We start from the raw sequence: 55,743 nt of genomic DNA, 5'->3' as shown, positions 1-55,743 counted from the left end.
GAGATAATAAAGGGTTACCTAGGAAAAAAGCTTTTGCAAACCCTTAGAGGCACATGAGGAAATAGTTCTCCATGGAGAAGCACATTCCAGGGGGTTAGCCTGAGGTAAAAAGTTACAAAATATCTCTCATGTGGTCTTTGTATAGAAAGTGAAGTCATGCTCCCTAGGCAAAGATTTCTCAGTGTGTAATGAGAGCCGCATTTGATAAAGGCACCTGACACTATCAATGGAGTATTCCTGATTCATTCATGCAATAGAAATTATTCTAAATATGAATATTTTTTTTCCATGGGGCCTCTTCTTATTCAGCACTCATCATCCACTGGACACTTATCTACTGTCTGGAAGCAAGCTTACATTTTCCTGGTTAATCTGGTTTTTGTTTGTGTTTTGTCTGTGGGGGGCTTTTGTTTGTAAAATGGTACTCCTGTGAACAGGTATTTTTGGAGAAGAAACGGGTAATAGTTTCAGGCATGTTACTGTATATAAACAGGACTGATTAAATGTACAAATCATACACTAGGGAGGCAATTTCTCCATAGACAGACATCTATATGCCTTTCTACCACAATTCTCCCCAGAGTTCTCTAAGGTCTTCAGCAGAGATTTATAAGGAGTCCTCTGATGACACCTGTGATTTCCTTCTCTTTCTGTGGTTTTCTTTGGTGTTTCTGCTCTTCCACATACCCCAGCTGCAATCAGACAAGTCCCTCGTGTCTGCACTGGCATTCAGATGGCAGTGGAACTAATTGCTCACGTCATTCAGGCTCACAAACAGTTGTGTTATGGATAGCAGTTTCAGGGCTAAGCAAGCCTGTGCATGTGCTAGCTTCTCCTCTCAGCAGAACAGAGGACAGCCATCATGCCCGTTTGTGGTAATGAGCTTCTTCAACAAACAGCAGATGAGCTTGACTGATTAATTTTTTATTAGATACAGCAAACTGTTCCCAACAGTTGGCACTGCAGGACAGACCGGGTACCTGGCACTTGTGTACAGCAGAAGCAACAAGCAGATCACTGGTATTTAGAGCTGCAATAGATGGCAGTTTGAGATCTCCAGGTATCTTCTGAGCAGCAGTATAAAATTAGACATTCTCTCTGTGCTTCAGAAGTTAGCCCTGGCTGCCAATTCACACTGGTCTGTTGCCTTCATCTTTGAAGACATAGGTGATACCTGGTTACTGTCTGCCCTTCCAGGCAATTACGATGATGACTGATAATGCAGCTATAATGAGATACAATACCAATACTCACTAGCATACTGGCCTATTACACCATACATAGCAAAGTTCAAATCAATATATATTTGGTGAGAAGTTATGTCATCTTATTTCTAACATGACTGTTGTGTAAGCAGCCAGAATAACAGATGGACAAAGGAAAACAAATAGATCAACCCAGTATCTTTTCCCTTTTTTACTGAAGAGAGTGAAATGTCAGCTGTGTGAAGCTTACTGCAAGTTCATTAAATGTAAATTTCTGGCAGATACTCTTCAGATGCTTCCCAAGCTTTTGCATTCCACCCATGCAGAGCCAACATAAGCTGCTGTTAGATGCCAGCAACAGCGTGTGTTTATTTCCTTTCCCCTGTTGTTTGTTCTGTCTGGTATTTCCAAATTTTAAGTTCTCTCTTGACATCCAAGAGTATTAGAACGGTCTTGTGCATACTGCCACCTACTGTGATTAAACAAAACTTGAACTAAAATATGTTAGCTTTTAATGACAGCTTTTTATTAATTATAAAGTGGGACGTTTGCATTCAGGCGTGCTTACCCAAAACCAGAACTTTCGATGGCCTCAGTCTACTCATATATGCTTAAGACCTTAAAGCTCATCCAGTTCCAACCCCCTGCCACAGCCAGGGACACCTTCCACTAGACCCGGTTGCTCCAAGTCCCGTCCAACCTGGCCTTGAACACTGCCAGGGATGGGACAGCCACAGCTTCTCTGGGCAACCTGTGCCAGGGCCTCAGCACCCTCACAATAAAAGTTTCCACCACCGCATGGTTTACTCGCATTACGAACACTTCCGGAGGCTGGAGCAGGCCACACACGCCACGGTGACAGCAGCCGGCGGGCGCAGGCTGGGCACCCGCAAAGTGCGACTGCGGCCACCGCTCCGTTGCCAACTCCATCCGGGTGAGACCGACAGCTCGGTTAGCAGCGGCAGCCGTACCCCGCGGCCCCTCCCGCCCCCAGCCGACGAGCCGCCACAGGCCACACTTCTCCCAGGCTGCGCAGGGGTAACTCTTCAGCCTGGGCTCCTCCCTCGCCGCGGCTGCGCGCTGGGAGCCGGGCTGGGCAGTACTGTGCTGTCCCGCTTCGGGCGGGCTCTACGCGGCTATGCTGCGCACCGGGCTGATTCCCCGCGCCCTGCGCCGCCCTCGCGGGGCCGTGCGGAGCTGCCGCTGCTGCTGCACGGCCCGCAGCTGGGCGGGCGCGGCGGGCGGCGGGTCCCGCCTGAGGGCTGCCCTGGGGCTGCTGCCAGGCCCCGGCCGGCCCGCGGCCGTGGCCGTGCCGCTGTGCGCCCGGGGGCTGCGCTGGGCCGGTAAGCGGCGGGGCTGGGGTGGGTTGGGGCAAGCACCGCTGGGCCTTGCTCCCCCGTGCGCCCCGGTAGGACTCACTGTGTGGTCTCGCAGGCGGGGAGGGAGGGAGGGAGGGAGAGAGAGAGTGACACCCCGGCCGTGGACCGGGACACCAGACTGGCAGTAGCTGCGCTCTCGGTGCCGTATCGGCTTCCTGCCGGAAGGGTGTCAGGTTCGTGAGGGCCTCCTGACTACGGGTGCTGCTTAGTTTCTGTGCCAGTGGTTATGCACAGGGCTTGTAGCAGGGCACCGCATCATTAAAGGCAAAATGCAATGTTCTGGAAAACATAAATAGAAATGTCTTGTCTTTCTTCAGGTAAACTTTATCAACATGTCCCAACAGAGCCCTCCCAAGCCACCTTAGCTAGTGTGGCTCCTGTTTTTGCAGTGGTAAGTATGTGCAGGAGTTTCCACCAGCAAGAGCAGCTTGTGCAAGATGATGGTACTCTTTCTTTAAAGCATCATAGGAGCAGATAGATTTCATCTCTCAGAGGACATCCCTAGTTCTAAATTGTTGGCTTAAGGTATTCTGACTTGACCTGATAGCAGCCTTCCAGTATCGGAAGGGGGCCTACAAGGATTCTGGAGAGAACCTCTTCATCAGGGACTGTGTCAATAGGACAGGGAGTAATTGGTGTATACTTAAAACGGGAAAGTTCAGGTTAGGTATAAATGAAGAAGTTCTTTACGGTGAGGATGGTGAGGTTGCCCAAAGAAGTGGTAAATGCTCCATCCCTGGCAATGTTCAAGGCAAGGACAGAGCCTTGGACAATATGGTTTAGTGTGTGGTGTCCCCCCCCCATGACAGGGGGGATTGGAAGCGTATGATCTTAAGGTCTTTTCCAACCCAGACCATATTGTGATTCCATACAGTGTTGGTCAAGATGTTTTTCTAAGATCCAGTACCTGCTGGAAGTTCTCTTGCTTTAATTGTGAAGGCAGGTCAATTCTTGAAAGTGCTGCAGCCGGAAGCTTTCTTGCTAAGCTTCTCAAGGCTTGCTAATGCCTTCTAGAAATATTATTCCTGGGTTTTCGTGGCTGCAATTCTAAGCAGACAATTTTGGGAAAAACAAGGTCTGTATATTCTTTTTAAACAGTTAATCTGAAAATCATTTGCACACTGCTTGATTGACATTATTAGTGTGTATGAGGGAAGGGAAGGCCTTCTGTTGGAATGAAAAGCAGTCATTCTGCAACAAGGTGCATGCACATACGTCCTTGTGGCCATGTATCCGCCTGTTGCAGCTCTACTGGAATGTGTGCCTAGGTATGTGTAATTCACAGAAAGTTATTTTTAAAGTCAGTAATATGGAATTAAGCTACATGGTTTATGAGCAAAATGGCAAACTTTCTGATTAAGCCTGACATAGCAGTTTTTCCAGTGAAATAATTTTACCCTACGAGATGCAGGTGTTGCATGAAAAATCTCAATGAGAAGTGCTAAGATAAGAAGGATTTAGGTGTAGGTTACTAGCTGAATAGCATATTAATGCAGTACTTGACATGGGCACAAGGCCTAACCACCCAGTTTGTGATGCTTCTCACTTGTAAAATTTTATTTGTAAAATTTTTAGATTGCTGCAAAGGAAGTAGCAAAATTTCTGATCCAGAATGGAAGATGCCCCACTGATCTCTTCTCCCTGGTGTCCAGTGATAGGACATGTGCGAATGGTTCAAAGCTATGCCAGGGTATGTTTAGACTGGACATGAGAAAGCATTTTTTTTTACCAAGAGGGTGTTCAAACACTGAACAGGCTTCCTAGAGACGTGGGCAATGCTCCAAGCCTGTCCATGTAGAAGGGGCATTTAGGTGATGCTCTTAATAGAAGGCTTTAATTTTTGTTCAGCCGTGAAGTGGTCAGGCAGTTGGATTCTGTAATTGTTGCAGGTTCCTTCTCACTGAAATAGTTTATTCTAAGTCTCATCCTCTGTAAATTAGTTTTTCCCCAAGGTTTACATAGGAACATGGTCATATAAATGACACTAGTATTTGGTGTGTGGCAATCTGGTGCAACTTCTTCTCAATTGGGGTGAACTGTGAAGAGAGTGAAGGTTGGTTTTTCTTCATAATGTATATTCCATTTGACTTTAGGCAAGTGCAAACAGTTTTAGTAATTGATTTCTTGACATACAGTAGTTCTGTGAAAAAGATATATTTTTTTTCCACTCCTTTAGGTGAAGCTTGACAAAGAGGGAAATACTACCTATTTTGGTGAGTTTTCATTGCAGTTTTGGATAGTTTTTGTCTTTTTTCCTTGTCCAATACAGAAATTTGCATGAGATAGAAAATTGCATTTGGGATACTTCTCTGTGTGGGATGTTGCAACGTGTTGTTTTGCTACCTTCTATTGGTCTTCATAGCATCTTTATTGTTACAATTTTCACATATTTTAGAGTAATATTTTGAAAATAACATATCTCTATCAGGTGGTCATTTTTACTTTGTCTTTTCCCTTTTTAACAAACACGCAGCTTTCCTCACCTTGTATTTCCTTCGAGACTTCTCAAATCAGTCTCTTGGTTTCTGGCATGAAATTAATTTTCATGGCCAACTTTTTCACTTATATCTGAATTTTTTTTCTCTTCCCACTTAAGATGCAGTCTTATAAACTTTGGATATTGAGGAATCAATGGGAGGAAAACTGTCTTAAAGATAACAGCTTTTTCTTTCCTTCTGTGCGACTTAGTAACACAGTAAAATGTCATTTCAGAGCATACATGCTTGTCCCCTAAATGTCTTAATTTTAAAATATTTTTCTGATAGAAAAGAAGAAAACAGAATTGTACCAGGAATTGGGTCTTCAAGCTCGAGATCTAAGATTCCAACACCTAATGAGCATATCAACTAGGAACAACAGGATCATCTTGAGAATGGAGGTAATATTTTCCCTGCAGTTGAGTGTAAACTTGAACCATGTCTTATCCTTGCACTTGCATTTTTTTGCACAGTTCTTTTAATACCAGTTTTCTATGAGGTGCAGTCCAGCAGTAAATGTGTCTTTGGAGCTCTGCCTAGCAATCAGAGGTGTGGGTTCACCAACAGTACATATTAATGACAGGAGAAACATTACTAACGTTGTCATAGAAGTAAAGGCTTACATGGAGCTTCTGCTCAATCATACCACCACTGGCACAGTGCTGTGTCTGAACCATAGGGAATGTATTAGTTTGCAGTTAGCGTGAGATTCTGTTATTTTTCTGCATGGAAAGACATTTGAAGAATGGCTTTATCAGAGCCTAAATTAACAAATGCGCTACACCGTTACAAAATATCTTGAACGAGGTGGGTTTTCAGACTCTTCTATGTACTGTCTTTTTCAGTTCTTGAAGGCTGTCATAACACCAGAGTTTCTTCTGATACTAGATTATCGTAATTTAAATCTGGAACACTGGCTCTTCAAGGAACTAGCATCTCAGCTGGCTGGGGAAGGTCAGCTGGTTACATATTCCCTGCCCTTCGAATTCCGAGCCATAGAAGCAATCCTGCAATACCGGGTGAGCTGTCTCATTCTTATTTAAACAGTTTTGGAAGCTGTTGCTTCATAGAAAGGACAGTATTGATTTTATTTTTGTGTTACTGTTTATACATACGCATTTGTATATGTATTCTGCACTTACGATAGGAGCTCTTTTTGGTTTGTTTTTTGTTACTTTAGTTTTTATGGGTTTGTGTGTGTATGTGTTACCATTCCCTTGCCAAGAAAGTGCTAATTGGATGTGATGGCTTCACCATCATTTGGACAGTTAAAAACAAGACAGAGTACCTTTCTAGAGACATGCTGTAGCTGAAATGGAAGTCACGCTGAGGTTTTTGGCGTCTTAGGCAGGAGTCAGGTAATGATTTCTAGCTATCCTTAAAAATCCGTGCTTGCTAATACTAATATGACATTTCTAGGCAAATAGTGCTTTAGCTTTATCAGCCTTACTGCTGTGGTTGTCACTGGGTTTCAGTTCAGTGCAAATCTCTATTATAAAATACTGTATTTTGCACTGGCTTTATCTTGTAAGTGGTATCTCTATAGCAAGTATTTCCTGGGCATTGGAGAGCAGATTGTGTTAACTGCCTGTTACTGTCAATTCTGTGTTCAGAGACAGGAGTCAGTAGCCCAAGTCATTCTAAAGGGATTGCTTTAATTCTTATGAAGGATCATGTTGTTACCTAGATCAGCAGACTACAGGGGAGACTTAACACTTTGGAGCCTCAGATCCTTGAGACACTGGAAGCTCTAGTGGACCCCAAGCTTTTGTCTGTGGATAGGAGTAAACTACACATTCTCCTGCAAAATGGCAAGAGGTAAATAAGAGTAAGCCGTGAAGAGCTGAGAAGATGACCATAGAAAATTACGTGCAGAAAAATGGTATCTAATACTAATTTCCTAGATAACTGTAATGTTGGCTTGTGCATCTTATTTCTAAATGTAAAAATTGGTATGGAAGATGAGTGATATGGGGCAAAATAGAAAAAGGGAAGCCTATTCCAAGTTGTCATAAATACAGTTGAGTTTCTTAAATAGCATCTGACAGAACAAAATAATACCTAAGAGAACAAAATAACATCATGAAAATGTTTCCTGTCATGTAAAACAAGATTAGCCTTTGCATCTATGCTTTAGGGTTACTAGTTCTCGTATACTAGTACCTTTCTGTATTAGCCCCTCTGATATATGCTTGCTACATGCTCATAGAGTGCTTGTTTCCTGTAGCTTAGGAATATATCCAGAAAACACACCTGAATCTCTTTCAGTGTGTGTCTGTAGCTCAGTGGTCCCCCGACAGATCACTGCCACTTCTAAAGTGTATGGCCTGTAAGGAATTTTTTGAAGGAGTTCTTAGAACCCTGCAAGGAAGTCTTTCTTCCCTGGACAGTCTTGTCAGGCAAGGGTGCTGGCTGGCAAACTCGGTTAGAGATTACCTTTGTGCACTGGTGCCAGTGAGGATTACTTGACTTTTTTTGCCTTTTCTTTCTTCAGCTTGTCAGAACTGGAAACAGATCTTAAAGTTTTCAAAGAAACAATTCTGGAGATCTTAGATGAAGAAGAGTTAATAGAAGAGCTCTGTCTATCTAAATGGACTGATCCACAAGTATTGTATGTATATTTTGAAGCCACATACTTTTTTAACAGTGTGATTTGTTTTAGAAGAACTTGAACACTAAACTGCGTGTTCCCTGCCAAAAAGCAGAAAGCAAAAGACTTTTATTTTTTAAAGCCCTAATGCTTGCTGCTTCAGAAATCACTGTATTTTCCATTTTGGAGAGGGACTGCATTAGCACTAGTTATATTATGCACTTATAGTTCTTGGCATAACAGGCCAGCTCATCCAGTATGTAACGGGATGGGAGCAGGATGGCAGAAGGAGAAAAGGCAAATGTTAACACTCTGAAGAATTTTGCTCATTTTAAAACTTGTCTTAAATATATCAGACACTGTGCTTCCATTGTTAGACATATTCCGAACACCTTTCTTCTAGCTTTTTGCTTACCAGCAGAACCTGAGGGAAAGAGGCCCTGAAGCAATCTTGTTGTGTTTCTGAAGAGCAGCATTTAAGGAAAGGTGTACAAGCAGAAATAGTCCTATTGCACTCCCTCAAATTCTGGTGAAGGACAGCAGCAGAAGTGCCAGTTGCTTTAACAAAAACTGAAAAGCAAAAAGAGAATGCGTACCAGACCGCAGTATGTTTTGGGCTGAACTGTATTTAAATCTTGGGCATACAGATGTGCTTTAAGTTTAAGTGGATAACAGAAACTGCTTTTCAGTATCCTTTGTGAAGTTGCTGAATGCTACTTTTGTGTAACCACACTGCATGTGGATATTAGCAGTGTTCACACAGTGGCATATGTTTGAAATCAGGAGGTAGTTTCTTGTCCTGCAGAGCTTAGTCTACATGTGCAGCAGAAACTTGGTATTCCAGAGGTGGGACATGTTTAGCATTTCTAGTGTACCTGCTGGAGCAGTGTCAGGAGGGGTCTGAATTCAGGGCTGCTCCCTGAGTCAGCAGCTGGTGTTCATCCTGGTTTTGCTCACAGCCTTCCTCTGGACTTAATGCAAGCTGCTGGCAGCAATCTTGTTGCCTCATGGTAGATAACGTATAGGGAAAATCTAAGAAAGTTACCAAAGTAACCTTACACACTCATGTCAGAAGCCTGAAGTCACCCTTTCTTTCAGACACCATTGCACAAAGGAAGGAGAGGTGGTTGTGGGAGGCTATGGCGTGCTACAGGGTGCAGAGGTGGGCTGTGTACACGTAAACCAGGAAATACTAGCTGTGGCAGCACATCTGCAGGCAGGCAGTGTGTGGACAGCTCGCTTGGCTCCACGATTGATGCAGGTGGTAAGTGGTGTTTGCTGAACTCAGGAAGTCTGAGAAGGTGTGGAGTAACCCAGTGAGGCATATAGGTGGCATCAGTGATCATTTGAAGCAACAATGGTGAACTGAACCCAGAAAGACAAGATGATTTGGGCATTGTATCTTTGTGCGGAGGCATGGCAGACTGTTGAAAGATTTGTGAGACAGATAGAGGCTAGTTAATGAAAGCAAATCAGGTGGCAGAGGCCATATGCCTCGTTTCCCTTTGTATATCCACAGATAAGCCAATGTAAAGATACTCAAGTAAGACCTTGAGCTGAATCTGTAATAGAGCAGATAGTGCTGTAAGACTTTTAAGTCTGCAAGGCCTTTCATCTGCGTGCAGTGAAAACCTCAAGGTCCGAAGGGCTCTAAAGTCAACCTAGCTAACTCAAAGCTTCTGCCCTATAAGGCAGAAACTAGGGGCTCTGTTAAAGCTCCTCAGGGAGCTTATGTGTGTTGATTCTTAAAGCATGTCACTTAGTTTCTTGGAAAACCATTTCAGAGAGAGGTCCCTTTTTAACAGCAATGCAAGGAGGGGATTCTTTAAAAGGTTGAGTCTCTGTAGAAGTGAGGTTATGCTACCAAAGAAAAAAATGATGAAGAATCTTCCTGGCTTTGCTGCCAGTTTCCAGGCTTTTGTGGAACTTGGGTGCCTCAGCTTTCATCTACACAGCAATCCAGTACACCACCAGAAACATACATACCTCTTCCAGAGAAGGCTGCTGCACCAGCAGTTGGACCATGAAATGAGATTAGTCTCTCAGACGGACTTCACCTAGGAGAGCAGCATCTTCCATTTGATGCTCATTCTTCATCTGTTTCATGCTCCAGAAGATGCAGTAATCACTGTGTATAACTGAAACACTTCACAACTAAACTTTCTAAATACACCTCTAAAACATCTGCCTCGCTGTGTAATTGTCTGTTGAGTTTATTCTTTTGACTGTACTGTTACCAGCTTCCACCACTTGAGGGCATCACGAAATTTAAGTATATCCTTTCAAAACTGTCAGCACTTTATAATAGCTTAATAATAATACAAACACGGTAATATAAACTTTATAAATAATATAAAAGTGTAACTTTATAACTTTTTAATACCTGAACATGTAAGATTTGTGGTGCTGTGCATGTTTTGAGCACATCCAATGCTAACTGCTTTACTCAAAATAATCAATTGCCTATGCTGATCAGTTGATATATAGAAAAATGTGTCTTTTATTTGAAGCTGTTTGTATTGATGGAAGTTCCTCACTGAAAAGACTGAATTTTCAGATCTGGTATCTGACAGCACTCTTGTTGGCTATTCCCTTCAACTCTTAATGTGCCTTGTGTTAAAACATCAGTAATACACTTCTATACAATGTGTACCTAACCAGAAATATATAAATTGTTGCTGACAGTGAGGAAAGTGCATCTGGGATTGACCATGCAGAGGAAATGGAGCTGCTGCTGGAGAACTATTACAGACAAGCAGAAGATCTTGCAAATGAAGCTCGTGAACTCAGACTGTTGATTGATGACTCAGAAAGCATAATCTTTATCAACCTAGACAGGTTAGCTACCCTATCTTCTGGATTGCTAACAGCCAGGCAGAATTTAATGCTGCTTAGTCTTTCTGAAATCTGCCTACAAGGATATCTGGGGAGTTCCATCTTCATGGGGGTTTGAATGCACTTGCAGTCACAGCACAAGAAGCTGCATGTGCAGCTTTTCTTGCAAGTGAACTGGATAAAGCAAAGCAACAAGACACCCTAATTTGTATGTATAAAAAGCTCCCTAGCTAGGTAGGCATTGGTTATCCATTGCAGGAGAAACCAAGCTTCCCCTAGATCCTTCTGAGGAGCTACACACTAAAGGGAATCCCTGCAAATTTAGGGGCAAAATAAAACTTTACTCAGGAAAGTTCACTGTTAATTTAGAATTAGAATTTAGAATTAGAAAACCTGAATTATTTAAATCTGGCTGGGTAACACAAGTTGTGTTATTACTCTGTGGGGTGATAACAAGAATGAATAACTTTGGAGTATTTTCTCTCGCTCTGTATGCTACAGTTTTCACTACTAGTCAGCTTTCTTACTGAAAAATAATAATAGCTTGAATTTGTAAGCACCTACCAGTCTGTCTTTGAGGTCTGCATTTAATGCTCAGTCTCCTCTTTACTGGGGAGCTACCTGTATAAGCAATTGGTGGATGCCTCACTGGGTTGTCTAATTGCAGCATGACTTCCTCTTTCTGTTTGGCTTTAGCGCATACGGAATTTGAGAATTTGGGCAGCAAATCAGTTCCTGGGTTCCTCTTACAGATGTTTCTCCCTTTAGCCACCGTAATGTGATGATGAGGCTGAATTTGCAGCTGACCATGGGGACTTTTTCTCTCTCTCTCTTTGGACTCATAGGAGTTGCATTTGGTATGAACTTGGAGTCATCTCTTGAAGAGGTAAGGAACAAGTGTTGCTTTTATCATGGGCCCTACTTTTATAGTGTATTTTCTATTCAGTACAACTTCTTTCCGTAGGTAAAGCTCCAGGTTTATATTAATGTGCAAATATAATTTACTCTGGTGATTCATGTGTTCATACCGTCACTTTTTTTGTAGGTGAATTACTATGTGTGACTATCTCCGCAATTTAGCAGCTTTTTTCTATGTCATGTCTGTGGAAAAGAAACAGGAAGACAAATTTATGGTTGTATAAGGACTGACTGTAAAAGCAGTATTAAGTTGTCTTTAATGATCATCTGTTCTTCTGAAGGGGACCAGCTTTGTCTTCCAGATATAAGGGTACCTGGCAAGTACTCAGGGCATTCCAGCACACCACAGGAAATACTCTGCTGTCAATTACATGTTTACACCTGGAGGGGGTCAGATTTACAATTGCACATGCTATCTTTAAAACAAGCTAACCAAAGCAAAGACTTTCTTTTCAAATCCATTACATAGAAGGGTTAAATTTTCAAACTTCCTGATGAAGGAAGGAAAACTGCATGAGACAGTAACTGGGTGATTCCTAAATAAAATGCTTTGTTATGAAACAGCCTTTTTCCCAAGGTAGGGCTTGGCTGTTGATGGTAGAGTTTACCACTTCCTCCCATGAAGGAGTGGAACTCCGATGGGGAGTGTGAGATTATCTCTGGATAATCCCTTTTCTGAAGAGAGAGTTTTATGACTAATGGTAATGTTCTGTTGGTAGGACCCCAGGATATTTTGGCTGGTGACAGGGATTATGTTTCTGGGAAGTGGTCTGATATGGCGACGCTTGCTTTCCTTCCTTGGGCGGCACCTAGAACCTCCACTACCTCCTCAGGTACGTATGGCTGGCTGGGTTTCTGCTTCACACTCTGCACAGTCCATTTCTAAAGCAGGAAATAAGCCGTTGTAGAGGGGTGTGCTGCAGAGTAGGGGGAATTCAGCTCAGTGTCTGCTCCTAGGCAGAGGAGGAGGTTCTCCCTAGTCGTGCTGAATGAGGTGGGAAGCCCCAGCGCTGGCAAAGGTACACCCGAGCAGTAAGAGATACTGCTCCCTGTTGACAGAAGCAAACCTACAAGCTGTTCCTTGAGACGCACTATTACTTTAACCTGGCAGTCCAAGGGAAACTGAGGCTAATGGTAGAAACAGCCCTAATTTGCCTTCTCACATGACTCTTGATCTGTATTCCCTGTCTTGTGGAAAGAAAGCAAAGATAGATGATAAGGACAGGCACTAGCTGTAGGAACTCTCCAGAGAATGATGCAATTGTTGTGATGTCCTGACTCCCAATCCAAAGTATGCAGTAGCTCCTCACATGCACACCAGCTGTCTTTGCCATCGATGCTGATGACATTTTTAGAACCCCATTTTAGCAAGCTGTATGAAGATTTCCAAGGAGACCATCTTCAGATTAGCAAGATTTTAAATGGGTTGTTTTCCCTGTTGACTACCATTTCCTCCCAAGGCTTTTGGGACTGTGTTGTCCAACTCTGTTCTGCACTCTGTTTGTAACTAGAGTACAATAGACTACTAGTGGTACTCTAGTACAACTAGAGTAGGGAAGTACCAGTGGATTCAAAAGTTAAATTGGTACAAGTGACAAAGGGAGTTACAGATAACTCCCCTTCTTCCCTCCACTCCCTTGCCACTAAGGCAGATAGGAGTTTGTGTGGATTGCTGACTGGGGCTAAAACCAACAGGATTATGCTCAAGTGTTGTTCAAAACCAACTCCAGCACATACTGACTTTGGCTTGGAGAAGTACACTAAAAGGGATTAGGGAAGGGGGAGCTAGAGCCAGTGTTCTGAAAATTAGGAGAAGAAAAATCAGTGTTTGGGCCTCTGTGAGGATGTATTTCCTTCTGCTGCACATAGAACAGCTTCTCATGTAATCACAGGCTGTTTTGTATCATCTTGCCTAGGTTCCTGCAGTTTTGAAAAAATTCCAACCAGCAGCTGGAAGAGTGGACATAAAGAACAACCTTAAAACAGAAACATTTGGGCTGAACAGAAGCACGTTAACAAACCAATAGAACAGCAGGAATGAAGAGACTTTTGTTATTACAAGGTGGACTTTGGACATTTCCATTTGTTCTTCCTTACTGAAAACTGCAAGAATTTGTAAACTTGCTAATTTAATATATTATTTTATGCCAAAAAACTATGGTGAGATTTTAATGCTTACACACAAAAGGAGAAAAACAGCAGGGAAAAGAGAGATATGATTTCACAGTAGGCTCATGTCACACCCTGTGTATGTTCCATTAGTTTTTTATATTGCATACATGTATTTATTTTGGGGGCATTTCTGTCAAATACTTCATGTAATGGCCTTTCTTAGAACAGTACTTTCAGCTTAAAGAATGGCAGCAGCCAGTGTTCATTAATGATTCTTGTTCTGAGCTGCAGATTCAGGAATCTGACTTCCAATGCCAAAGAAAAAAAACACCCCAAAAATGGCCTTTTAAATATTTTTTTTTTGTTTTAAGGCCCTTTTTAATTGCAGAGAACAGATTTTCCAAGCAAAAAGCATACCTGCATCTGTCCTGAAGCATCGCCTCTAGATTGACAGTAACCAAAAATAATGTTTCTGTTATTTCAAGAGAGCAATAAGAGACTTTGAAATGTAGCTACTTATCTTGGGTATTCCTTAACAATTCAGGTGCAAAAGTTTTAGTAACAGGAAAAAGCAGCCTGTTGGCAACACACCCTGGTGCTTGTTCTCTTGATACTAAGTCTGCATGCATTGATACAGGTGCAGTGTAACAGCTTCTCATGCTGGTAGAAAGCACCAGACCAGTTGTTGGTTTCTCCTAAGCTGGGCTCTGCGTTCTCTTCTCTCTCCAAGAAGACAAGACAAAGCATGGACTAGCCTGCACCACAGTAGGAAGCCTTGTGTCCTGTGGTGAACTGAAGGAAGGAGTGAGAGTCTTACGCCCACTACTTGTGTTTTTCTTAGCACTTACCTCTGAACTCTGAGGGTGTAGTTCCCTGCTGGTTTCTCTCAGTCTATAGAGGGAGCTTAAAATCATTCTAAATCAGGTCACAAACTGTGTATTTCTTGAGTTTTTTAACCTCTCTGTAACATACAGTGAGTAGCTCCTTAGGTGCCACCAGATAAATTACTGTATTGGTAGGAATTGAAAAGATGATAGCTGTGAACATTTTCACTCAGGACTAACGAGTCAAAAATGGAAATGAAAAGGTACATAAATCAGAATTATACAGGCCTGTGATCCTAGTTTGGTTAAAATCAGTTTTATGTAATTGTTTTTAAAAGTTGTTCTTGCTCTGTGTGTGACTTCAACTACAGATATAAAAAGGCATGAGAAGGTAAGGAAACTAACGAGGTTTGTAAAGTTTTTGAGGTTTCTAGCTTGGGTTTGGGGGGATTTTTTTCAGCCTTTTTGCTAAGCAGGTAGAGATGTAAGAAACCTTTAAACTGAACAGTCTGGTGGAAGAAACAATGGCTCACATACCTTGGTTGATAAGCCCAGGAAAGCTGAGTGTGTGAAGGGATATGGATGCTGATGTTTTCAACCAAGCTGTAGTTGCATTAGGCCAGTACAGAAATGTGTTGGTGCAGCTGTTCGAGAATCTTTCATGTAAGCTTTCCAAGCTCTGGCTTCTGCGCAGGGAGGCTTCTGTGAATTGTATTGACTCCTTTTCCTGTACCTAACTGACTTAAAGCACAATAAAAGCACTGAGAGAAAGACACATCTTTTAGAAGACTGCCTTTCTCTCTGCAGGCACACACAAATGTGTAATGGTTTTCTGACAATTCAAGCAATCAAAATGCATTCACATGCAATAAAGTTACCATGAGATCACACACAGAAAAAACCAAAACTGATGGAAGCTGTATGTTCAGAATGGAGTTTCTATAGAACATACTGGTTTTGCCAATTTTCATTTTAAAAGAAAAGTCTATTTATTTTCCCCTTACAAATACACTGCTTGTGCAGAGATTTGTAGGCACTCTGCTCCCAGTTCTATCCAGTTACTACTTTCATGAAGTTCACATTTAATTGTTTTGAAAGTGTCCTGCTATTTGGGCAAATAAAGCCTCCAAACAGATGTTGGAACACAATATACATCAAGCTGTTCATCTTCCCCTTTTTTTTTTCTCCTTAAACAACCTCTCTGAGACAATTCCTAAGGTCAGTTGAGATGTATAATCCTGGAGTATAGCCTTTAGAATTCTGTGCTATTCCACTGACATGCATTATTTAAAATAAGAATACTGCTTTATGTTTGTGAAGGAGGCAAGAGAGAAAATACGTGTCAACAGACTAATGGTAATAATAACATCACATCTTGCTGCTCAAGTAGTTTAATAGATAATTGGTGAACACTGTTAAACCCACATCTTACAAAATCAGTATTAATTAGTTGAAGACAATACTGTTACTACTAAAGCTATTAACAATTCTAAGTTACACTGGTCATGGAATTCTACATAAAAACACAAAGGGTGTCAGAACAGTCTCAGCCACGAATGTGAAAGCAAAAGCATTTCCTAAAACTTGGTATGTCTTGCTTGTACTTTTTGCCCTCGGAGATCCCAGATGTTCCACACCCTGAATGCAGACCTCAAGATGTGCTGCTGCTTGGCACCCACCTTTCTATCTGGCTTAGAGCTGCCCCTCCATGCTTAGTATTTTGACAGCAAGTTTTTGACATCTTAGAAATCGCTGTCTTTATACAGTACACAAGGAATTGAAAATGACAGACCTGGGTCAGAGCAATCCCAGGCACAGCTACAGGTTGGGCAGAGAAGAGATTGAGAGCAGCCCTGCAGAGAAGGACTTGGGGGTGCTGGTCGATGAAAAACTTAACATGAGCTGGCTTCAGTGTGCGCTTGCAGCCCAGAAAGCCAACGATATCCTGGGCTGCATCAAAAGGAATGTGACCAGCAGGTCGAAGGAGGTGATCCTGCCCCTTTATTCTGCTCTTGTGAGACCTCACTTGGAGTATTGTGTGCAGTTCTGGTGTCCTCAACATAAAAAGGACATGGAACTGTTGGAACAAGTCCAGAGGAGGGCCACGAGGACGATCAGGGGACTGGAGCACCTCCTGTATGAAGACCCGCTGAGAAAGTTGGGGCTGTTCAGCCTGGAGAAGGCTGTGTGGAGACCTCATAGGACAAGGGGTAATGGGTTCAAACTTAAACAGGGGAAGTTTAGATTGGATATAAGGAGGAAATTCTTTCCTGTTAGGGTGGTGAGGCACTGGAATAGGTTGCCCAGGGAAGTTGTGAATGCTTCATCCCTGGCAGTTTTCAAGGCCAGGTTGGATGAGGCCTTGGGTAATATGGTTTAGAGCGAGGTGTCCCTGCCCATGGCAGGGGGGTTGGAACTTGATGATCTTAAGGTCCTTTCCAACCCTAACGATTCTATGATTCTATGATGTACTATTCTTTCCTGGTTTTGTCAAGAAAACTCTCAAATCTGACCAGTAAAGAATGTGACCACTGAATATTCCTTATACAGCTAAATATTACTATTAAAAAATCTAGCTGCCTGCTCACTTCAGCCTTCAGAAAGTTTTTGGTTCAGCTTGCTTGTTCTAGGTTAAGTGATGCTACTGCTCACAATGGAATTAATTTGTGCTTTTACATGACTGATAAAGCTTTGGTTTGTAAGTCAAACCCCTATGAATACTCATGTTCCCCTTCACTTAAAACCAGTGTCCATCCCTCCCTCCTTCACTTAAAACTACCTAGGACCCTATCTCGCTCTCTGAGATGTTTGGTTTGTATTGGTTAAGGAAGGTATTGCAAATACTACAGATATGCTTCACTAAAAGACCAGATGTGCTCTGGTCTTAAAGGCTACCATGGACTTTCAGAGTGAGTAGATAAAGAGCCTTCCACCAAGGCGTGCTTTTGCTGAACTTCTTTCTGCTGCCACCACCACTTCTTTCTGAAGAGATACAGAACAAGGGTTAGCAAAGTGCAACTGCAGGTACATGGCTGCCTTATGGAAACCAGATTTCTTCCGTATCATTAGTATCCTACAGAAATATGATGAAATGCAAGCACAACCCACCTCATCAGAATAGTGGTTAATAAAATGATCTGGCAAACAGATTATTTCATTTGGGCAACTGGAAGAAGCTAGAACCACTCAGATACATCTCTTGCCAATATAAACTGTTCCTCAGGATTAGGATCAATACAGATGAAGCTTGAGAAGGACTGGATTGGTGCCATAGCAAAAGAACACAATTGCTTGGAAAATGGCCTCATTTGAGCTCAGAAAAAAGCCATCAGTGATGCCTGTGTTTCAGGTGTTGGATTATGCATCCTAACCTACTTTAGAAGCATTCACATTTAGAGGTGGTTTCTCCATTGCATGTTTTAACAGCAAGAAGTCAGACACCAGTTGCTGAAGGCCTATCACACACCTCCATAGCCTGGTCCTGAGGCTTTCTCAGTAATGACAGAGAACCTCACTTCTCACACTGAGACGTTATGTCAGAGAACATCGGACTCCACTCAGCTGAACAAGCACTAAGTAACCTTCAAGCTGAAAAAAAACCATTGCTCAGCGCATCATGCAAACAGGGACTGATTTTTGGTAAAAATAATGGTCATCTGAGGGAAAGAGAAACAAGTACACGGAACATGTCCAGAATCACCTGGGTAAGAACTGGACCTGTCTGTGCTTGGAAATACTTGACACAGGAACAGTGTTCATTGCAAGTGATAGTGAAAACAGCAAGCCTGTAAATATTATGTGGGTTAGTGTCTGGTTTACTCCAGAGCTGAGCATCCACTTTGCATGCAGGTTGGCATGAACAGTAAATCCAGTTGGCACCTACACTTGATTTACTATGCAAACTTTCAACAAACTCCTAAGTAATTCAGATCTCAGGCCATTTTAAAGTGATCTCTTTGAATTCATGTATCAGGTGCCAGAACTGTGGCAACTCCACAGTTCATGCACCTATAAAATGGTTTTAATTATGAGTGCAGAGGTCATTAAAACTTAATTAACTATGTAAAGCTTTAAAGACTTCTGCAAAGGGGTAAGATATATATGTGAGGTGTTGGCTAGTATATGCAAGTGAGGTAGAAAGATGATGATACGAAGCAACCAAAACAAGTAGTTTTTCTCACCTTTCTTTCAGATTTCACAGTGATAACAGAACTCCCAAATCTTGACAGTTCCTGTAAAATAACATTATTTGTTATAATGCTGTTGCTTGTTTGTTTGTTGCAATGGGACTTTTTTGTTTCTCTCAGTAGTGTATTTTCTGGGTATTTACCTCAGGAGAAATCAGGACATACTGTGCCTGAAAAAGAAAAGAGAAAACAAAAAGTCAGTGGAGAGAACCAGACTAGGAGCATAGAACAGTGCAATAACTGTGGTTCCTAAACAACAAAGTAATTCAAGAACAAACAGGAGGAGCTGAATCACACAGATTCATAAAAACATAAATAAATGTTCTGTTTTCTGAAACCGAGTCAGAATCCACTAGATACTTGTATTGGATGTAATGAATCAGCTGTCATTATGAACTTATGCCCCAATTTCTCTTTTATGTTTTCTTACCCAGTCCTCTGGACAGGGAGATACCAGTGATTTGCAGTGGTGTGTCACATTCCCTGAGGATGCCTGCTTTCCGTTGTAAATGTAAACACGGCCTGCTGCCCCACCAAACAGTATCGTGGTAATAGCGTTAGTTCGCAGTGGAGATGTTACAATCATTTCATCTGCAGATATTAAACAAGATATATTAAACAGATATAAACAAGAGGTTCCACTTAAACCTGAGAAGAAACTTCTTCTCAGTGAGGGTGACGGAACACTGGAACAGGCTGCCCAGGGAGGTTGTGGAATCTCCTTCTTTGGAGACATTCAAGACCCGCCTGGACACGTTCCTGTGTAACCTTATCTAGGTGTTCCTGCTCCGGCAGGGGGATTGGACTAGATGATCTTTTGAGGTCCCTTCCAATCTCTAACCTACTGTGATACTGTGATATTACAAGGATGACATAACACATCAGAAGTGCAATAATGCTAAACCGAAACACACAAGTTGACATTTAGGTATCTCTAGATACCACAACTCCTATTAATGATGACAGTTAAAATGTTTCAATTTCTGACTGAGTTGCTTGGGATTTTAAAGATGTCACCCCACAAGGCACAACAGAATACTGGTACAAAACAACTGAGGAAGCAGACTCCGTTCAGCACTTGTATGAATACATAGGTGACCAGTCTTACTATTGCCAAAACTAAAACATTTCACTTCTGATCTAGATTCATCAAGCTTTACCAAGTCCATCATCATCCAGGTCACTTAAGTGTATATCTCCTCCAAAGTGAGAAAATCTCCTGTCCCCACTGAATGTGCTGAGCAAAGAAGGCTTGGTGCTGTCTGTCAGATCATATACCAGAGCCAGTCCAGCTTGGAGCAGCACTGAGGATATAAAAGAAATCCTAGACAGGCTATCTGGGAAAAAGAAGTAACAGAAGTTGCACATCAGACAGAGGAAGTTAGGTTTAATATATGGATTCCACTGTCAAAAGATAATACTGGCATTACATAGCATGTAATATAATCTATATTACATGTATATAATCTATGTTATATAATTACAGGTAATACTGGCATTACATAACATACGGCACGTGTGCCACATGGCATACATAACACTTATATCTGTAAAATAAGATCAAACATTATTTGGCATTAACACTAATTAGCATCGAAACAATCTCTTAACAATAGTACCAGGGAAAAAAATGCATTTAAGTTAAAGACAGTTTTACGTTTTGACTTTCCTAATTCCTTACTGCCTACTGCCAGAGTAAGTACAAAAATAGTGTGTTGTTTTAATTCCAAGAAATATGTAGTCTACTAGCAAATCACTTCTACATAAATAATGTAAGGTGGTAATGCTGCTAAACTAATTTGAAGAGCTAACTCTAAGGAAGGGAAAAAAACAACACTGAAGTTGATGCATAGCGGAGAGGACTCTACATGTAAAGCACTCTTGATTACAGAAATTTTTTGTTGTTCTTTTTTTAAATTATGAAGCAATTTAAACTTTTATGGACTAAACTTTTATGGAGTTAACTTTTTAACTGTTTTCTGGTCATGCAGAAACAAACATCCCAAAGCAGAAATGGTTTCCAATTTTCAGGACATACCTGCCGTAGGTGCACCCACCACCAAAACTGTCCTTGTGATCCCAGCCACAGACATCACACCACTGGCCAGAGACAAACCCATTCTGCCCATTGCCTGTCAGAGTTTTAACACACGTACGTCATTTCTTCAAAATAACACTTTACTTCAAATGATTCATAAAGTCCCACAGTACAGAAGGAGCCCTACCTTGTCTCCAGCTACTGCAAACGAGAGCTTTGTGCTTGGTGGGTTATACCCATACACCTTCCCAACACTCTGTCTGACATCCGATGAGAAGGGGTTGCAGCTTGAATTACAATGCAAAATATATTTCTATGTGACAACATATTTTTGTACATTCAGCTAGGATTGCTCCTGAAAATATCTTCCTCTTTTAGCTTGGCATAATAGTGGCTGCCAAATGCTAGAAATCTGTTTTAGTAATTCCCATCCTTCTTCTAACTAGCTACACAACATTTAGAGCACAGACTTAGTTTATATATTTCTTTTATCACCCAGTACATTTTGTGTCTGGTTTGCTTTTAAAAATGCTATCTCAAACTAGGTGCTATCTATAGGCTTATTTTGTACATGCTTATCTGTCAGCATTTTGTGTTCCCTCTCCCCCTTCCCAAGAAAACCTAGAAATTCTTAGACATTTCTAAATAACAAAGACCTATAAAGGGTCTAAAGACACATTTCTTTTCAGGAGGGTGAAGGCATAAAAATATTAATTTAATAAAAACATTAAAGCAGAACAAAGAGGAAACTTCCTGAAAAGCTGGAAGTCTAATCTATTACAAATCTTAAATACTGTAGAAGTAGGGGAGAATGGAGGAGAGAGCAAGGTGTCATACACAACACACCTAGCACAACTCTTCCATGTAGGACTACCAATCAGCAGCAATGTTATATTCTCCAGTTGGCAGCTGTCAAGTGAAAATCCAAACCAAGCATAGTTTTCTTCCCCTTTCACCATCCAGTTGGCATCCTGTGCTGACAGAAGTCCTGACAGACCAGAAAAATATGAATTACAACTTGGTGTATCCTGGCATATAAATATCTGTTAGCAATACTCCACTGATTTATCCTATGACATGTTTCCATAAGCGAAGTTTCACTGTGCATGATATGGTAACAATTACAGCTAACTTTGCTTGCTCAGTCTGCAACTGTACTGGCTGGTGAAAAGCCTTTATTCAACATAGCCTGCTTCTAAATCCTTGCAATAGACTACACAAAGTACACAAAAGCTGAGCCTGCCCTAAACTAGGGACTCCTTGTTAGGGAAAGGCTGGAGACAGACTAACTGGGAAGCAGCCATGTGGAAAAAGCCCCGGGGTGAGCAGACAACTGTGAGGCTCTGACAGCAGAAACAGCCAACAGCCCAACAGCATCCCAGGCTATATAAGTGGGTTCATGACAAAGAGATTGAGAGAAGTAATTGCTCCCCCTCTGCTCCTCCATATAATACATAATGTTCAGTCTTGGATACCCCAAAACAGTAAAGATGTTGATAAACTGGAGGGTCCCCAAGATGGCTGGGGCTGGAGCACTTGAGCCGTGAGCAGGGACTGAGGGATCACGACTTAACCTGGAGAAAAGAAGGTTTTGAGAAGACCTAAGAGCAGCCTGCCAGTACCTATGAGGTTAACAAGTAGGTAGAGCGAGGTTCTTCCCAGTGTACTGGGGTACTCAGTGCCTTCTGTGCCTCTCATTTCATGGTGGGAGGACAATAGAGGATGAGTATAAGCTGAAATAAGAGGGGTTCACACTGGCTGTAACAAGACATTTTTTTTCCCTATGAGGACAGCCAAGAAGGAGAACAGCTACCCAGAGTGGCTGTGCAACCTCAGCCACAGCAGGTTTTTAAGACTCAACTAGATAAAGCTCTGAGCAATCTGGTCTGACTTCACAGCTCTCCCCTTATTGAGTACTAGACAACTTACGAGATACCTCTGAACCTGAATTATCCTCTGATTAATTAGGAACAAATGAAGAGTCACATAAAATATGAGAGGATTAATTTACTCAGTAAATATTACCTTGGTCACTCCTGTTGAAATAAGAGTAAAATGCAACCACAAATCCTCTCTGCTGCCCACCACCAGGTGCATATGGAGAGCCCACAACCAGATCAGCATTTCCATCCCCATCAACATCAGCTGCCAGGAGGGACCAACCAAGATTACAGTAGGAATACTGCAATAAACAGTTAGTTTAAGCCTGAAATAGAACTGAAACCACCAATTCCATTGCAAAATAAGCATTTTACTTCTAAAGACCTATTTTTGTCTGCTTCTGATTAAATTACCCTCCCACTCCCTGACTTCAGTTTTGTTCTCTTTGGGGCTTTTTTTTGGAGGGCTATGCATTTTTCTGTTCATGATGCTGCCTTCGCTTCACTGCAGTACAAATGAATTTCCCACACATAAGCAAGCACCTGCTTTCACGATCCCCATCAGTCTAAATTCCCTTTTTCAAGCCCATGAGCCCCTTTCCCCTTTATCTCACCTCCTGCTTGTGTAGCCCTGTGTTAGCCTAATCAATATACCTGACACGTTATGGTAACATTTGGTTGAGATGCCAATCCTCTTCCCTTGGTGCCAAAATAGACATACACAGCACCCTAAACAACAGGAAAAGGAAATACAGCATGAGTGCATCTGCATGTCAGCACCAAGTATGAAATCCAAGACAAAGCACAAGGAGTGAAACAGTTCTGCAAGGGCTATTTACACAACTGCATTTTCCTGTCGGAGCCTTCTCATTATGCTATCTCTTTCACTCCAAACTTCAGAATACCCATGATGTAATGGGTACTGCTATAACTAGACAACAGACTAGAGAAGTACATTTTCATCATACTGTGAGTAAGGAGCAAGGATGGTATGCTGTGTATTTATATTCATTATACACACACTCGTGGCTTAAATTGTTATATATTATTTACTGCAATGACACACAGTGCAAGGTACAACAGATGCACACAATTTTTCCAAGCTAATAGGTCCAAATAAAAGCATTTATGCTCTTACTTAGGCAGCTAAGTTAGTTTCTGAAATTCTGACAAGTTTTAAGGTTAATGAATGTGGTTTAAACCATAACATTTTGCCTCTCAGTTTGCATGGGCTGAAAATAGTCAGGGACCATTACATGGGCTTATCTGGTAAGCTGCAGGTCATTAAGCCTCTGTAACTTGGTTATTTTAGCTAGTGTGCCTGTGTTCATATCACATTTTAGATATCATCTGTTGGCCTGTGACAGCAGTTGACAAGGCTCAGTCACATTCTAGACTCTCTGTTCCTAAATAAAAAGGGTACACTTGTATTTCATGAATGGCTCCTTACATTTTCAGCACATCAGTGCTGCTAAATCGCAGTCTGATTCGGATTTCTAATGTGCAAGAAGACCACTGAAAGAGAAGTACAGATAGTGGTCCATGATCTAGTCAAAGTACCCATAAAGGTTATAAACCTTTGTGCTTAAGTTACAATGTCATCCTGAGGAAGAACAGAAATTCTCTTTCTCATTTTAGTGTTCAAAAAAATATGTATCAATCAAATTTTTCTGTTTGGAGAGAAAAAAACTCCAAACCACCCATGTGTGTGGCTTACTTTGTAAGTAAGAAACTGAGATCCCACAGAAGGTGCTCCAATTGCCAGATCTGATACTCCATCCTCATTGAAGTCCAGGACTGTCAAGGCAGAACCAAATCTTCCTGAAGGCTGAAAGAAGAGGGACAGTTCTCATGAAAATAACAGACGTTTTCAAGACAAAACCATCAAAACTTAATGCACATTCACAATTGCAGCAAAGAGAACAGGAAACAGAAATGACAAACATCTATCCCAATTCCTAGTATTTTCTTAGCATCACTGTTTTTCCAAGTAGTAACTGGCATATTAACATGCTAACTCAGAGTCAACTGTTCTATTTGAGGATGTGGAGATGTTAAAATATGATAACTGAACACCGTATGGTGCTGCTTGGGTATTTCCTCTTCTGAGCTTAGCATACCATTGATGTTAAGCTTATGATCTTTGCTGTTAACTGCATTATAGCTGAGAGCCGCTAAAACACTCTGTAAGAAGACAGCAGCTGTTACTCCACAGTTTATACAAAACAGATTAAAAGGAAATGTATCTCATCTCTCTCTATTCTCTTCTTTCTAAAGATATTTTCTACAGAGGATGTCTTTCATTATTCAAAAAGATAACTTGATCCTGCTTCTTGATTACAAGCCAGTTACTCTTAGTAAAGACGATTTTGTGAGAAGTTATCAATTAATGAAAAAACGCTTCAAATGAATGGACATTTACACTGAATTAATAATTTTAGATTTAAAAAGAAAGGAAAGAAGGGAAAATCACAAGTATTTTCTTAAATGCAGGGACCCGAATGACCTATACTGTGACTTACAGAGACATTATCTCAGTTTTATTCAAGGGCAAATTGTGTTCTAATACCCACTTATCTGGAACAGTAATAGAAGTGATCCTACAGATCACCATTGCTTTAATTGTTCCTGTGATTTAGGTATTTTTCTTTAAAAACATACAACATCTTTTTACCAGGAGAGGTATTTCAGGAATAACCCTCATAAGTATCAATGATACTGCTGCTCAGTCAAAATTTATTACATTTTCAGGCAAAAATATTTAAGTGGCAAGTATGACCTCATCCCTCACCTGATGACCCTGTAGTATTTGGTCGGCTTTCTCATCTAGATCCATGTCCTCTGGTGGCAACCCTGACTGGTTGCCATAAACCACATACACCCGTCCTATCTGAAAACGGCCCAATGTGCTGTACCCTGGGGCTCCAACCACCAGATCTTCATATCCATCCTGGTTCAGGTCAGCTGAAATCATTGCCCTGTACAGCAAGGGAGTCAAAAAAAGCATAGCATTAGCTTCGAGACTACCACCACATTAGCAGAAAATAAAAACATCTACTTCTTAGTAGACTTGGGTTTCTTATTTTTTTATACTATATATATGGAATTAATGCCTCTGAGATCTGTAGGAACTGCTTTTTACTCACTGACACAAGGCACCTGAGAGAAATCAGAGCAAGGAGCATGGAAAAAGGCTGCTTGAATATGACACAGAATAGAAAAGATGAAATTAAGTATCTTTTAAACTGAACTTCTGATTTAACTGATGGAATTAAGTGTAGAAAAGCAAAGGGATCACAGGTTTCAGTAACATGTTGGAGTTTATAGAGGGAATGTGAAGAGACAATAACTAACTACTGTTACTTTGGCTGGTGTGAAGCTCAAGAATTAAATCTTCAACTTTTGAGTCAGAAGAAATAAAGCAAGATGAGTAGCAATGCAAGTTTATTTTATTATTTTTCCTTTCTGCAGATCAAGCCAGAACCCCTCTGTCAAGGTGACAGAACACCCCTTTTTCTGTGTCCTGAATATACCTTTGAACTCCCTGCTAGTCCTGTGTTTCCAAAAACACTCGCTAGGCACCATCAGTGGTCAATTCAGAGCACACAATTAACTCTGCACAAACATCAACCCACAACCAAAAAGGGGTAACAATGTCCATATACTGTTCAGAAGTAGAGGCAGGCCTGGTTCCAATTTTGGTTCCTTCCATTCCAAGCTTGATCACACACAGAGCATTGAGCTCCTTCGCTAAGGAGGGAATGTAAAAAAACATGAAAAGACAACCCTTCCAAAGAAACAGGTTATCCGACTGGAATTCATATCTGAATGGGAATTTTGCTCTTGATACAGTTTTATTCAATACCAACACAAGGAATTTATGTTAACATCTGAAAGAAAAGTTTTATAGGTTATCTTGTTCTGGACAGATGATGTAAGCCATTCAGCCAGATTTGTATACTAATTGACTTGGACAATCACCTTTAAAGAGTATCCAAAAAATAAACATTAATATTTTTGAGGATACTCAAAATTTCAGAAATTAAGAGGGAAGTGGGAGGAAAAAGATTACCAACCATCCAAGTCTAGCATAGGGTGAGGTCAGAAAATATGAAGCTGCTGGCTTGTAGATGTGGTTAGAAGACTTCCGATGTGTAGCTCTCCAGACATTGGTTCTAAAAGCACGGTTTAGCAAGCGGAAAGAATTCTGAAATAAAAACAATAAAAAGACACAGGAATGGTTAAAGCACAGGCTGAAACTCTACAACATTATGGAGCCCCTCAAAAAACAAGTCAAGAACTGTAGAAATCACCATATCAATCTAAGTGGAATCTGATTCAAGTCATAAACATTTTAGAAACAGAAAACTAGAAAAATCTATATGCTCTAAATGGATCACTGCTAATTAATCACTGCTGTGCTTTTCTGGGACTCCTCAAGCCCAAAAAGTAATTATGTGATCCTTTAAAGTGTAAATACTAAAGTGTTAATACTAAGGATATATTATGTCATTTTTGGCACTGAAGGATGTGTTCTAATCTCACTATACGATGAGCAAAGTGTAAAAATCGAATATTTACAATGTACATATAAATATATGGCGCTGGAGTCTCCATGAAGTGAAGCCAGAGGCTACTTAATGTTAACATCCAGAAACCTTGCTCCATTACACAGCATTTCAGACAGAAATTAAAGCAATTCCACAAAGAGCTGAATTTTACCTCTCATGTCTGTCACTTCTCACTTACTTTTACCCAAGGTTGTATGTTGAAGTGAACTCCTCTCTCTGTATAATTTATATTCTTTTCATGTGTTTCTGTAATCAAGGAAGTTCTATTCTTCTGTTGTTCATGTTTTGATTGTTTGTTTCTGCTAAAATAAAGAAGGCAGTAATATAACAATATAACTGAATTAACAACTTGAGTATTTTATGAGAAAGCTAGGAGAAGCGAACATATTGCATGCAATCAGGTGTCCTTTCCTCCCATGTATAAATGGAATTTTCAAGACATATCAGTTAAGCTAGTTTCTTTTGAGAGGTCTGCTAGGGGAATACATACACTTGTATTGTCAGCTACAATCATCTGAGTTCCATTATTTCTGTATATAAACCAGGAGAGAATTTAGCTATGGTAAGGGTAAATATGAACCAGTAGGTTCACAATTAGCAGAACAAAGAGTCACAACAAAATAAAGTGTGAAGACCTAGTATTTCAAGTGCTAGATAAGTATTCTTTCCTTGGGCTGAAAGGTGAAAGTCTTTCCTAGATTCTGCACAGTTTCCCTATACGAAGCTTACTCATTCATGTTAGAAGAATCTCAAATTCACACACAAAAGGATAAAAGATCTCTAATTTTCAATAGTACGCTGTCCACAATAGCAGAAGACTCTCATCAGTAAATCTTTGAACCTTCAGAACTATACTTACATGTAGTTGTCCTTGTGCTCACTTGTGCAGTTTATAAACAGGGGGTTCTCAGGCAGAAAGCAGTCACTAAAGAAATATGCAGAATGCATTGTAAAGCTTTTCCCGCAATGAAAGTGAAAAACTAAAAATAGAACTTTATCCTTACTGATTCCTCTGTTAGAAGTCATTAGTTTTCTCAAGAAACCCTGCTTATTCAAAATCAGATCATTATAATCTTTACAAAACCCTTTGATATTTATTTTAATGATCTTGATAAAGTTCTGATGAATCTCACATCTTGATATAACTCTTAAAGGAAACTTATTGTAATATGTTATGCTAATTATATTAAAGCACTTTTAATGAAAGTGCCATTCTAGAACAAAAAACACAACAGATTATGCCATACTGTATTTCAAGCATCATTTCCCAAAATAGATGCAGTGATATTTTCCATATAAATGCATGGATTAATTGCCACTGTTGGTCTCATAAAGTTACTTACAGTAAGGTTACACTTGTAACACAGCAGTACAAGGTTAGAACTTCTACAAAAATATGATATTCTGAGTACAAGCCTGAGTTTCCAACACTAGAACATGTCCTCTTACTCTTTCTAATCTTATCATCCTTAAGTGTCTGAAGGCATCTTTACTGGCTGATGACAGCAGCCAGAAGGTGCAGCCACAGTCACCGCTCAGACTGCCAGGCAGAACCTTAGGGCATAGCTATGCAAAATTTAAGCAAGCCTTTGAGTATGCCTCAAAAAATGCTCCATGTTTTCCCTGTCAAGTATCAGCTGGGCATACCAGAGCCTTCCCTGGAGAAAGAAGTGTGAACATGTAACAAATGCAGACTCAAGTCCTGTGTAATCCTGTGCACAAGGGTAAAAAACAGCCACAGGAATCCCTTAGTCCAAGGAAGGATTTAAAGCTCAGAACCCTTTCTATGGAAAGAGCCTGCCTTCAGAAGAAAATTAAACGGTGTCAGAACCTGGCTACTGTGTTTCATATTGCAGGAAACCTTATACCTGGTTCCATTCTCTAGCATATGGCTGGTCAGCTCAAAAATATTGTTTGTCCAGAACGCCATGTCATCCACTCCTCCAAGGAAATACTCATGGAACTTCTCCACCAGAAATGGAGATTTACTAGCATATGTTGGAAAAAGCTAAGAAACAAGCAACACTTAGTAAGATGGATTACACGGTTGTCTTGATGTATCTTCGTTTTTATAAAGAAAATGGAAAACCAACCTTCCCAACAACAAGCCTTTCTCCATGCCTAAAAAAAAAATAAAAATATAACCTTCAGAAAAAAAAAACTGCTTCATTTAATATTTAATTATTTCAACAGCTCTTTTTAAGGCTTCTGTATGGTAAATACTATACAAGTCATTACATTTCCTTGTTGGTTTTTAACGTGTTTTTAGAAGTTGTAGCGTGAGGAGTAATTATATTAATTTTATTGCTCCCCTTGATTTGAAGGGATTCAGAGAGTTTATAAATGCTGCATGACTTGGTAATTAACTGAAATAAAGGATACAGCTGAGCTGTATAGGACATTTGAAAGTAGACATTGCCAGATATCAAAAGGCTCTTTTGACTTATTCTTGGACTTGAAAGGATCCACATAAAGTGTAGGTAAGCCATTTATTTAGGTATGTACATTACATTCCTTCAGTACATGGTTATTACATTGCAACATGGCACGAGGCAATGGTACTCGAAGACACAACTGTTCTCAAATAAATAGGCATAAGTATGTTAACTACGTAAATGCATTGAAGAAATAAGATGCTGAATCTGTGGTGTAATAATGAATTTAACAGTCACTACGCAGTCCAAAAGTGTATTCTAGCTATTAAAAAAAATCAGGCGTTTTGTGATTTGAGGGTCTAGCAGGTAGTTTACATTGATGGACTCAATGCACAAGGCATTTCAAACGAGATTAGCATAAATTTCCTATGTATGTTTCACTTATGAAAACCCAGACAAAGCTATTCAACTTACAGTTCAAGAAACAGCAGGTAAGTACAGTCAATAATTGTGCTTTCAGTTATAATTTCTCTTCCATAAAATTCCTTATAGATAGTTACTAGGTCTTTGACAGGTACATACCTAAAACCAAGATGAAGGTATTATAACAGGAGATTTTGCACATCACCTGATAAAAGATTACAGTTTGTGTAATAACAATAGCCTGTATTAAAATATTCTAAATTTCAAAAGACTATAGAAGGTCATGAACCCTTACAAATGCCAGAAAGAGCAGGACTATGGGTGCAGTTATTTGCTGCACAACACTCTCCTCTTGTTTAGTTCAAAATCAGAAACCTGTAAAACTGTTTCCCTGCAACTACTGCTTGTAAAGTTTCCACAATTCCCACACTGGTTTCCTGTCTTGGTGATCACATAATAATGGAGGATATCCTCCAAACTCTGCTGTATGAAACTTACTCCTAGCCAAACAGACATTTTCCCCAGCTGCTCTTTCTGCACCTACATGAACTACATCCTACTTAAGCAAAATTACTCAAATGACCTATTTTATCAGCAGAAAAAAAAACATGTGAGCTTTTATTTCAGTTAAAAACTGAGGAGAAAAAAAATGTGTACATCTAAACCTGCTGATTGTTTTTACACTTTTAAACCTGTCTGAATTCCACAGCATCTATAACCATGAGCATCCTCAGCTTCCAAAAATTTAAATGGAAATGTAAGTAAGATCTATTTAACTAATGGCTTGGACATTCCAGCAAACATTTTTCACTTATTATCTTACATATAATTACTTATGATTTCCTTCAGAGATAAATAATTTAATCTTTCTTGCAGTGTTCTTCCAAGTAAATCTCCTTTTTCTTCTGTCCTTGCAGTTTTTCATGTCAGTGAACAGTAAATATGCATATAAGAAATAACCAAACTCAGAAAAATTCCAATAGCCACAAGGGTTTTTTTGGAAAGAAAGATAAAGGGCAGCGTTTTGTTAAAATGCACAGTGAGTGTGCAGAGTAAAAAAGAAATAATTATTAAAGAAGGTAGCCTCACTATCTTACCAATTCAATGCCAGGTAACTGAAGTCCAGCTCAAACTGACTCAGTACATCTCCTCCTGTGGATGGAAGAATGAAAAAAACCCACAAAGACCAACAAACCAAACTCGTGAAGTATCTCCCATGGATAATAGACGCAACAAAGCTACATATGGCTGTGCTATCTATGCATGTATGACAGATCCTCCAGCTAAACGTTTAGAATACATAAATGGTTTACCTGAACCCATGCTGTATATATTATACTGCCAGAGAATAAGAATAATATGAAATTTGGAATCACAGTAGTGACTCCATTTAAACTTTAGCATCCTTTAGCCTGTGTTTTGGCTTTAATGCAAGTCTCCATATGCCCCATTGCATCTCCTGAAACATGGAGCATGAGGACAGTTACAGCAGGGCTTTGAGGGCTATGGGAGAGAGTGAGAACACAGTGTCCATTTGACTCATTGTTGGCTCCTGCATCAAGACAGGGTTAAGTGCCACAATCACACACTGTGACTTTGAAGAGGACTAGTTATTCCAATAGAAGAATATACAATCAGCAAACAGAAACATTACCAAAATCACCAACATTGTGAGCTTCTGAGTATGAGCCATGAAAATCAATCTGTAGAAGGAAAAAAACAAGAGAACTTCCTGTTTCTTTTATGCATCCTTCCATACAAACGTATGAGCTGAAACAAACTGTTCTAGCAGCCCTGAGGTTTACAGATCCCAAACCTGCCCAGCTTTGTTTTGATGGAGTTTGTGACATTACATTTCTTTGAAAATCTTCCCAAAACAGGGCTCCAAGCTTTTCTTTTCCCTCCCCACCAGAGTCCAAAGCTAAGCTATCAACTCCAATAAATTCAGTTATATCAACAAATAAAATAACACAGGCTTACTTCTCCCATGGCCTTTAGAAATCCTTGGTCGATGCCCAGGCTATGCCAGCTAACATCTGCCACCATATGTGAGGCAATTCCAAACAAGAAAGCCACCAGCTTCTCTGTAGCCTACACAACAACAATCCACTTGTAGTAATGTCAGCAATTTTAGTCCTGTCTTCAAGAAGAGGTAAGCGTTTTATGTAAGTGCATTATAAAAGGATATAGGAGAGAAATTCTTACAATCCAAGAACTCAGCATGACAAAATGTTGTCCACTCATTCCTTGATGTTGGGAGTCACTTTTTGTGACTCAAGAAACTTTAAGCATTTTAGACAGTCCAAGGCCAGAATTACATGGTTGATGTTGGGGAAAATTTGTGTACCACAGGTTAGATGTGCACTAAGGTGTTTCTCTGGACTGGGGAGAAACAGTTCCACTCCAAAGGAGTGAACCCCTCTGTAATCATGAATGTTGTGCAGGCACACAAGGGAGACAGACATTCCTGTGCAAGACCTGTTCATAAAAGTATCTGACTGAATCATAGAATCATAGAAGAGTTTGGGTTGGAAGGGACCTTAAAGCTCATCTGTTCTCCTCGTATGTAGCTCATATACCATAAACAAGAGCAAACCAGGACCAAGCTGAAGATTTCTCAAGTGGGAATTCTAGAAGACACCTGCTTTTCAGGTGGCACTCAACCAGATCTGACAATAATGCAAAACTACCAATCACATTTGGACAAAATTTGGACCTGAGAATGCAAGCACCAGACCACACTAGAGGTAACTGACAGACTTCATATAGAAACCACAATGTTTATGTCTGGTAAAGATGACAACAGGATTTCGAATTTTCCTATGTCAGCAGACACTTTAATTTAAAACTATGTATTTTTCCTACACTTTCCAAAAGACAAAATTGCAACAACAAGTGAAGGTGAAGAAAACAGCAGAATGCAATGTTAAAAGTTAATGAAATTTTCTTACCACTTCCCAAGGCTGAGGATAATTCCTTCTGATGTAGTGAATACTTGCATTGAGAAATGGTGTCCAGTGAGTGTCTTCAGACACATCATGAAATATTCCTATTGCAATAAAATTATAGAGTATTTAATTTAATTGGGGGGGGGGGGGGGGAGAAAGGAGGAGAGGCGGAGGAGACCAAAAAAAAAAGAGGAGGAAAAAAACCCCTTGTTTACTCCATGGGAAAAAAAAAACAAACAAATAAAAAAAACAACAAACCAAATGACAAACTTTTGTTCTATTTCATATGTAGAGATGATACATTCTGAAATCCACTTTTATGAGAAAAGCCAAATGAGATGTATTTTTATATGATTTATACTGTCAAAAGAGATACTAGATTTACCTTCTATGGGTTTGAAGCATTTGACAATTTTTTCCTTGCTCCCTTTCTCTGTGCCTGTGAGCAGGTGTAGTACAATGAAAAACTGCCTTCCAAGTGAACAGGATAAGGAGAGGTAACAGAGAAGCTGCTGACTAAATGAATGCACCAAATTGCTTGGCAGAAAAGGTGATGGTCAATGCAGACAACTCAAAATACTCAGTGCAGACAACTGAAGCTTTGGGACAGGTATCAGTTTCCACAGGGCCAACAAGGGCTATGTCGTCATCATCGTTTTTAACAGAAAGGCAAACTTGATAAGATACAGTCAACGCAGGAGCAGAAAGAGTGAAAAGGAAAGCAAGAAAAATCAGGTTTTCCCCTGAAGCATCAATTATTACTCTCACTTGGATTTCTGCAGAGGAGATTATGTAGGATCTAACAGTGACATTGCCTAAAAATTTCTGTGTACCTACATAAAAGCTAATTACTTACAAAGTGCATTTAAAGTACCTACATAAACGGCAAAGTGGTGCTGACGTGACAAGACCAAGAAGCACACTATTAAACTCTCTAAGGGCGAAGATGGTAGTCAGGAGGTTAATTGTTTGGATCATCAATACACTATGAGGACAAGTATATGTTTGCTCACACAGAACTGTGAAACTGCAGAAGATTAAGGTATATTAAAAGCTGAAACTGAGAGAGAAGACCTTGTGGTTACCTCCTGGCTTCTTGACATTTTACAGTGCAGCTGAACTAGGTAACATAAGGATGGGATTTGCTAGAAAAAAAATCAATGTTGATAGAATAGACTTCTACATCTAAGCTTATCTCACAACTGGAAAGCTAGTCTGGATGGCTTTGTTCTTGATCTAGAGGCAGCTCAGATCTGAAGAGGTACCTATTTGTTCCACATTGACTAAGGAGACTGCTGATAAGTGGTGCAAGCGCTTATCAAGGCAAGACATATCCCAGTTTAGGTGAAGGAATGCGGTTTGGAAACTGCTCTGATCTATGGCCTGGTATAAGGCAGAAGCCAAGTGTTACAAGGGAAAGATGAGGTAGGTAAAAGTAACCAAGTTATGGTAGGAATTTAAGAAATCACAGGAGAACACCTATCCTGAAAACAAGGCAAGTGAGTCAGAACTTTGTGACAAGATGTTAGCAGAGCCAGGCAGAAGATCAGGAACAGTGACATGATGAGTGACGGGAGACAAAACCAGCATTAAATGCCAGAGCAGAGGGGCAATGTGGATGTGAACTAAGCACTATGACATAATAGCAGAGAGGATCCCCTGTTCAGCAACCTGGATGGGCAAACTTGCCTATCAGGACATAAATCAATCAGCCTATAGTTGGCATAAACAATTGGCATCAACAATATAGGACCAAAAACCAACAAGAAGTCTAGCTGCCACTGTGGGATTTGAGACTCCAAGAAAAGCAGGCAATGAGAAAAGATGGGGAAAGTTTATTTTGAGAAACATGGAATTTCATAGTTTGAGGCAGAAAAAATAATACCGAGATAAGTGGAGGCACTGGCACTCAGCAGTAAAACATGTAAAAGATGAGGCAAACCAAAGATCCTAAGCACACTTCGAATTTAATAGATCTGAATTTGCATGACCCACTAAAATAAACCACCTCCTGTACTTTAGACTCCCAGTATCCTCATACAAACTATGTACCATTGCCTTGTCTCCGCTATCTGCCTAAATATCCTAATAGCTTGTTGCTGGAGGACAGGCTGTCTTTGTTCCATTTGCTAATTGCTCATTATCCTGATTTACCACTTCAGTAGCAAATATCCTGGAGCAAGACCTAGCTAGCTGTTTTATAGCTCCAGAGCTGCTGGAGAAGCTGATTATGATCAAGAGCTGACCTACAAAAGCTGAAAAATGAGGGGACCACCTGCAAGTCAAGACATCCTTTTTACAGCCATTGCTACAAAGCGCTAAATTTGTAGTGCACTCTTTAGATCTAGAAGCAGCAAAACTAAGACTGATATTAACTGCAAACAGGAACCAGTAAAAGGCAGAAGACAGCAGTCTGGAAAAGGAAGGCTTTAAACTGGGATGTTACTAACATTCCCTGACCAGCAAGCCCTGTGCTATTTCATTTTGGGGCTTTTTTTTTTTATATCCTCCTATCATATTTGTGACTGATTTGATAGAAACAAATACTTCCTAGTACAGAAATCAGCTCTAGGCTTTCTGCTAGACTTAGAAAAAAGACAGTTTTATCCTCTCAGTTTTCCCCAAGACAGTACTCAGTAATCTGACCTAATTCAGTCAAACAGCATCCTTCTATCAAAATCCCCTACCCGTTGGTTACATTTACTCAAAAGTTACTTTCTAAAAACATTTTCAAATGTATTAGTTTCTTACGAAGTTCTACAGAAAGGCTCAAAATACTAACACAAGTGCTGGATGTTTTTGCAGGAAGGTTTTTTTGGCCTTACTTCATTTCTTACAACACAACTATTTTTAACCCTACTAAATTCAATCAGATTTTCACATAAAAATACAGTTGCTACAATATGGGATTTTTCTTACCACTTTTGCAGATTGAAGGATAAAAGGCATCAGGATAAATGCTCCCAGCCTGAAATGCATCTTGGTGGTTTAGTAATAACTGGGAAAAGCATGGGGGAAAAAGGAATCAGAATGCTATTGCAGAGAACAAAAACAGAATTTACTGCCAATATCTAAGATAAAATACTGCAAGATACAACTATTATCGTGGTAAATGTTATTTCAGTGTCATCATCATTCTGCAACATTCTCACACATACATCATCTCCCCCCCCCCTAAAAGAAACTTAGCTAATCAGTATACAGTAATTTGAAAGGCCATTTAGGAAAATATTCATACAATCTAACACAGATGCTGGTGAAGTCACCTTCTGAAGGTGCTCTTCTCCTCCTGGACTAGATAAAAAGCCTGGGCTGCTAACTTCCATCCTTTGAATCACAGCATGGCTGTCTACAGTGTACCCTCTGCTGGGTACAGCCCATGAAAGAAAAAGCTATTTCCCCAGTCAGAAATCAGTGAATTATGTATGTGGTGGACAACATTCAAACCTACTGTCATTTTCCTGACTTTATGTTTATTAAATCGCCTTTCCGAAAGTCCTCTACTGATTATTCTAGTACAACTACTCATGGAGGGTTTGACTTCAGAAGACAGGAAAACATTCAAGAAAGCATTGTTATAATTGCTACATATTTGCAATAGTATTTAGAAGTCACGTAATTTTCAACAAAAAAGATAAAAATACAGCCCAGGCACAACATTTACACACGTATTACTGAGAATAAATTATAAAGAAATGAAAGGCAAGAAGACAGACCAAAAAACATTCACAAGAAAGGTATACACAATTAAGCAATAATATGCTTCCTACCTGTCTATAATTAACATTCCCTTCATGCTTAATGAAAAATTCCAGAGCTCTATGTGCTGAAAAAAAACATATTGAAGTATTGATTTACAGGTACTGTGGCCAGGCCTGTGTTTTGTTAGAAACATTATCAAAATCAGAATAACTGCATTGTTACAGCTAAGCCAAGTCACAGAGGTGCATAAAACATGATTTCTCAAAAAACTCTATACTTGTGAGAGGGTGTCTTTTCTTCATCTACTGAGCTAACAGGAAATGCTGTTTCTGTGGCACATCTAGGCACTGAGGTCTCATCAGTCTCTTGAATCCCCAGCTCCCAAGCTGACCAACAAAGATGAAATCATAGAATCATAGAATGGTTTGGGTTGGAAAGGACCTTAAGATCATCTACTTCCAACCCCCCTGCCATGGGCAGGGATGCCTCACACTAGAACATGTTGCAGCGAAAAGAAACTCCCCACGTCCAGAACTGAGCTATCACAGTGAACTGACATGATCACACCTATAGAATATGAATCACAAAGTCCTAGCTATAAAGGACTCATGTGAATTGTATTTAAGTTTCATTGTTGCCCTTAACATAGAAAAATGTACCTCAGGAATCAATGCAGATGTTTTAACAGCTTGATTAATTTTTAACATGTATGAAAACCAACAAAAACCTAAAGTCAGCAAGGTAAATAATACTATTTATTCACTGAATATCCAGACATTCTCACTGACAAAATATTTATTAAGTAAGTATAACACAAGAATGAAGCAAACTGACATGAATTTCATGAAGTCTCCCTCTAACAATGTTAGATCCCAGAGATAACATATTAACACTCCTGTAAAAATACCCAACATTGCCACTAAAATTATTCAGTTGAAACTGTACACATGGGTTATCATCTTGCCTTCCCACACAAAGTTTTACTTCTCACTTGAAGCTATTTACAAACTAAGACTGCTCAAGATAAGCCAGAATATGCTGAATTTAATTTGATCCTTACCAAATAAATCACACACACAAAAAAATCCCCAAACCCACTCTCCTGGAATAAGAACTATATAAAACTGTGTGGGTTTGAATGTTCTTTCACTTTGAATTTTACCCTACAATTTAAACCATCCTTACTCAAATATGTTAAGATACCTTAAGGACCAACCTTGCACCAAAACAGGAATAACTTAAAAATAATAATTAAAAAGTCATCATTTTTATGCTCAACCATTTCAACACACATTTCTATTTCCAGCCTGGGAGATTCTCAGTTTGGCAGTTTGCTTTTTGTGTCTCACATTCCTCCATCCTCCCCCCTGACTTCTCTCATTACTCACGTGGGCCCACATCCTACAGGTTCATATTTACATTGAATATTATGATGGATCCCCACAGTTCCACAGAGCAGGTCTGATAGGAGCCCCTGGGGAGGAAGAGCCTCCCCACTCAGACCTGCCCCCAGCCACAAGGCCATGGCCAAGTAGGACATGGCACAGCTCTGCTGAGCACACTGAACATGATCCACATTTTGATCAGGCAGAGTTTTTAACTGTTTTTGAAAGTACTTTCAGAAGCCTGTCCCCGATAGATTTCAGTGCTGGTTTTGAGTCAGAGTTCCTTTCTACAGTTTGTTGTGGTTTTTCTTTCTTGGATACTCACTGTTTGGATTTGACAGTAATTTTCAGCATCTTACCATCATGGACTTTCATTTGCACATTAATTAATGCACTTTCAGCAGCATCAGAGCTGATCCCAGTGTAATGTTATTTTCTGACAAATGAACAAAATCTGTTGTAAACTATGACCAATAGTTCCGCGTACACACTACTGCTCAGACACCAAGATCTTTAAATCATATAAATGCAGATTTCCTGCAATATGTTTCCTTGAGTAGAAAAAAATTTACTGCTTTGGACCAGAGCCATAAGCTCTTGTTTCTCTTTGTAGCTTTCTTGCAGACACACTCCATTCTTCCAAATCTGTTACTCCAAGGTTTCAGAAGCCCGTACTCAGTAATTACAGCCCCAACATTGCAAAGATGCTTGTGCTTGCCTAACCTCAGGCACCATAATTTCTCCTACCAGTTCCTATGGGTTTCTTGACATTGTCTGGAAACGCAAATGGTTACAGGATACTGACCAAGGGTACAACACTTAGTAAGGGAACATAGTCTCGAATGCTACAAATAATCCCAGCCTTTAATTTGTTCAAAGTTGCATGTATTTAGTATTTAAAGTCTGAGAAGATTGCCTGAAGAGAGACAACACCATACATTTTACCATGTCATATGTCTTACTCTCTGTTGAGCAATGGATTTAGAATCAGAAACGGAAGAACAAACAATTAAAACAGTCAATTCATTGTGAGTAAATACTTCAGAATAACCTCACACTACTCAAGAGTGCTCTTGCAAGAACTACAGCAGAAACCAGGTATTAAAAGTAACATACGCAAACAAGAAATTCAAACCAGGAATATGCCCCCCTCTTTGATGTTCCTTTAGTTCTTTCCTTCATTTTCTATAAATCTAGGCTGTTCACGCTACAGATAGCAAACTACCAGGAAGAGATACAGAACAGTTTTTATTATGTTAGCCACAGATACAAACACATTACAGCATTTGATCTATTTTATGCAGGCATGGCAAAATTAGTACACGCTGATTTGAAAACAGAGCTGCCACAAATGGTCTGTGTTGTTCTCTAGTTTAAATATAACAATCCCATGAACTGCGTAAACTGTTCCTCTTCTTTACCCAAACCAAACCCTGTCTGCCTAAGACTCACAAACATTCCAGTTACATAATGCCTGTGTTTTAGAAGATGGAAAAGTACGCAACCACATCGATTCAAGCATTTTGCTTATAAAACCAGCAAAGTTTCGAACTCCAAATCCAAACTACTCATCTATTCTATGTATAATTCACTTTTTAATAAAAAAATATATAGAATGCTCATTACTATAACATTATTTCCTCCCTTTGCTTTCCAGTCAAATCAGGATTTACTTCTCTTCCCAAGAAACAAACCAAAAAAAACCCCATGGAAATCCATTCTGAGTATCTTACCTATTTCAATATGTGTTGAAATTCCACTCGGGAGACATCTTTGACAGAAATGGCATAGTATAACCAGCAGAACAGACCAAATCTTCAAGCCACCCATGATGCTGGCTCAAACTGCAATTTTTTTCAGAAGCCTGTAGAAGTAGCGCTGTGACCTTTGAAATGTGGGTTACGGAGCATGCCTTTTCTTTCAGATATATTGCTGACACAGCAAGTAAATGACTTGTATCTGAAAGGCTATTTTAGACCAGTGCTTTTCTTTACCTCAATTTAAATAATTTATATATATCAAAAAATTAAGTAATCTATAGGTGCTCTCCCACCTGTGGAATTTGGACAGCATGGCTGTCGTCGCTGCACATGAGAAGTGAGGTTTCTGTTTACATACAAAGCACGGCAAAGAGCATCCTCCCACTTTTCTGTTCATGGTGCGCTTGCCTTACAACAACTGCGTCAGAGTTCATGAAAACCTAAAGCCAGTTGCCAATGGAGAATTATTAGAAACACACTAGCTCCCAAGTTGCCGGCAACACGAAGTCCTAAGTTTGGTGAGCTGGTGGCACATTGCACACATATGCTTGGGTCATACCCAGACAGAAACCTCAGCTGATGATGGGGTAAATCACGGCAGCACTCCTGCCACAGGCATCGCCATGAACTTTTATGGGACTGCAAAGGCTGGGTGTGCTGCAGCTCCCAGCCACCCCCCCCCCCCAGGTCTGACCCTGTCACCATGCCATGGCACTGCTGGCACATGTGGCACAACCACGCCAGTCCCCAGCAACATGGTGGCACCCGGCAGCGCCTTCATACAGCCTTCGTGCCACAGAATGACCGATGCCATCATGGGACCCGCTGGATGAAGACGAGGGCCACACCGGCCCACTGCGACCACAGCCTCCTGCAGGCCGGTGCTCCTGCGGTTAAGCCATCAAGCACTATTTCCCCTCTCCTTCCGGAGGGAGTCTCGATGGGGTTAAGCGAAAGCGGGCTCCGGGAAGCAGAAACTCCCAACTGTCATGCCCCCACCACTCCAACAGCAGACCTAACGCCACCCTCTACTCTTACACCGCCTGCCGCTGTGCCCCGCCGAGAAACCGCATCTGGCTCGGCCCCTCCGCAGCTCCTCCTCCGGGGCGGCGCGGGCAGGCTGGGCCCGGGCCCCGCCGCCTGTCGCCCCTGCGCGACCATGGCGAGCCTGCTGCAGCAGCGGGCCGCCGCCACCCGCCGCCTCCTCCTTTTCTTGTCCCTGCGGCCGCCAGGCTTGGCGGCAGCTCGGCAGCGCACCAGCTGGGTGCTGCCCGCCTCCCTGGTGCGCTGGGGCGGCCTGGTGGGAGGCCGATGGGTGGAGGCGCCCACCGTTTTCCCCGTGCAGGACCCGGCCAGCGGTGAGGAGTTGGGCCGAGTGGCCGACTGCGGGGCGGCCGAAGCGCGGGAGGCCGTGCGAGCCGCGCACGATGCCGGCGCCGCCTGGGGCCGCCTCCCCGCCAAGGTGAGCGGGCGCGGAACATGGCGTCCGCCGGGGCAGCGAGGGAGCTCCGGGCAGAGCGCGGCTTCCAACGCCGCCCGGGGCGGCAGGCGGCCGCGGCGGGAGGTCCGGGGCAGCGGGGTCAGCCGTTCCCAGGCGGGCTGTGGGTCTCTCCCAGGGGCTGCCCGGGGCTTCGCTTACCCCTCGGAGAAGCTCGTCTCTGCCGGCGGCAGCCACGACAGCCTTCTCTCTCCCCAGGAGAGGAGCGTGCGCCTCCGCCGATGGTACGAGCTGATGATAGAAAACAAGGACGAGCTGGCGAGGATCATCACGGCCGAGAACGTGAGTAGGGCAGCAGGGCCGGCTGCCCCTCTGACCGTGGGCGCTGCGCCATGCGCGCATTCAACCTCCCTGGAAACGTAACACGGGTGCCGGCACTGAAATAAAGTATAAACTGATGCTAACACTGGAGTGAAACAAAACGGGCAGGCGTCAAAACACCCTGTATGCATTTCATCGGTTAGCCACCCTAATACTTCATGAGGGTGAGCCGACCAGACACATTGTGTGCATTCACATCGCTTGATTAAGTCAATGGATAGTCTCTTACTTCAATGAGAATAGTACCTAACAATCCAGCAGGAATCAGACCCATGTTTTGCTTCATGGTATAGAAAAGCATACATCAACCTAAACCACGGTGTTCATGGCAGAAATGTGCTTTTTCGGTTTCCTTGACTTTGAAAATTTGCAGTGTTATTAAAGCAAGTCTTCAAGTTTAATTCACTCAGTGTGCTTTGGGTTGCATTGCAGAGCAGTCTTACCAGTTGGCAGACTTTTGGGTGAAACCGTGGTGGGAGATACTTCAGTAGCTCCTCTGTGGTGTCCCAGCTGCGAATGGGCGTTCAGTCCACAGGATCAGACCTGGAGGTAGTCCAAAGTAATACCCCCCCAAACAAATGGCCCTGGCATAAACCTGTAATTGTTGTGCCATGATCTTCATCTTCCTAGGAATGCTAGTAGCAGCTAACTGCTAAGTTTGTAATAGAAGACATGCAACATTTGGTGTTCTACCTCCTTGTCTTGGGCAGGTGTGCTGGGTTCAGCCATAGCAGTAATTTTTCTCCTTGGTAGCTGGTGCAGAATCCAGGCACAGCATACAAAATGTTATCTCTACAATGACTGTATTGAAGCCACACAATTACTTCTGCTGCAATCATACAGTCCTTTTTGGAGATTGCAGTGTACATGATAGGGGATTATAAAGTACTCTGAAAAAGAACAGAAACTGATTTCAGATTCAGTTGACTTGAATTTTTTTGTATTACTTCAATCTGCTGCTTACAGTGTTTCTTTCATTGATCTAATCAAAGGGGAAGCCTCTGAAGGAAGCACAGGGTGAAATCCTGTATTCTGCCTCATTTCTGGAGTGGTTTGCAGAGGAAGCTCGCCGGGTTTATGGTGATATCATTCCAGCGTCTGCAAAAGACAGAAGAATCCTGGTGCTGAAACAGCCTGTAGGAGTGGCAGCCATCATAACCCCAGTAAGCATAGCTGGCGTTTTGAAATCATGGGAAGGTTTTAAGCTCAGCCTGCAGAATGCGGCTGTGGCTGACCGGTGGCTCTTCCAGTCCTCGCAAACACCCATTAGGTTTCATTTGTGCCCTGTACTTGCTGCTTCCTGGATTGGCAGTACTTCTCTGTAATGTTCACTTAGGACAATGCACATCTGCTGGATTACAGGAAAAGTTAGCTATTTCTGCAAAAACAGAGGCAAAATTTCCCCAAGTTTGATTGTACTTTTTTCTCTCATCCTAGTGGAATTTCCCCAGCGCTATGATTACCCGGAAGGTTGGCGCAGCTCTGGCAGCTGGCTGTACAGTAGTAGTGAAACCTGCAGAGGACACACCGTTATCAGCATTAGCTCTTGGGGAGGTGAGCTTTTATGCTAAGCTTTACCTTAGCAGTGGACTGAAGCTGTAAATGGGGAGTGAAGATGGGCTTTGAAGATGCCTCTGGCCAGCTTCATACATGAAGAAAGGGCAAGTTGGCTTGATCCAGAGATTTAGTTTAGTAAGAATCTTTTAAAGTTGCTCTAATATGGTCTAGAGCCTCAAAGAGGACCTGGCCATTTAGCAAAGAAAAACATCTATCTTTGGTTACTCTGACAGCCAGCTTAAACTGTAGTGAGGCTGCTTTCTTGACAGCCGTGGCATCTGTTACTTGTGCTGTGGACTTTCAGTTTGCATTGACTTACAGACTGGTTTGTTTGAAATGGTAAACATTAGTGACTATTTCTTGTGCAAAATGCACTGATAATGCAAATTCTGTGTTTCTTTTGTTGCAGCTTGCAAACCAAGCTGGAATTCCAGCAGGAGTGTATAATGTTGTTCCTTGTTCCAGACAACAGACATCAGCTGTAGGGGAAGTCCTGTGCACTGATCCATTGGTAGCCAAAATATCTTTTACTGGCTCTACAGCGACAGGAAAGGTACATAAGTGCACAGAATATCCTTGAAGAGTATTATGGTGGTTATGCTGGAAAGGTTGGGGGGAAGTGTGTGTCTTTATACAGAGATGTCTTTTCTGGCTGTTGTATACAGATTGTTCAAATAATTGTGTACTTCTTGAGATACTGCCTATTTACTTTAGTATCAGTACTTCACAGAAGGATGCCTGTGTGCAAGGTCTGGATAACTGCCTTTATTAAATTATAAACAGTTCTGTACAAGATGCTATTTTTTCATATCATAGGGTGACAGCATACTAGTAAGAACACTGAAATAGATTTTCAAAGGTATTGTTCAGGAACAGCTTCTGCAGTTGAGAGGGAGTATTAGAGAAGTGAGGCCCTTGAATCTCACCTGTCAACCTTAGTCAAGAAGCCATAACCACCATCTCTAATGACATAAGCTTTACAACTGTAGAGTGTGGCTGTAAGATGGTGGGATTGTATGGGATGGTTGTACGCAGAATGAAAAAGTCTGGTATCGAGGAAAATCTTAACACCAAGTTCTGTCAGATCTTGGAAGAATTTTGTAAGAGCAGTCAAGATTTTTGTTATCCAAAAAGAATGAGAAAACAACAATGACAATACTAGTGTACAAAAGCCTGACTTGAACTAAAGTTGACGAAAATCCTTCTCTCCAGTATTTCCTGGCCAGAATTCAATCTCTGAAGATTTTAATGAAGGAAATTAGTCCTTGTTTTTGTCACAGCAGAAAACAGATGGTCTAGCATTACAGAGAAGATGCAGATTAATTCCCTGCCACAGTTAGTTTTTCACTGCTTTTCATCTCTTGATTCCACAGTTCACATCTGGTAGAGGTACAGATTTCTGTGTCTCCTCTGTTGCCTACAGATACTGCTGAAACATGCAGCTGGCACAGTGAAGCGAGTTTCCATGGAGCTTGGAGGACATGCTCCCTTCATAGTGTTTGACAGCGCCAATGTAGATCGTGCTGTTGCAGGAGCCCTTGCTTCCAAGTATAGAAACTCGGGGCAGGTAAGACTAATCTTTTTGCCCTTGTTTATGGGAAGTGAAGAGTTGTACTTATAGTTTAAGCTGTAAACAAGGTATTTGATGTAAAAGGAAAGCATAGAACGCTTCACAATGAAGAGTCACACGTGGCTTTGAGCACTTAAGCCAGTTATCAGCAAGGCTGACAGTTTTGTCACTAAGAAGGAAGATCTCTAGAACCTCTTGCAAGAGTGTGAAAAGTGATAAGGCATTTTGTCAGCATTTTGTTGTTGGCAATAAATTAATTACACCACAATTAATTAATTGTGGTCAAACACAGACTGGATAAGATCTAACATGAAAGACACCTCTGCTGCTACATAGAAGGATCAAGTAGTTGTTACTTTTAAGACTGTAGCAACCAAAGCAGATGCAGTCAGAGCAGAGTGGTAGCACAAATGAATAGGCCACTGAAAACACTTAGAAACAAATTCCATGAAGAAAGCAAACTCGATCAGTGAAGGAGTTAGAAAAAAAGACCTCACCCAACCAACTGTGATTTGAGGTTCTGCTGCTCAGTCCAGCACTGCTAATTAGAATCTTGCAGTCTTGAAGAATCTTGCAGATTCTGGAACTTTTTTCATCCATGAGCAGAACTCACAAAATCTCAAGTGACTTACATTTTCACACACATGTTGATAGCTTGTTGAAGTTGTATTCCTAAAGTGGGAGGAGTGATGAAAGAAATGGCAAAGCTGAGTAGCAGTTTAGGATGACGGAGAAGAGGTAGAGGATGGACCACTGTAGTAAGCTGAAGACGTGGCATGAAGGACAGCATTAATTGATAGACTAAATACAAGATAAACTACTGGTTTTCATGTTTGCTTTCAGACCTGTGTTTGCACAAACCGTTTCCTGGTCCAAAAGGGAATCCATAACAAATTTGTGGAAAAGTTTGCTAAAGCCATAGAGAGAGAACTACATGTTGGAAGTGGATTTGATGAAAATACTACCCAAGGGCCATTAATTAATGAAAAAGCAGTGGAGAAGGTATAAATTATTTCATTTTTCACATCTGAATTTCCTTTCTATTATCTATAAAGTAAGTTGAGATTTATATTTCACTTTTTTCATGCTTGTTTTGTTAGAATGTATTTGCAGTGTAGCCGAAAGTGAGTTCTGTCCTCCAAGAGAGCGTATACCTGTAGACAAAACAGATGTGGCCACTTAACATATCACTCCCTTATTTCTGTTAAGGGAAAAAAAGATTTCTCCTTTAGAAGAAACTAATTCGTCCTGATTACTTCCTAGCTGTTCTCAAGAACTTTTACTGAAATTGTATACAGTGTGAGAGTGTGAATGTGAAAAGCTGAATCTTTGATATCCATGAAACTAGGATCATGCTCATAATTTATCCCTCAGAAATTATGTCGGACTCAGAGAAATAAACGTTCAGGAGAAATTTTGAGTAATACTGCAAACGGTCTTCTGCAAAGTATAAACTTCTCCTCAAAATCTTTAATACTAGAGAGTATTACTTCTTCAGTGGGAAATACACTGTTGTACATGCCCAGATGCTGACTTCGAGATTTCTGTTTTGCATACTCAGGTAGAGAGACACATTAATGATGCAGTTTCTCAAGGAGCATCTATTGTGACTGGAGGGAAACGGCACAGCTTGGGGAAGAATTTCTTTGAGCCAACATTACTTAGTAATGTTACAACAAAAATGCTTTGTACCCAAGAGGAGACATTTGGCCCTTTAGCACCAGTTATCAAGTAAGATTATTAATTTTCCAGGTTAAAAATAGCAATTAAAATATGAATTATTATTTTAAATAAATAAGGTTTGAACAACAGTTTACCGACAGGTATTTTTTACAGTCACACAGGTCTTGTAAGACTGGGGTACACATATGGAAACTTACTTTGGATGTGTAGTTCGTTTCTTGCTCTTGACCCAATTTTAGCATCTCTTTAGCAAGTTTTTGAGGATTATTTACTTTTAAATTGTATCAGCAGTTAAACAAAGGTACATACAGCAATACCTTCATTAACTTCATGATTTGTGGTAGGAAGTAGGAGGCAGGACTTTGCAGATTGTCATGTGACTTGCTAGTCCTAAATTCTTTCTGATGCAGGATCACGTGGAGCTCTCTTTCTCTCCTAAAACCTTTCCTGCCTACATCCAGAGCAATTGGATGTGATGGAAGAACATATGGTTCTCTCTGATAGTTACGAGTGCTTGTGTGGTTGGTGGGCTGCCCTCTGTGAAGTAAATGTTTTAGCTATTAGTATCTAGCACAGATAAAGGCAACCCTACTTACCTGCAATTTAAATGAAGAGAGGTGGTAGAAACTCCTTCGCTGCTTCGAAGTGACAATTAGATGTTTAAAATACACTTTAGGAAAAATCCTGTACCTTGACCTTGTATTTGGTAAGGCTGCTGCTTGGGAGTCAGCAAGATGGTAGATGAACTGCAGACCTCATTTGTGGTTTTTCTCTCTTTATATTGACAGATTTGATACTGAAGAAGAAGCTATTGCCATAGCAAACGCAGCTAATGTGGGTTTAGCAGGTATGCCTCTGTCAGATGTGCGTTTCTGTAATTTTATGAACTTTAGTGTCACTGAATGATGCTTTCAGATGTTAAGAAGTCTCTTTTTCAGAGTCTTCTCCAACTCTTCTTCCTGGTTTTCATTTTCATTCCTGTATCTCTGTGTGGCAGGATATTTCTACTCCCAGGATCCAGCTCAGATCTGGAGGGTTGCGGAACAGCTGGAAGTTGGAATGGTTGGTGTTAACGAAGGCATAATCTCATCAGTGGAGAGTCCTTTCGGTGGGGTAAAACAGTCTGGCTTAGGGCGAGAAGGCTCAAAATATGGCATTGATGAATATTTAGAAATAAAGTATGTCTGCATTGGAGGCTTATAAAAATCTTCAAAAAGCACAATCCCAACAGTTTGGAAAAGAGTGCTGTAGTTTTAATAAGCTTCTTGAACCAGATACGTGTATGAATGCAACTTCTACCTTCCTTGAAACTAAGCAACCCTGTTCCGTATGTGTAGAGATATTGACAGTATTCTGTGCTGCCGTATGTTTTCACATGCTCTTTATTTATACATTGGTTTTCAGTAATGTGATTACAGTGTCTGTAATTTTCAGCAAGGAGTAGGGAAGAATGCACATACATTATTCTTTGATTACCCCTGTGTGACTGGGAAGACTTGGGAGACTTGTGCATAATGAAAACAGAGCAAAACCTATGGCAAGGAGAAACTAGACGACCATTTTCTACTGCCTCTAATGTTTCAGTGATGATGTTGGAGGCTTTGGGGAGGACAGTCTCCCTTCAGAATTTTGTGTACATACTTGTCTTTTCTAACGTGGTTATAGGACCTGCTTTTAGAGACAGGTGTGCCTTTTGTTTGGGTTTGTTTTTTTTTTTTTAATTGTGAGAGAATCTGATGCTTATGAAGGGTGAAGAATTGATTTTAGCTCCAGATAGGCATCCACACAGGTGAACAGACACCTTTTTCAGTGCATGTTAATGCTAGTTGCAAAGCTGCCAGCTGTTCAGCTTTGGGCTTTTGAGCAAAGAGCTGTAATTTGTGCCTAACAGTTTGCACACACCTGGGATCAAATACAACTTTTGTTTGACGTTTGTGAACCCCTGCAGCCCTGAGAACAGGACAGTCGAGGAGGGACAAGGAGTTGCTGGCTTTGTGCATAGCAGGAGGAAGATGGGGTGCTTACTTGCAGGAATAACTTACATAATTGTGACACTATAAGGGCTGTGTGAAGGAAGCACAAGTGGTGACATGATGATACGGGTAGACTCCCTTCCATGATAAGAATGTGACTATCCTTGGGTAGAAGTAGTATTACTGATGTAAGTGTTCCTCAGCATCTAAAGCAACATTACTCACCACCTCCAAAGAACATGAGCACATAAATGGTTCTGTTCCTATGGACTTTGTGCCTTGAATTGGGTGTGTGGTTACACAGGTGAATGTCCATTAGGGAGGAAGGCTTAAAAACCTTTAAACCTGGCTAACTTGTGGGCTAATAAAGATTTAAGTAGAAGTGATTAAAGGTGAGATTTCTATGCATCACCTTACCACTTTGTCATCTTCAAAAGATGATGCAAAGCTTCCTTAATATGAAACAAACAATGCTGTTTAAACTTTATTTTTCATGGAAGTCAAAAGAAGCACTTGAAAAATGAGCAGTGTTAATTTGGCAAATAAATCAGCACTGCAGAAGCTACAGGGAGTAAATTTTGTTTCCTGTGTTGGTTAAATTTATTTAATGGGGTTAATCCATTAATTATTAAAAATAAAGGAAAGAAGGCAGCTGAACTCTTCTTTCTCTACATTAATGAATGTACCTTATGAAATGGGTTATTTTGTCCAATCAGGCAAGGAGGCACCAGGTAACAAGACTTGGGTAAGGTGGAAGGCAAGCCACGACTGAGTTTCACAGGGTTTTTTTTTTAAAGCGCACATAAGGTGGCATTGACTGCTACTGATTATTTCCTAAGTATTTTTATGGTTACATTTGTGTAACGCTTGAGACCCGGTGGGTCTGAAGCACGTTGTCTGTCAGTAGTGTTTGTGCATCGTGCCAACGATGGTGGTGGTTAAAGGACACTTAACTGCCCTTCTGGTAATTTCCAATGCACCAAAAAAAGCACACTTAAGATAGTGAATTGCACAGACTTAAAATATGTCTGCCTGTGAACTGCAGTGTAAGATAAAAATTAAGGTTATTTCATTGATTGCTCTATGACAGTGCAGTCATAAATGTGGGTCTACTTGTTGGGACGGTGCAGTTGGAGGATACACTCTAACCCACTGCTCTCTTCATTGCAAAGTTACTGGTCTGATGCATTGGTACATTTATAAACTTGATGTCTTTTCAGAGAATAGCACTGTTAATGAGTAAATGTTTACTTTTTTCCTAGCAAATAATACCTTTTACTATGCCTGATAACAAGCACAAACCAGAATTAAAGATAAGGTATGTAATAAACTTTAAAAATACCTTTGGCTGGATTGGATTGTGGTTGTATTCTAGCATAGTATCCATCTGTCAGCAAGGTCTACATCAGTTAAGCACAGAATAAACTTGTCTTCATAACAAAAGCTGTGATTCTTCAACAAAACGTATACTTGAATTCTCACACTTCAGTTATGTTGATTACACTTGTGATAGTTTAGCAATTTCTGGGTATTAAAACTGTGATGGAAAAATATTTTCTGTTAATAAATAACTTCAGTAAAAGTATTGGACTGTGTGGTTTTATTACCTTATTCAATGCTGAAATGACAAACTGACAGCAGCCACATTAAGTTCAGTTTCTCATATTGGCAGATTTTTTTTGTTCTGCCGGCTTCAGCACTGGAAAAAGACACCTCTTTGCATCCACATGTTCACAGAATGGTTTGGGTTGAGGTGTAAGATTTTGTTACCTTTATTACAGTCCCTTGAATCTAAATCAAATAGATGGCACTACTTTGACATACTAATATGCCATCAGTCATTTTGTATGACAGTTTTTTATGCTAAATCACACATTTTACCACAAGATAAAGGCTTTGTGGATCAGAGTGCCTACCCCTGCCTTCATGATATGATTACTTGCATAATTATTTCATTTCTTAATATTTAAAATAGATTTTTGGGAGCTGTGCTATTTCCATTCAGTTAATATGGTTCTAAAGCCTCAGAAACCATCTTCTGGTTTCTGACCTCACTTAGTCAATTTCCATTTTATTACCCTTTAAACAGCTGTTGTTTGACCCCCAGTCCTCTTTGTATAAAACTTTTTAAGAAGCTATACTTGCCTGTTCTACTAGATACTACGATTTTTAATTTAAATAGGCGAAAATCTCCAGCTACTGCATAAACGTTTTTTGGCATGTCACTGGGTAATTCTTGTCTATTTGTATCCTAAGCTGTCAAAGTGCCAGTGAGGGAGGCTTTTGATGCTAATAACACTAACCCAATACCAGTGAAGATAGACAGTAAGTCTTACTGAGAAGTATGTCAACATCTAGTACTTAATTTTGTTTGCAGTAGCTGGCAGCTTGCACTGTTATCTCGTCACCAAGACCAAGGAAATGTTTTAACAGGCTACTGTTCTTGCGGCCTATCCATTTCCCAGACACGGGCATTTCTAGACATCTTTTATGCTTTCATAATTAACTCACAACATAAACAGCAGTTTAAATGGTTTTCACAGAGTAAAATAGTTTTTACTTTTCTAAATCAATCAGACACATGCTGGGAGTTGGTCAATCCTGTAAGTAAAAGAAGCTCCATCCTTTCACTTGGCATTGAAGTTACTGTCTCACTGTAACTGGCAGAGTCATAACCATAACTGGTTATGCCCTTTGTTCTAGCCCTACTGCTTACGGAAGGATTGGGCCATCTTAAAGGAGAAGGTTTAAGTATGGTCTTCAGAAGTTCCAAGTTAAATCTTAATGTTTGCTTAAAGTGTTTTCAATGTCAAAACTCTTTGCCTAGGGCCTTCCAAGACATGAGAAGTTGGTGGTTTATTCACTTTATCAATGAATGCTGAAGCTACTTAGCACAACTGGCTTAAGTTTTTTAGGAATCACTAATTACCTTCTGCTGCACAAGCCCAGAAGCTTGCATCAACCTACTTAGAGAGGAGGGGGAAGGCCACTGCTTGACTGAAGTGGATAATGCAGGGCAAAACAGACAGATTTGCCATTTGTCAATAAAAAATGATGCATTACCTTACCAGCTTATTCAGCAGCCAGTATTCCCTTGTAAGAGTCAGGTATGAACCTAAGAGGCACCATGTAGACTGTGACACCATGTATCCAAATAAACTTCTACTCTTGCTTTCATGGGTATGTTTGTCCTTACAGAAAGACACTTGTATCTCATAGTACCTTTTATTACAATTTAGCACAAACTTCATACACACTGATGCATGGATTTTTCTTTTCCAGGTCTGAAACAGGCAGCATAACCTACCCCTAGCTAACAGCAGTGATTATACTCACAAATACTCAAGTACTGTATTTGCTACAGAATAAGCCACAAAACTTGCAAAATAACCACACCTGGCATGGCAGCTGGTGAATATTTACACACAGCCAATTAAACCAAGTTAAGGACAAGCACCACATGAAAACTCCTACTGTAAACTACAGTAATTTTTTTCTGCTCTCTAATGTACTGACTTATGTTACCTGTCTGAAAAAAAGACACTGGTTTGCTTTTGCCAGTAGAAAGGAACATAAAAGCACTCCTTTTATGTTTAAATACAGACACAAGCTATGGTATACAACTTATCTCTATTAGCCCGATTTGAGCGTCAAGTCCAATGCAGAAGACTATGTCTAAAAGAGTACCTGACAAGTTCCTAGAATGAAAGACAAAACTTTATTAATAGTTACATAAATGCAGTAATTTCAGCTCAGAAATGGTTCCAGTTACAATACATTATTATTTGCAATAAATAGGATCTTCTAGAAACAGACTCCTAACATAAATTCTGTAATAGCTCATGCGTCCACCTACAGGGGGAAGCACTTCCATACAGACAAACTACTGACGCATAGCTCATCTGCACTCGATTTGTAGCCTGTGCAAAAGGAAAAAAAAATTACTTGCCTTTTCTTCCTTTTTTTGAAGGGTATTTCTAAGCTTTAGGGTTTAATCCCTTGCCTTGGGGAGTTCGGGACCTAAAAGTTATATGAAATGGGTTCTCCTTTGCTGCAGAAGTACAGGATTTGTATTCTAGTTAGTGATCAATGAGAAGCAGTAGATAAGATTAAGAAATTAATTGACCTCACTATCCCATTTCCCTTCTTCTAGAAGAAAGGTTACCTTTCTCAAACCTCATAAATAGCTCAGAAGACTAAAGTAGCTGTTGCTTTATTACCACCGCCTGAAAGCTCCAGCTGACTGCGGCCCATTATTAGTATATTGAGGGGCAAAACTAGTTTCCCTTAGGCTTAGAACAGGAACAGGAAATATGCCTAAGCACTCAAGTTATTTCAAGAACATTAGAACTGTCTAAGGAAATTCAAATTCAGCATAGAAAACACATGTGCTCACTCTCACTCTGAGCGGAGCACACACCCTAAATTCCTTGAATGTGTATGCACTTCTGTTTGCCCACAAGAGACCAAGAAAGAAAAGGAAAATTAGCATCATAAGAATAGCATCATAAGAAAACAGCTGACAGCACAAGTGCTCAAACAGTACCTGTATCTGATGCATCTGACAGAAGGACACTAAGACTGTTTATTTAAAGGACACAGCTGCAAAAGTGTTATTATTACACATGAAGCGAGAACAATCTTTTTCTTTCCCTCCCCAAATTAGCAACATGTAAATTAGACTGTTCACATTTTGCTGAATTTCTAAACAATCTGCTCAGTTAACTTGAAAGTTTGAACCACAGACCAGAGAATTTGGATGTGCATCTCGGCAGATTCACCAAGGTAAATTTGTTTTGTACTGTGGAGCATTTTGGTTAAGAAAATTAAAAACACAGGCCTATGACCCATTCCCAGCATGGCAGTTCCACGCTGCATACACACTGCTGAGTACTGAACCTGTTTAATGCCTCAGGCAGTAATGGTAAGGAAATATGTTGCCAATATATATTCCTTAAAATGCAAACAAAGGACAATTCTTTTGCACAGAGGGACAATCTCTGCTTGTGCATGGATCAGCATGTATAAATTGACACAAGATGCAAATGGAAGTCCAGTGCCTACTCCAAGGCTATGAGGCACTTCAAGTATCAACACACTGCCTGCCTTCAAAGAGAGGCAGTATCTTACCAGTTCCAAACTGAATATATTCTTTATTTTCACAGAACTGTAGAATAGTTTGTGTTGGAAAAGACCTTTAATCGAGTCCAACTGTTAACTTAGCACAGCTATGTCCACCACAGTGGACTCTGACCCATATATGACAAGCTATATCTGTTCTCCTCTGCTTTTAAGTGCAAATGAGACTGTTGGGAATATCCAATCCCAATTTCACAAAGAATCTGCCAGCACTCTTTCTGTATATGAAGAAAAACAGTATGTGGAAGTAAACATAAGGACTGAGAACCTGCTTCAAACCCATCATAACCCAAACCAGAATTGGGTGTCAGAACTCCCATCACTGCATTTGCACCTTGACAGCTTGTTTTCCAACCCTTTCACTCCAGCTATGACATGACATATTGCAAGAAAACAACGGTTCTAGAAATAAAAATTATAGGGAATCAAGAAGCAAGGCTTGCTATAATCTCTCCGTGAGTCCTGACAAAATCATGCTTGGCCCAGTGACACAAATATGATATCACAAATTCACAAACACAGAAACTATTATTTTCAACTTCTGTGCGAGTTTCCTATTAAGAGCAAGCCTGATCTTATGTAAGAATCACCTCTCCTTCCAAGGACATGAAAGGATCAAACTAGTAGAATTAGAAGCAGCTCAAAAATAAACTATATTCAACTTTCAAAACATAACTAAAACATTGTTAGCAACCAAGATGTCAAAGCATCATCTAGAGAACAGAATTTAGTAAGCAACTAGGGCCTTGGTTATAGGAAATTGGTTTAATGTTTCTGATTTGTTGAAGCGAGAAATAGCCAAATCATGTGTACTTTCTCATGGCACATGAGCTTACCACCAATCCAAAGATCTGAGCCCCACAGTGTGTTTGTGTGTGAGGAGGAACAGCCCAGGGAATTCTGCAGCATTGAGGAAAGCAGGTTTATGAGTCCTGTTGTTGCTTTACTACAGAATCTGCCTTTAGTTTGTTTTTCTTGAAAGAACAACCTACTAAGCTTCAGCACCAGCTTTAGAAACATAAAATAAACTCAAGAGTACAAGTGACTGACTTCACAAAACTGAAGGATGCTGCTGACTACACTGACATGTCCTAAAAGGTAAGTTTATAGATAAAGGCACACTGGATACAGTATTTAGCAGAAGCATTAATAGCAGCATGGCCAATAAAAAGCTGTGGTTCCTTATGCAACTCTTTTGCTTCAAATCCATGTTTCTGGGAACGTAATTCCTTCTAGGACATTTCTGGAATTTGTACGGAATGGATTAAGCCCAACATTCCAATTTGAAAAAGAAAACAAAAGTAGTGTTTTGAGTGGGCCTTAACTTTCTTCAGGAATGCTTAAAAGTATACACTGTATGTGTTTACACATACATTATGTTAACACATTTGGAGCAGAAACTGAAAGACATCAAAAGCTGACCTTGCTTTTATTGACCAAGTTATTTAAAAATATATATACACTCACACACTCAAGAACGGGGAAGGTGAGATAAAGTTGGATTTTTTTCAATAAATAGCCTAAAACCCCCCCCCACAGAGTTAAAACTTGGCTTCTGAAAAAGGCAAATCACACCATTTATACTGCATCTTGCTGGTGGGTACAGGAAAAAACACAGAAAACACTTGCATTAGCCTTTTTTAGCTCTTCACAGCTTCTCCCACCGCTATAACTCCTGCAGCCACACTCAGCTCTCCAGAGAAATGCAGGGCTGGGCACGTGATAGATACTCTTCAGTTCAGCCCTAACAGCCTTAGGGACTTCTGCTGGCTGCATTTGAGAACCAAAAGTATGAAACCAGTTATGAGCATGCCATGTTGCTGCAACTTTTGACTACTGATTCCTTCCAACCTAGACAGTTTGTCTGACTTTTACCCAACTCTTACTAACAAATGAAGCATAGAAGCCACAGTGTTCAACTAATCTGTTGTGCCAGACTTTTACAAAAGGACAGAGAAAGACCCAAAATTCTCTACCAAATTATTCCTTATGATGGAGGTGAACTATGTCCCCTACCTGACCTTTCTCATCTGCTCCCTGTGATCTCTATACTGTTCCATCCTTCTCTGTTAACGGATACTGCACCACAAGATCTTAAAAAAAAAAAAAAAAAAGTGTTAAAACAAAAAAAAAAACTGTCCAAAAATGCTCCCAGAGGAATGTTTTCTCCATCAGAATACATCATTCCTCCAGCTCAGCCCAAGACTCCAACATGTCAGTAAAGGAGCCCAGAAAAGGCCACCCAGTTCCACTGACACAGATGCACCCACAAGTGAGGCTTAAGTACAAAAGCCAGGTCTTCAGTTTGAGATTTCAAGAACAGTACTGGGGGCACAGCTTTAAAGCTGAACAAGCACACTGTAAAGAAATTATCCAGATTGTGAACATTGGAA

At 40.6% G+C, this 55,743-nt stretch overlaps 3 protein-coding genes across 4 annotated transcripts; 2 read left to right on the top strand and 1 right to left on the bottom strand.

Annotated features, from left to right (window-relative positions):
• Positions 1-2,314: 2,314 nt before the first annotated feature.
• Positions 2,315-14,051, top strand: MRS2 (magnesium transporter MRS2). Its single transcript, XM_061346384.1, has 11 exons — positions 2,315-2,548; positions 2,902-2,975; positions 4,761-4,797; positions 5,350-5,462; positions 5,907-6,080; positions 6,749-6,879; positions 7,556-7,672; positions 10,337-10,489; positions 11,255-11,372; positions 12,124-12,237; positions 13,321-14,051. Exons 1-11 carry the CDS (start codon positions 2,344-2,346, stop codon positions 13,429-13,431), a joined length of 1,347 nt encoding a protein of 448 aa, XP_061202368.1. The 5' UTR covers positions 2,315-2,343; the 3' UTR covers positions 13,432-14,051.
• Positions 14,052-15,713: 1,662 nt separating this feature from the next.
• On the bottom strand, positions 15,714-39,963 carry GPLD1 (glycosylphosphatidylinositol specific phospholipase D1). Of its 2 annotated transcripts, none has more exons than XM_061346386.1 (26): positions 39,583-39,963; positions 36,533-36,588; positions 35,682-35,760; positions 32,766-32,863; positions 31,795-31,905; positions 31,469-31,517; positions 30,912-30,966; positions 29,866-29,973; positions 29,110-29,137; positions 28,885-29,024; positions 27,876-27,941; positions 27,195-27,315; positions 26,522-26,652; positions 25,237-25,423; positions 24,163-24,273; positions 23,100-23,174; positions 22,591-22,747; positions 21,412-21,553; positions 20,753-20,852; positions 20,566-20,659; positions 19,688-19,864; positions 18,958-19,118; positions 18,671-18,697; positions 18,522-18,572; positions 16,813-17,322; positions 15,714-16,132 (listed from the first exon to the last, which is right to left on the bottom strand). In XM_061346386.1, the coding sequence occupies exons 1-25, from the start codon at positions 39,677-39,679 to the stop codon at positions 17,245-17,247; spliced, it is 2,499 nt and encodes an 832-aa protein (XP_061202370.1). In that variant the 5' UTR covers positions 39,680-39,963; the 3' UTR covers positions 15,714-16,132; positions 16,813-17,244. The 2 variants fall into 2 exon arrangements, with proteins under 2 accessions (XP_061202370.1, XP_061202369.1); XM_061346385.1 differs by having other exon boundaries at positions 27,195-27,318; positions 39,583-39,962.
• Positions 39,964-40,768: 805 nt separating this feature from the next.
• ALDH5A1 (aldehyde dehydrogenase 5 family member A1) lies at positions 40,769-49,796 on the top strand. The gene is made up of 10 exons (XM_061346383.1): positions 40,769-41,071; positions 41,306-41,389; positions 42,421-42,591; positions 42,866-42,982; positions 43,395-43,538; positions 44,409-44,552; positions 45,399-45,557; positions 46,117-46,286; positions 47,027-47,085; positions 47,236-49,796. Exons 1-10 carry the CDS (start codon positions 40,769-40,771, stop codon positions 47,439-47,441), a joined length of 1,557 nt encoding a protein of 518 aa, XP_061202367.1. The 3' UTR covers positions 47,442-49,796.
• The last annotated feature ends 5,947 nt before the right edge of the window (positions 49,797-55,743 follow it).

Source organism: Neopsephotus bourkii, unplaced genomic scaffold (genome assembly GCF_033783945.1).
Source record: "Neopsephotus bourkii isolate Nb327-2 ecotype Australia unplaced genomic scaffold, CSIRO-AGI_Nbou_v1 NB_272, whole genome shotgun sequence".
In the NCBI taxonomy this organism is placed as follows: domain Eukaryota; kingdom Metazoa; phylum Chordata; class Aves; order Psittaciformes; family Psittacidae; genus Neopsephotus; species Neopsephotus bourkii.
The sequence above is the reverse complement of the archived record's forward strand: the minus strand, read 5'-3'. Positions and strand labels throughout refer to the sequence as shown.

Bases quoted from the DNA above. Each gene is read 5' to 3' on its own strand.
- MRS2 (XM_061346384.1), top strand. From the start codon at position 2,344: ATGCTGCGCACCGGGCTGATTCCCCGCGCCCTGCGCCGCCCTCGCGGG. The intron at 6,081-6,748 runs GTGAGCTGTCTC...GTTGTTACCTAG, and splicing joins AAGCAATCCTGCAATACCGG to ATCAGCAGACTACAGGGGAG. The intron at 6,880-7,555 runs GTAAATAAGAGT...TTCTTTCTTCAG, and splicing joins CTCCTGCAAAATGGCAAGAG to CTTGTCAGAACTGGAAACAG.
- GPLD1 (XM_061346385.1), bottom strand. From the start codon at position 39,679: ATGGGTGGCTTGAAGATTTGGTCTGTTCTGCTGGTTATACTATGCCAT. The intron at 29,138-29,865 runs GTAAGTTGAATA...TTTTTTTTTTAG, and splicing joins TACCTGCTGTTTCTTGAACT to GCATGGAGAAAGGCTTGTTG. The intron at 23,175-24,162 runs GTAAGCCACACA...CCTGTTGTTTAG, and splicing joins CTCAGTTTCTTACTTACAAA to GGTGCTGTGTATGTCTATTT.
- ALDH5A1 (XM_061346383.1), top strand. From the start codon at position 40,769: ATGGCGAGCCTGCTGCAGCAGCGGGCCGCCGCCACCCGCCGCCTCCTC. The intron at 41,390-42,420 runs GTGAGTAGGGCA...ATCTAATCAAAG, and splicing joins GGATCATCACGGCCGAGAAC to GGGAAGCCTCTGAAGGAAGC. The intron at 42,592-42,865 runs GTAAGCATAGCT...CTCTCATCCTAG, and splicing joins TGGCAGCCATCATAACCCCA to TGGAATTTCCCCAGCGCTAT.